The 61,306-nt window shown below is 41.5% G+C and overlaps 1 protein-coding gene and 2 long non-coding RNA genes across 4 annotated transcripts; 1 reads left to right on the top strand and 2 right to left on the bottom strand.

Annotated features, from left to right (window-relative positions):
- Nucleotides 1–2,643: 2,643 nt before the first annotated feature.
- On the bottom strand, nt 2,644–44,123 carry si:zfos-464b6.2. 2 transcript variants are annotated; one of them, XM_047391115.1, is made up of 9 exons: nt 43,902–44,123; nt 42,563–42,660; nt 42,142–42,236; nt 37,442–37,658; nt 31,719–31,834; nt 31,378–31,489; nt 30,111–30,312; nt 24,016–24,342; nt 2,644–3,174 (listed from the first exon to the last, which is right to left on the bottom strand). In XM_047391115.1, the coding sequence occupies exons 1-9, from the start codon at nt 44,027–44,029 to the stop codon at nt 3,036–3,038; spliced, it is 1,434 nt and encodes a 477-aa protein (XP_047247071.1). In that variant the 5' UTR covers nt 44,030–44,123; the 3' UTR covers nt 2,644–3,035. The 2 variants fall into 2 exon arrangements, with proteins under 2 accessions (XP_047247071.1, XP_047247073.1); XM_047391117.1 differs by having other exon boundaries at nt 24,263–24,342.
- LOC124883787 lies at nt 20,451–20,954 on the top strand. The gene is made up of 2 exons (XR_007042315.1): nt 20,451–20,629; nt 20,732–20,954. It is a non-coding gene; the product is annotated as an uncharacterized LOC124883787 (long non-coding RNA).
- On the bottom strand, nt 27,552–28,056 carry LOC124883788. The gene is made up of 2 exons (XR_007042316.1): nt 27,877–28,056; nt 27,552–27,774 (listed from the first exon to the last, which is right to left on the bottom strand). It is a non-coding gene; the product is annotated as an uncharacterized LOC124883788 (long non-coding RNA).
- Nucleotides 44,124–61,306: the final 17,183 nt, after the last annotated feature.

Here is a 61,306-nt window from a genome sequence, read left to right as displayed (position 1 = left end):
TCCTGACCAACTTTCAACACAAAGTTACACCCTGTCTTAATGAACATCTACTGAATGGCCCCAACATGATTAATAACCTAAGTGGGGTTCTTTGCGCTCCGGGCAGCACCAAGTAGCTCTTATGTGCGAAACTGAAAAAATGTTCCATCAGTTCCAGGTCAGGAAAAACAATGGCAACTACCTGCGCTTCTTGTGGTGGAAGGCTGGAGACATGGGCTGCCAACTGCAATGTACAGGATGACTTTAAAACCCCTTTGGCGCTGTTTTCTCGCCCGGCTGTGTGAATCATGGACTCAAACATTTAGCCAAAGAGAACAGCCTTACATATCCTGTAGGCTCTCCGTTCATAGCCAGTGACTTTTATGTAGATGACAGAGTCCCCAGCGTAGAGACAGTACCAGATGCTGTACAACTGGCGAAAGAACCATGTAAACTATGTTCAAAGGGTGGAATAAGGTTACACAAGTCCAACAACATGGACGTTCTGAAAAGCATTCCAGCTTCAGAGCATGCAACAGATATGAGGGGAGTGGGAGTGCTGGAAAGAAGGGCTCCACAATTTGAAAAAATTGCAAATAAACAGATGTTATGTTCCTGCAGACTTAGGAGATGTAGTAAAAAGAGAAATTCATCACTTTTCTGATGCAAGCACCACAGCATATGGACAATGTTCTTATCATAGACTCATTAACAAGAACAAAGACATTCACTGTACCCTCATCATGGCCAAAGCACACGTCTCACCCACAAAGGTCGTCATAATTCAAGAGTTTGAACTTACCGCAGCTGCAGGATCAGTTGCTGTGAGCCACAGGCTAAGAAAGAACTGCTGACTGACAACACAGAAGAATTCTTCTGGACAGACTCCAAGGGACACATAAACAACGAAGCGAGACGCTTCTACACGTTTGTTGGTAATAGAGTGCAGAAAATCCTCAACAATACCTCACCACAACAATGGTTTTCTGTGCCTACCGTCAAAAATCCAGCAGACATGGCATCCAGGGTGACATCAGTGGATGAATTGCTTTCATCAACCTGGCTCACAGGCCCTCAGTTATTGTGGGAATGGGAAATACAGCTTTCAGCAAAGGAAAATATTGAGTTCGGTTTATTTATATAGCGTCAGTTCACAACACATCATCTCAAGGCCGCTCACAAACGTCAGGTACATTACAATTAGTCCTAATATTGCACATTCAGAAGGAGACCCAGAGGGGAGAAAGGTGCAATCATCCGAAAGGAGCACGCAAATAGGAGACATAGTAATGGACAAAGATGACATGCAACCACGATCCCAGTGGAAACTGGACACTGAAAAGCAGTGATTCCCAGCCGGGGACACTCGTACCCCTAGTGGTACGTGAGCACATTACAGGGAGTACGTGGAAACGCTTTATATTTTATTCCTAAGATGATGGGTAACATCAGTTAGTAGGGATAATTCTTGGATGTGTGATGCTTTATTAGGACCCAGGTGCAAAATACACCAATTTTTATCAACCAAAAGAGCAAAAAAGGCACAATAAAACCACAGTTGGGAAAGACTAGAGCAGAGGTGTCATTGCTGTTCACCTGCATGAGGCTCCGCTACCTGGAGAGAGAAAAGTAACAGCTATTTCCACTCTGCAGATCTATCAAAGCTATCAAGAGAAAGCAGCTCTGGTGTCTCATTAAAGCTCAGTTAAATGATGAAAACAATGTGAGACTGACATAGTGAACCTGAACATTATTTTTCGGTGTTCTGTTCCTGATTTTGTAAGTTAAAATGTCTGTTTATTGGAGACTTATTTAGAAGAGCTCCAGTTTTGCAGATTTATTATTTATGTTGATTTTATATTTATTTAGATTACTTATTCACTTTCACAGCAACAGAGTTATCTTTATGTTTAAGAGATTAAATCAAATGATTTTCATTTAATAATCAGTTGTTGTAAATTCAGTTTTTGCTAACAGGTTTGACTGAGGCGGTACTCTATATAACACAATGCTTCAGGGGGTTCATAAGTCAAAAAAGGTTGGGTAACCACTGCTGTAAGGGATACAGATGGACCTGCCAGAAAGGTCAAGTTAGCTTTTGTTGACAGGAACTTTGCCAAAGGAGGTCAACGTGTGAACAAAATGTCTTTACTAGAGAAGTCCAGTTAATAAGTTAGCTCTGCTATTAGAAGATTTTGAAAAGTAAATGTACAATGCTTTAAGTGTATTGAAATGTTGCAAGTTACAATTATAACATGTTTACCAGATTATTATTGTTTTGGTGAAGCATCTTGGATTTGTGTTTTATGTACATAACAGCAAATAATTTGGTGGGCATGTAAAGGCCAAAGAGTAAAGTCAGCTCTATTTGTTTTATGGCAGCTACAATATAAGGTTACATGCTTTTGTTTTGGTAACTTCCCTTCGAGGGGAGGTCACAGAGATCAGCTTAATGGCAAATCTGGAAAAGGGACAAATGTTTAACAGCTAAACAGACAAAGGACCACGTAAAGGGTTGAAAGGATTAAAGGTTTAGCTTCAGCCGATTGGAGAACAAGATTCGAATCTGAAATGAAACTGCATGAGTGCAGCTTGAAATGCTAATGACAAGTATGTAATTTGGTTCTGTCAATGGAAAGAAATGTCCTGATATAACGAGCTGTGTATAATAATAATTGATAATATTTTATTGTAAATATTGTTATTTGTTTTTTGCCTAGCTCTTATATTGGTTGATGACACAGACGGCTTTAATGAATCATCATTTAATCAGTTCTGGCCGTCCCTACACTGACTGGATGGAACACAGCTGATGCCATGGCTAAAAAAGAAGCTGTGAAGGAATCAGCAACCAGACCAACAAGACATGTTGTTTGTGAGCTTTAAGTTTCTCAGGAAAGAAAATGTTGTTGGCAAGCTGCCTAAACTATGGAAAAATATCGTTGTGGAATGTAAATGACGTTGTTTAACATTTCATCCAGTACGCTCTGTTTTGTGAAGCACATGGGAAACCTTTCCTACAATCTACCCGGTTTTTCATAAACAAGGTCCACAGTCTAGTTCATGCTGTCTTCAGGTAGAAGTCCAGTCTCTCTGAGTACAGTGTTGACAGCAGAGGTGAGGTGAGTGCTGTAACTCAGCAGTCTGCCTTCATAAATCAGCTGCTGTGGCTCCAGGTTGGTTTGCCCACGAGGTCTACAGAAAAAGACAGAAAGACTAGATGTTAACTTTAAGGAAGAGGTTAGGCGGTTCATAGTTTGGACAGTACATTTAGAATGTCTTTGGACTGTTTGATTGTTTCACTGGACCATAGAGGTGTTTTTGAGTAGGAACTGGGACCGTCTGCTGCAGGGTGTTTCAGACTAACCATGCATCAGTTTGTTTTCACTAGAGGAGGATTTCGTACTGGCCTTAACAAGGGATAGTCATAGTCTACTGTAGAGACAATTGGTTTATTTCTCCAGCGAAAAATATTTTCACCAGAAGGTTGCTCAAAGGTTGCTCTGGTTTGGTCGGGGGTCATAATCTGTCTGACTTAATAAAAACCAAGTGGCGCAATAAAATGAATGGTAACAGGCTGTAATTGTCATGATGTTGGTTTGTAGTAGGACCAGATAAGTACTCCAGGAACACAGAGAATGAACATAAGAAGTTTTCATACCCTTACTCACAGGACCAGACACAGTAATAGGAGTGTGGTATGCTCCAACCAGACCAGAATACCAGACATGAAACATAAGGAGACAAAATGGGGCTAAAAATACACAAAGAGGCAAATTGACGAGCTGCTGATGGTAAAACAGGAGATGTTTTATCAGACAAATTGGCAAAAAAAAAGGCCTCAGTCAGTTTGTTAGCTCCAAACGAAAGGCTTAACTTTAGTTTTGTTTCAGTTGTTGGAACATCATAATGGAGGTATTGGTCATAAAGTCTTTGCAAACCAGTATAGCCAGCGGTGTTTCTATGCACCTTGTTGTAAACAGCTTTTCAAAACCATCACAGTTTTTCTCCTGTGCTTATTTGTAGAGATATCAGCTAGAACAGCTCCTTGTTGGCAACCTTACAGATTTCTACTGTTCTTGCTGTTTTGTCACGTTAAAATGTTTCAGATCATCAAACACATTTTTACATAAAAGGTAACGTACAAAAAACATAAGTACAAGAAACTGTTTTTAAATGATGAAGGAATTCAATTCAATTCAGTTTATTTATATAGCGCCAATTCACAACACATGTCGTCTCAAGGTTCTTCACAACAGTCAGGTTCATACATTCCTATTAATCGTAACCATTGAACAGTTCAGTCAGATTCAGTTATTTATTCAAATTGGATAAAAAGTTTTTCTATCTAAGGAAACCCAGCAGATTGCATCCAGTCAGTGACTTGCAGCATTCACTCCTCCAGGCTCAGTGTGAGTGCTCAGGATAAACTAAGCCACTCTAACTATAAGCTTTATCAAAAAGGAAAGTTTTAAGCCTAGCCTTAAAAGTAGACAGGGTGTCTGCCTCACGGACTAAAACTGGGAGCTGGTTCCACAGGAGAGGAGCCTGATAACTAAAGGATCTGCCTCCCATTCTACTTCTAGAGACTCTAGGAACCACCAGTAAACCTGCAGTCTGAGAACAAAGTGCTCTGTTAGGAACATATGGACCAATCAGATCTCTGATGTATGATGGAGCTAGATCATTAAGGGCTTTATATGTGAGGAGGAGAATTTTAAATTATATTCTAAATTTAACAGGGAGCCAATGAAGGGAAGCTAAAATAAGAGAAATGTGATCTCTTTTTAATTTTCATCAGAACTCTTGCTGCAGCATTTTGAATCAGCTGAAGGCTTTTAACTGCATTTTGTGGACATCCTGATAGTAAAGAATTACAATAGTCCAGCCTTGAAGTAACAAATGCATGGACTAGTTTTTCAGCATCACTCCTGGACAGGATATTTCTAATTTTGGTAATGTTCTGGAGGTAAAAGAAGGAAATCCTAGAAACCTGTTTAATATGGGATTTAAATGACATGTCCTAGTCAAAAATAACACCACCGTAACTCCACTGTCATTCCTCCGTGCAGACCTGTGGTGATGAAGTCCCCCCATTTGGAGTGAACTCTAAGCTTCTCTGGAGGATTCAGTCCAGAAAAGTATCAACCTATGAAACAACCTCATATAACCACTCACAGAGTAGTTATGTAACTGTAATCACTCGCTCTCTTTGCAGATTTCAGAGTTAACAGCTGAGCTGTTTTAAATGAAATAAATGGAGTTTTGATGAAAATTCAATCTGGAAGACTCACCTCCACCACCGGCTCCGTACAATGACTCCATCATGTGTCTCCGCTCCAACCGATCAGCGTCAAGTCTGCATTCCTCCTCAGCCAATGACCCTTCAAGGCTTCGCTTTTAAGGACCTCCAACCATGGATCTCCCTGCCCTCCCGCCGACCTTCAATTTTCCTTCTAAGCATTAATGAGATAGTCCTGCCTGTAACCTGGCTCCCGCCGCCACATCACCTGGCCGTCTCCGGCAGCAGCTTCTCTTCCTAGCGATTATCTCCCAGGCTTCCACGTCTTCTTCTACTCCGGTTGTCCCTCGATCCTCCCTGCTTCGTTCATTCCGTTCATGGATTCTCTCCAGCGCTCAATATCATCCATTACTCAGCTTCTTCGGGCGTTCGCTTCCACCTCTGCCACATCAGCACTTCCTCGTCTCCACTCTGCTGACGCTCAACCCGCTCCTTGGCTCCTCCCACTGTCATTCATCATCGCAACGCTCATCCTGGCTCGTCTCTAAGGGTGAGATGTATCACTTCATTCTCTCTTTTCAACTGTTTCCTCATTCATATGCCCTTCAGCACGCTGTGTTTCCACTCCTCTTTTACATTCAGGTAGATCATATACTCCCACGCATTCTAACATCTCACTCAGGCTCTGCTCCAAAAACGTCTTCTGCTCTTAAACCCCATAGAATAAGCTCCATCCCATCCGTCCCTCATCGTCGACCTACATTTCAAACATGGCATCCCGATTTCTCTATCATATCACAAATCCTTCTCTGCCAAGCTGCATCCACCCTCTCTCAATCAGGAGTCTGCTTATTCTCGCTACTGAAATTTTATCATGAGGCAAGCCACCTCTGATTCCTGCGGCTCAGTTAGCTATCAGAGTGTCTTGTTCTTGTCTTCCTTTCTTCCAGCACTCCTGCCCAGCAAACTCAAGCTGCTGGCTTCCCGCTCCAGTCTCTTTACGAACTGGAACGGTATCTCTTTCTATGACGGCGATGTTGTTCCCTCGACTGACTCGTTTCAGTTTTACGGTCTCTAGTCCCGGTCCAAAAGATGGCCTCTCAAACGGATGGTTCACAAGCATTTGTTGACAGAGGCTTGCATGTGAACACATCATTAGAGCTAAGAATATACAGACCGTAATACCTTAGTAACTCTAACAATATGCTGCTTTTAACCTTCTTTGCCATATCATTTACCATAAATGAATTATTTACCTTAAATTATTACGACCCCCTTTCATCGTTGACAATTTTTCCCTTGAGTGTTTTTACCCTGTTTTACCACGTATATTTATTAAACTTGTAAACATTGCCTTCTTTGTTTTCTCTGTAGCATTAAACAAAATAATGCAACATATAGTATTTCAATTGTCTGTGACTTTACTTAGCTTATAATATTGAAACTAGTTAAAATATAACAGCAACCTGTTTGCTCCGTAGAATATCTAAATATTCATTTACGCATTCGAACATTTATACCAACCTCGTTCCCTTATCATCCAGGCGCTAAGGAACCATTTACTGTTTCGATACATCTTAACTAATCGTGGTGCCCACTTTCTCTCGGCAGACCAGGTCGGCGCTGCTATGTTCAGCTTGTGACAATCGATTTACCGCACCTTCCCAGACTAAGTGTTTTCTCAATATAAGCATTAACTCCGTTACTGCCACAGCAGAATAACAAACACTTATGAAACAATTTATGAACAGACAATATTTCACGGACGTAGCTCTTACCTTCATCGAATCCTGGCAGGCCTGTCATGTTCCAGGTTATTCTAATCCACTGATGCCCTGTCTCATTTAAAATTTTCAGGTATTCTGCCGTCTCTGTCCGTCAGCCACTTTCACCCTTCTCCGATTATTCCTCTCTCTCCTTACTCCGTCGCAATCAGTCTAACATTGCTGGATCTCAGGTCTAGCTCCTTCCACTTTCAAACCCCATTCCTTCGCCTGGCAAACCTTTGTAAACTTTTCCTTGCTACCAACGTACCTGGTTCGCACTCAAACAGTCCTAGCTTTCATTACTCGTTGTTTTGAACATCATCATTTCAAGCTCCCCTACATCCACAGCCTATTAGCTGGCATCGATTTTTATCAAAGATCATCTTTCTGAGCCCACGCCGAGCTTTTAACTCTTCACACCATTAAACTTCTTCTCAAAGGCATCTCAAATCATTGCATTCCACAGCCTGACTCCCAGAGATCTATTACACTTCCCCTCTTTAAAAAAAAAAGTCTCCATATGACCCTCCCGATTGTTTTTCAACTTATTTCAAATCTCTTCTCTCCAGCGCCTTCCTCCTCGCCTTATTCGGCTTCTTAGACTAAGCGAATTTACTTCTCATTCTAATTAATTCGTGCCATCTAGAGATTCAGCCTTTTCAGACCTCAAATTCTATCCAGTCCATTTCAAACTTTACTTCAAACACATCAAAGGTAAAGGTCCATGTTTCATTTCCATAGCTCGCCTCGATGGCATGTTTTCTCCTTTCCAAGCCATGTTCTCTTTTGTTCTCAAACGTCACAAATCAGCTCACCCTTCATGCCCCTTTTCCTCACTCCAGAAGGAGTTCCCATGATTGCCTCCTGGTTCCTCAAATTTGTGAGGCAAAATTTAGTTCAATGCAACCTTCCCTCTAGTCAGTTCTCAGGTCACTCATTCAGAATTAGGTCAGCCACTTCAGCAGCTACCGAAGGAGTTTCCATAGCTTCCCTACAACAACTCAGCCGCTGGTCGACTTCAGCATTCTCTTCGTATGTCCGCCCAAACATCCATTCTGTGCTCTGCTCAATGATCTTAGGTAAGAGCTTCTGCATTAACTGGTGATGGTTGGCCTTTTCAGTTTAAACTTATCCTTGCTTCCCCTTCTTGCCAGTCAGGCATGACCAAGTCTTTCTCTCTGCCCGCCTCGTCAGCTTTACCAAGTTCCCCTCCTCTTGCTTGTCAGTGTTGGGACCCACAGCCATGGATTTCAACATTAAACTCCGGTACGGACATTTCTGGAACTTTCAAAATAAAGTGCATTAACCTTCTTCCGGCACAGCCAGGAAACGGGATAATTGCGGACTTCCTGTGACGCCACTATCCGAATAAAAACACAGCTGTTGCTACATCCACCCTCTTCCACATGGCCTTCCAGAGGGACCGGATAGGGGAGGAAAGCATGCTGATTTCTCTTTTGCTGGCAAAAAGACATCATCGATCATATGCAAAGATAAGTACGCATGAAATACTGTCTGTGTATCCGGTATTTTCATTCATGAACGGGGAAATTAAGGTATAAGAGTTGCTTACTTTTTTCCTCTGAGGCCTGTGAAGCAAATTGTCCCAGAGAAGTTCCCTACAGAGACGCGCAGTCTCTATGAAGCTGAGCGGAGCGGTCTCCCAGTCTGGAAGGAAGACAACAGAGACCCTATCACCGTGCAGTGGTGTTGGCGGATAACGAGCCGTTTTACATCCACAGCTGGAGGTTAGTGGGAAGCTAACCCTTTTGTTCACAGAACGAACGCACCTTCTGATCGGGAGAAGCTGAGGAGGTTAGCGGGAAGCTAACCCTTTGTTCATTGTGGATACCTTCTTCAAACATCATCGTCGCTTGGACAACATTCCTCACCACAATTCATGAGGTTAAGTGTTTGGGCAGAATATTATAGAAGTGGTTTAGATCGAAATGATCTGAATGTTTTCATTTATGAAGTTTTGTTTTGTTTTTGTGAAACTCGGCTATCTTATTGCTAGCTGCCTATCTGCAGCACACGTGCCGGTTTGTGTTCTTTGTATGTTTTTTTAAGTTAAGACAAACTTTATTTAAAGGGTGATTTTTAAACAGAACATTTAACCCTTATTATAGGTATTTTAAAGGTATGTGTTGATTCTGGTGCTAAGCTATCCGCTTCTTTGTTAGCTCCAATGCTAACTGGTAAGAACACGTGCTTGCTACTAAAGAGTATTTAACAGGCTAGTGAATAATAGTTCCTAAACATCATTTACTAGATTTGATAACTAAGTAAACACCATTAAGCCCCATTTCTCCAGAAAGATTTGGCTCTTTTCCAAAATACTCCCTTAATAATATTTCTTTAAATATTTCAATAAATAAAGGCAGCTAATTAAAAACCGTTGAGAATTATTCATCTAGAAGGTTGGTTTTATTCAGCAGATCATTCTTTAAAACATTATTTTATTAAAATAATATTTTATCTGATCTTGCATTGTGAATGGTTGTCTAAACGTTTGCTGATTATTGTCTAAGTTGGTTCCAAAACTAACTTAACTTCATTTCCAGATTCTTCAAGATAATCCTTGGTTCTCAAACATAAACATTGCATGGTAATGTTGCATCACTCTTTTGGTCATAATTATCAATCATCTTTAATCAACTTGTTTATATTGTTCATAGTCCATTAGTCTTCATTATTCTTTAATTCTGCTTGGTAGTTTAGTTGGACTGTTTTAGCAAAGTAAAGAGTTTATTGATTGAAATATGTTTGACTTTGAGTTGACTTATTTTTGTTAATAAATTCTTGTATTTTAAGAAATTGTGTGAATTCATTCCATATGTGTGCAGAGTTTATGCTGTTCAATAATGTCAGAGCTCGTCTCACACCTTTCTATTCTGTCCTAATACCATCGCCTTACTGGGCTGGTATTCACAGGACAACCCTTAACAGACCCAAATATTATTTGATCAAATATTAAAATATTAATATTAATTATTAAATAATATTCTCAGATTCACAGTCACAACATCAGCTATCACTTATTTTCTCCCTTTGCCAGTCGGGCTCTCCCACGTCTGCATCCACCAGGCCTAGTCAGGTTTATCATGTCCCATCCACGCTTCATCAGGCGTGTTTCAGTCTCACCCTCTGTTCTCCTTGTCAGACTCATCTAAATATGCATCCTCCACGCCTAAGCAGGTTATTCCATTCCCTCTCCAGCCAGTCTGTTTCATTTTTCTCCTTCACTCGTTAGGCACAGCTTAGCTCTTACTCAGCACTTCCTTATGTTTCCCTTGACTTTGGCCAGATTCACGCCCTTCCCCTTCTTTGCCTGTCAGGCTCTTATTATCCTCTTTCCTCCTCACCCTTCTCCTTCATTCATATCTCTTTCTGCTCAGCCTTGGCTTCGGTTTTTGGGGTGTGACATACAGGTCCTTCTCAAAATATTAGCATATTGTGATAAAGTTCATTATTTTCCATAATGTCATGATGAAAATTGAACATTCATATATTTTAGATTCATTGCACACTAACTGAAATATTTCAGGTCTTTTATTGTCTTAATACGGATGATTTTGGCATACAGCTCATGAAAACCCAAAATTCCTATCTCACAAAATTAGCATATCATGAAAAGGGTCTCTAAACGAGCTATGAACCTAATCATCTGAATCAACGAGTTAACTCTAAACACCTGCAAAAGATTCCTGAGGCCTTTAAAACTCCCAGCCTGGTTCATCACTCAAAACCCCAATCATGGGTAAGACTGCCGACCTGACTGCTGTCCAGAAGGCCACTATTGACACCCTCAAGCAAGAGGGTAAGACACAGAAAGACATTTCTGAACGAATAGGCTGTTCCCAGAGTGCTGTATCAAGGCACCTCAGTGGGAAGTCTGTGGGAAGGAAAAAGTGTGGCAGAAAACGCTGCACAACGAGAAGAGGTGACCGGACCCTGAGGAAGATTGTGGAGAAGGGCCGATTCCAGACCTTGGGGGACCTGCGGAAGCAGTGGACTGAGTCTGGAGTAGAAACATCCAGAGCCACCGTGCACAGGCGTGTGCAGGAAATGGGCTACAGGTGCTGCATTCCCCAGGTCAAGCCACTTTTGAACCAGAAACAGCGGCAGAAGCGCCTGACCTGGGCTACAGAGAAGCAGCACTGGACTGTTGCTCAGTGGTCCAAAGTACTTTTTTCGGATGAAAGCAAATTCTGCATGTCATTCGGAAATCAAGGTGCCAGAGTCTGGAGGAAGACTGGGGAGAAGGAAATGCCAAAATGCCAGAAGTCCAGTGTCAAGTACCCACAGTCAGTGATGGTCTGGGGTGCCGTGTCAGCTGCTGGTGTTGGTCCACTGTGTTTTATCAAGGGCAGGGTCAATGCAGCTAGCTATCAGGAGATTTTGGAGCACTTCATGCTTCCATCTGCTGAAAAGCTTTATGGAGATGAAGATTTCATTTTTCAGCATGACCTGGCACCTGCTCACAGTGCCAAAACCACTGGTAAATGGTTTACTGACCATGGTATCACTGTGCTCAATTGGCCTGCCAACTCTCCTGACCTGAACCCCATAGAGAATCTGTGGGATATTGTGAAGAGAACGTTGAGAGACTCAAGACCCAACACTCTGGATGATCTAAAGGCCGCTATCGAAGCATCCTGGGCCTCCATAAGACCTCAGCAGTGCCACAGGCTGATTGCCTCCATGCCACGCCGCATTGAAGCAGTCATTTCTGCCAAAGGATTCCCGACCAAGTATTGAGTGCATAACTGTACATGATTATTTGAAGGTTGACGTTTTTTGTATTAAAAACACTTTTCTTTTATTGGTCGGATGAAATATGCTAATTTTGTGAGATAGGAATTTTGGGTTTTCATGAGCTGTATGCCAAAATCATCCGTATTAAGACAATAAAAGACCTGAAATATTTCAGTTAGTGTGCAATTAATCTAAAATATATGAATGTTAAATTTTCATCATGACATTATGGAAAATAATGAACTTTATCACAATATGCTAATATTTTGAGAAGGACCTGTATCTAATCCTAACTCCATGATGTTCAAGCCCTCTACGGATTTCAGGTTAAGTATATTTAGTCTTCTCAGACTTCAGGTTCTGATCATTTCAAATGCCATCTCAATATACCAAAGGGAAGGTCCCCGTTTCATCTCTATTGTTCGCCTCGATGACCCGTTCTGCTCATTTCAAGCCATGTTCAAATTCGCACTCAAACATCACCCATCATGCCCCTCTTTCTCACTCCAGTAGGAGCCCTATGTCTGCCTCCTGGTTCCTCATATATTTTAGACAGACTCTAATCCAATGCAACCTGCCCTCTGTCAGTTTTCTAGCCATTGATTGAGAATAGGGGCAGCCATTACTGCAGCCACCCAAGGAGTCTCAACAGCTTCCCTTCAACAACTCGGCCGCTGGTCATCTTCATCCTTCTCATCCTGTGTCTGTCCAGACCTTTCTCTTTGTTAGCTGCCCAAAAATCTCTCAGTTCATGAGTAAGAACTTCTTTCATTATCTGGTGATGGATGGATGGCCCTTCATTAAATCATATTTATCATCTTAGACAGATTGTCTGATCTTAATTCATGTCTCTTATCCCTGTTTCTCCAAGGTCCTTCGTCAGCATCCGTCATCGTCATCCATTCATTCTCTCACTTCCTCGTCATCTCTTCATTCTCCCCTTCATCAGGTTCAGCTGCGTCATCGTCCTTCTGTCTAAATCATGTTCATGCCTACGCAGACTCACTCACCTGCATCCATTTATCATTTTTATGGCTTCATGGCTCAGTACATTCTTCATCGCTGCATGATCTATCATTTCCCGCCTACGCAGACTCTGTCACCATTCTCTCGCATATGTAGATTCAGCTATCATTCTCCTGCCTTTGCCGCTCAATTCATTCATCAACCTCATTGCCTTCATGGCTCGACCTATCATTCTCATGCCTCTGCTGTCTCATTTCCCTCACTACCTTCGCAGCTCAACTTCCTGTCCACCTTTGTAACTCTGTCCTTCATCTATTCAACTCGATTCATCTTATCCATCCCTGCTTGTTAGATCAGAACTACCATATCATTTATTTCAGCCCTTTTTTGGGGGAAAACATCTCTAATCCTAATCCTAAATCATTCATTCAAGTTCATGTCATTCACAGCATTCATGCAGAAATGTTAAGGGGGCATCATCAGGTGTACACATTATGCTCTGGCATGCTTATTGTTATTGATGTTTACTTTAGTTCTTTATGGGATTTGGGTAAACTGTGTAGTGCTGTGCAATTTGCCAGACTGGACTGGTTTCCCCCCAATTAGGCTTCTTTTGAACACGGCCTGGAAAAAAACTGGTTTGGGCAGGTTGTTAAAATTTGGACCACTTTCACAACATTTGGAGGGTATTTTTTTTTCTCTTCCTGCTACACCTGTCCTGCCTCTGTGTTTAGCCGTGGCACCTTCCTGGAGGGGGCCATCAGTAAGCATATCTGCAAACTGCGTTTTGTTTCCATTATCTATTACTTGCCCTTGTTCCTCCCCATCACAGTTCATCCTGGCTTCCTTGTCACCGGACCCTCGTTCTAGTCTTTAAATAAAATAACTAAAACGTTCTTTGTTTCTGAGTGTTCTCTGCATGTGGGTCAAGTCGGCAGTCAGAACTATGACAGAATAGTCAACCCAGCCGGACCCAGCAGAGGCTCTCCATAGGGCAGTTTCTGATCACAGTCGGCAGATAGATTCCCACGGTGCAGGTCTTTGAGGTGGCAGTGGATCAGACCGCTGTTGCTCGCCAATTATGGACCATGAAACAACGTAACCGGCCCCTGGCTGACTTCACCATAGATTTTCCTACTGCAGCCGCCGCTTCAGGCTGGAATCCTACTGCACTAAAGACAGCCTTTTTCCATGCTCTAGATGAGGCTCTAAAAGATGAGTTGGCCCTAGTTGATGAACCGGAGGAGCTCAACAAGTACATTGCCCTGGCGGTCCGTTTGGACGACAGAATGAGGGAAAGGAGACGCACTCATGTACAACGAGGTGCTCAAAGGTCATACAGTCATCCCCTCTACGCTCCTCCGCTCCTTCCACAGCCATTAATTTTCCTGACCCTGAACCCATGCAATTGGGTAGAGCGCGCTTGTCTCCTGATGAGCGGCAACGCCGCCTTGAGACTCACCAGTGTTTTTACTGTGGCTCTTCCGCTCACCTAGTATCAGTTTGTCCTGCTCGGCCAAAAGAGAGAGGCCGCCGGTTATAGGGGGGCAACCGGCCGGCCGTGACTTAAATCTTAAGGCCCCTAGATTTACTTTACCTGCCATGATGATATGAAATCAGAACTCTGTGCCTTTAACGGCTCTGTTAGACTCAGGATGTGACCTGAACCTGATAGATCAGACTTTAGTGACCCAGCTTAACTTAGAGTTAGAGCAGCTGCCCACTCCACGCATGGTCTTGGCTCTGGATGGACAGGCATTGCACAGCATCACCCACTGCACCAGACCTTTAGAATTAGTGTTATCAGGGAACCATAGAGAGCTCATCTCCCTACAGGTTTTTCCGGTTTCGCAGAGCGATTTGGTTTTGGGTTTCCCCTGGTTACGGGACCACAACCCCCACTTAAACTGGGTTGAACTCAGGGTAGACTCCTGGTCCGACCGTTGCTTGTCGACCTGTTTAAGGTCAGCTGTTACCACTAGAACTCATCCTGGGGAGACAGAAGCAATCGAACCAGCAGATTTAGCCAGGGTTCCCCCCGAATACCATGACCTTCTACAGGTTTTTAGTAAGGCCTGTACAATATCATTGCCCAGTGTGGAAATATAAATGCCTTATCATTAGTAGCTAAAGCTAAGATATATTTGGGATTTGCTGCTTATAGATTGATTATTATTAGGAGTTTTTAGTTATGCTTTTGAGAGTTAGAAAAATCCTTAAACAGTAGCTTCTAGTGTGGTCACACAATGAGTGTTTATTATTCAAGGTTAAAGGTTGCAGGTGTTTTCTGTCTGTATCGTGAGAAGCTGGCAGTGGATTAGGGAGGCATGGTACTCACTGAAGATTCCTGAAGATGTGTGAGAAACTGACCTTCAGCAAAAGAATGTGTGAGAAACTGAGAAGGCGCTGCACAACAAATGTAAAATGTATATTTCCTGTAGTATGTGTGTGTTCAATAAAAGAACGGTGCAGGGGAGAAAAAAGCAGACGTGTTCCTGACTACACAGAAACAGCACCTCTTTCCCCGGCCGGGTGAATCAACTTCAACCTCTAGTCCGTGTTTTGTTTTCTTAGACATTTAAGTTTAGTTTTTCTCGCGCAGAATTAAGATGCTTTGACCAAATAAACGAACACGCAGGAGTATAGAAGGACAACTCCAACACCAGCCACCGCCCATACGATTGTGCTATCGAGCTTCTGCCCGGGGCTCCATTACCCACTAGCCGCTTATTTAAGATCTCTCAGCCCAAACGTCTAGTTTTGGAGAAATACTTAGCTGACTCCTTAGCTGCTGGCATCATCTGCCCCTCGTCTTCTCCCCAAGGAGCAGGATTATTCTTTGATGGTAAAAAGGACGGTAGTATAGACTATAGAGGACTAAATGCCATTACAGTTAAAAACAAATATCCATTACCCTTACTCTCTTCAGCCTTTGAACCGGTACAGGACGCCACCATTTTCACCAAATTATATCTCAAAAACGTCTATCATTTAGTACGTATCCGCCAGGGAGATGAATGGAAGACCGCCTTCAAGATGCCTGTGGGACACTTCAAATACTTGGTCATGCCTTTCGGCTTATGCAATGCTCCAGCGGTTTTCCAGGCCCTGGTGAATGACGTTTTGAGAGACTATTTAAACACCTTTGTTTTTGTTTATTTAGATGACATTTAAATTTACTCCAGGAACCTGACCGATCATCGCCGACATGTCCGCCTGGTTCTTCAACGCCTCCTGGAGAACCAACTTTTCGTGAAGGCTGAGAAGTGTGAATTCCACAGGTCATCCATCAGCTTCTTGGGCCTTATTCTCGAGGGTGGACAGGTTCGCACTGATCCGGAGAAGAAAAAGGCTGTTTTGGACTGGCCTCAACCCGATTCCAGAAAACAACTACAGCGGTTTCTTGGATTCTCGAACTTCTACAGACAATTCACCACCTGCTGGAACTACAACCAGGTGGCTAGACCTCCACCCGCCTTAACCTCGTCTAAGGTGCCGTATGTCTGGACCACTGAAGCCGACACAGCCTTCTCCAGACTCAAGAGTCAAATCTCCCAGGCCCCCGTGCTCATCCACCCGGACCCCACCAAGCAGTTCATCTTGGAGGTGGTTGCTTCGGACACAGAAGCAGGGGCTGTACTCTCCCAGAGCTCGGACCTGGACGGGAGACTCCACCCCTGTGCCTTTTTCTCCCGTCGCCTCTCTCCAGCTGAGCAGAACTACGACGTGGGCGACAGGGAGTTACTGGCCATCAAGCTGGCGCTGGAGGAATGGCTCACTGGCTGGAGGGGGCTGAACATCCTGTACTGGTATGGACAGACCACAAAAACTTATTTTACATTCAGTCTGCCAAACGCCTTAATCCACGTCAATCACGTTGGTCGTTGTTTTTCTCTCATTTTAATTTATCCATTTCTTTTAGGCCCGGAACTGAGAATACCAAGCCTGATGCCCTTTCACGTCAGTTTGGCCATGACGACTCAGAGAAAGAAACGGTTCCTATTTTACCTCCCTCCTGTACTGTCGGTGCATTAACCTGGGAGATAGAGGAGATCGTGCGGCAAGCCCTACCTAATGACCCGGGGCCCGGTAATGGATCAGCGGGCCGCCTCTACATTCCTGTTGCCATACGACCTTGTCTGATTGGATGGCACCCCTCAGCCAGATTTGCTACCCATCCCGGGGGCACCCGAACTATAGCCTCGATCTTCAGGAGGTACTGGTGGCCCACCCTGCACCAAGACGTGAGCGACTACATTGCTCCTTGTGTGCCCTGCGCCAGGAATAAGAGCTCAAACCGACTTCCAGCTGGTCTCTTACAGCCACTCAGTACACCTTCACGACCCTGGTCCCACATTGCCATAGACTTTGTGACAGGTCTACCATGTTCCGGTGGCATGACCGCCATCCTCACAGTTATTGATCGCTTCTCGAAGGCCTGTCACCTCATCCCACTAAACAAACTGCCTTCTGCTCTTCAGATGGCAAAACTGCTGATTAAGCACGTGTTTTGCCTACATGGCATCCCTCGAGATATCTTGTCTGACCGAGGCCCCCAGTTCATCACCCGGGTTTGGAAGGAGTTCTGAGCCACCCTTGGGGCTAAAGTATCGGTGACCTCCGGTTATCATCCTCAGTCTGAAACGTATGGACCTGACTTGAAGTCTGTATCTTCTCTGAGATCATCAGCAAAAACATTAACAATGCTCGTGCATTATTTGCCACGGTCGACAGGCTAACAAACCCTCCTGTAACTGTAGCATCTGAACTCCACTCTACCAGGGCCTGCAATTAATGTGCTAACTTCTTCACTGAAAAAACTAGAACTGATTTTGACAAAATGTCCAAATTTCACCAAATAAACTATAAAAACTTAGAAGAAATCGTACAGCAACTAAGCTCTTCTTCCTGCTGTCTCGATGTTTTACCCACAGCTTTCCTTAAGAAAGTTTTGCCTGTAATAACATCTGATTTAAAACACAAATAATAAACACGTCCCTTTTGTCAGGTGTTTTCCTCCAGGCCCTGAAAACAGCAATTATCAAACCTCTATTGAAAAAGAGCAACTTGGACAAGCTGCTACTACAGAACTACAGGCCTATATCAAACCTCCCCTTCATCAGTAAGATTATTGAAAAAGCTGTGAGCGTATATACAGAGATACATGTTCACCAGTTCATTGAGGCTGATGTTACTTTAGCTAAACAATCTTAAAGAGATTGGGTAACAGAAGACACGTTTAATTCATTTTCATTTTGTTTTCTTTATTTTTTTCAGCTTTTAATTAACTTACATACTATATTAATAAGAATGTGTTACTCTTGGCCCACCAGTTTTAGCATGTGTGTATTTCAAAGGTTCATACATGAACAAACACAGCAGTGCTAATTTTCTGTTAGGTTGAAGAAGATTTTTAAAATTCGTTGAAAATAAAGTGGTTGCTGAGAGAACTGAAACAACCCAACCTTCCTGTATTTCTTCAGGTTTAGTTGAGGTGATTCCTTGGTCTCTGGCTAAGTATCTGAAGGTATCTCAAAAAGCTAAGCCTGAACAAGATCCTGGGGACCTCCACTACTTCGGTCAGCTCCCAGCTCTCAATGACTGCCTTTACAGATACATGTACCGGTCCAAATATGTGGCTCTGCATGATCTTGACGAGCTCATCCTGCCGCAGTCGGTCAACAGGTAGAGCTTCTCTTTTACAGTGAAATGACTTCATGTTTAAAAGAAATAATGGTCATACATGTTCTAATGCAGCTGATGCCTTCATTGTATAATGTTACAAAGTGCAGTAGACACCCAGAGGGTCCTAGCCAGGGCCAGTTTATGAGAAGCAGTAGGTCTGGACCAAGATTATTATCATTAATGAAAACTAACGAAATAAAGAAAACTACAAGTAAAAAAACATTTTCGTTAACTGAAATAAAACTAAAAATGACTTTGTAAAACTTTGTAAGAAAAAGGAAAACTAACTAATGAGTTAGTAATGAGTGTTCACAAAACTAACAGAAACTTACTGAATTTACAGAGATAATGTGCTTGGTTTTGGTTTGTGTCTCATAGTATGAAGTCTAGTTTCTGGCTGTTGTTGTTTTTTCTTCTCGCTGTGCCGCATACCGCCAGCAGAGGGCGGGTACGTCAGTCAAGTCATCTGTGCGGTCTGTCCACGAGTGCACGAGTGAGCATGTTTTGCCCAACAACAGCTGTTAGGGTAGCTGGTCGCACTGCTGCTAACGTTACAGACAGAGTAGAAGAAGAGCTGAACTGTCTTAGATTGGGATGATCCTTGGACTGGACTTATCCTTGGATTGCAGAACTACAGGCCTATATCAAACCTCCCCTTCATCAGTAAGATGATTGAAAAAGCTGTGTTTCAACAGTTAAACAACTTCCTAACAACGACCAACCGCTTTGATGTCTTCCAGTCAGGCTTCCTGCTCACCACAGTACAGAGTGCTCTTGTCAAGGTGTTCAATGACATCCGTATAAATGCAGACTGTGGAAGAACCACGGTGCTGGTATTATTGGACCTTAGTGCAGCATTCGACACTGTTGATCACTCCATTTTATTAGAGCACCTGGAAAACTGGGTCAACCTTTCTGGTCCAGCACTCAACTGGTTTAAATCCTACTTGAAGGACAGGGACTTTTTTGTGTCAGTAGGTAACTTTACATCAGAGATCACAAAAATAACATGTGGCGTTCCCCAAGGGTCCATCTTAGGGCCCCTTCTATTCAATATCTACACGCTCCCCCTAACTCAGATTTTTAATAAACAACAACGTAAGTTATCATAACTATGCAGACGACACACAGCTATACGTTACGATGTCACCAGGTGACCATGAACCCATTCAAGCGCTGGGTAAATGCTGAGAACAAATCAATGCATGGATGGGCCTAAATGTTCTTCAGCTGAATCAAAACAAAACTGAAGTAATAATCTTTGTACCAAAGGAAGAGCGTTTAAAAGTTAGCCCACAGCTTCAGTTAATACAGCTAGAAACCACCAGTCAGGCTGGAAACCTGGGTGTAGTGATGGACTCAGACCTGAACCTTCAGAGGAACATAAAGACAGGAACAAGGTCGGCTTTCTATCATCTAAAGAACATCTCCAGGATTAAAGGACTAATGTCTCAGCAGGACCTTGAAAAACTAATTAATGCGTTCATCTTTAGTAGAATTGATTACTGCAACGGTGTCTTCACAGGTCTACCTAAAAAGTGGATCAGACAGCTGCAGTTGATCCAGAACGCTGCTGCCCGCGTCCTCACTAGAACTAAGAAAGTGGAGCACATCGGCCCGGTTCTAAAGTCCCTACACTGGTTCCCTGTAGCTCAGAGAATAGACTTTAAAATACTTCTGTTAGTCTGTAAATCACTGAATGGCTTAGCACCAAAATACATTACAGACTTGTTGTCAGTGGATCAACCACCCAGACCTCTCAGGTCTTCTGGCTCAAATCTACTCTGCAGAACCAGAACCAGAACTAAACATGGAGAAGCAGCTTTTAGTTCTTATGCTCCACTAATCTGGAATAAACTCCCAGAAAACTGGAAAAGCGCTGAAACCCTAAGTTGCTTCAAATCAAGATTAAAAACCTATTTGTTTAGAGCGGCCTTTGACTGGGCCATCTAAACATTATTAGTTAAGTTTTCAGTCTAATGCTCCTTTCATTTAATTATCAATCATTTTATCATAAATGTTTTATTTATTTTTCATTATCATCTTTTTAATTATTAATTTTTCTTCTCTTTAATTATTTAATTACCTTTATGCCATTGTAATCTACTTTTCCTATTATGTCTCTTTCTTTTTTTCATGTGCAGCACTTTGAATCGACTTGCTACTGAAATGTGCTTTATCAATAAACTCGCCTTGCGTTGTTTCTCATCTAAATATAACCAACTTCTAAAGGGTATCTGAAACAAAAATCTTTTTTTTTATTGTATTTTTTCAGCATGTTATAAATTCTATTGTTTTTGGAGAGAATTTTGATGATATTATCTCTCTGTTTTAGAATAGTGAACGTCTGATAGAAAAGAAGACAGAAGGGAAATAGACTGATAGAAAGAAGAGTAAAGCTAAGAGCAGAAGAGTGTTAGAAACAGGAGGAGTGGAAAGAAGACAGGTATTACTGCTGCTATTAGAAAATGCTAACAACAGTGTGGATAGACACTTTCCTGCTATTGCACTTGATTTTTATAGTTTAATTATGAATAAATATTTCAAAATAAATGAAACTGTAACTGTACTGTTTTTATTATATCTTTATAACATTTAATTATTTTAATTTCTGAGGTGGAAATGTCCCCGGATCTGATTTCAGAAAAAAAAACTAAAATTATAACTGAAACTTTTCAAAAAATGAATAACTAAACTAGCAAACAAATTCTGAAAACTCATAAAAACTAAAATAGAATTGAAAATGTGAAGTCAAAACTAAATAAAAATAAAAACTAATGAAAACTAAAAAACTTTAAAAAAACATTTTCGTTAACTGAAATAAAACTAAAAGTGACTTTGTAAAGCTTTGTAAGAAATGGGCTGATCCTTGGACTGGACTTATCCTTGGATTGCAGAACTACAGGCCTATATCAAACCTCCCCTTCATCAGTAAGATGATTGAAAAAGCTGTGTTTCAACAGTTAAACAACTTCCTAACAACCACCAACCGCTTCGATGTCTTCCAGTCAGGCTTCCTGCTCACCACAGTACAGAGACTGCTCTTGTCAAGGTGTTCAATGACATCCGTATAAATGCAGACTGTGGAAGAACCACAGTGCTGGTATTATTGGACCTTAGTGCAGCATTCGACACTGTTGATCACTCCATTTTATTAGAGCGCCTGGAAAACTGGGTCAGCCTTTCTGGTACAGCACTCAACTGGTTTAAATTCTACTTGAAGGACAGGGACTTTTTTGTGTCAGTAGGTAACTTTACATCAGAGACACAAAAATCACATGTGGTGTTCCCCGAGGGTCCATCTTAGGGCCCCTCCTATTCAATATCTACATGCTCTCCCTAACTCAGATTTTAATAAACAACAACGTAAGTTATCATAACTATGCAGACGACACACAGCTATACGTTACGATGTCACTAGGTGACCATGAACCCATTCAAGCGCTGGGTAAATTTATTAGAGCGCCTGGAAAACTGGGTCGGCCTTTCTGATACAGCACTCAACTGGTTTAAATCCTACTTGAAGGACAGGGACGTTTTTGGGTCAGTTGGTGTTGGACCACATGTTTGCTGAATATTGGACCATTTGCACGTTGCTGGACACCACCAGGCCTTCCGGCGTTTCGGCCATTTTGTATCCAGGACAGTCCGTTACTACAAATCCCATCGGCCACTGCAGCTGATATGACGGGGGCGTCCCAAGTCTGGTGTCACAGGAGATTATAAAGGAAGGTGACCCCCTTTAAAGAACGCCTTCAGCTGGAGACCTTGACACGGTTACCACGCAACTGAAGCATCTCTCTGTAGAAGAAGAGGTCCCACGTGGAGTTTTCATTTATTCTCTCTTGTTGGCCAACGAAAAATTCATAAAAGAGGTTACTGGAATAAGAAGGACAGAAATTTCACTTTGCCGATCGAAGACGTGAGTTTAACACGTAACCAAAAAAAACCACGGAGTTTCAAGGAGACGGATCGCCCCCTTGTTTCGTCCAGTTGACTCCTGACGGTCAGATCATATTTTCCCCTTTCGCCAAGGAGGCCAGAGGACAAAGAATGACCGCTCTTCCTGAAGTTAACTGTGGACGCACAGTAACTTCCAACTTCCCCCCCCCCCTCTCTCTCCCTCTGCTCAGAGGAGACAACGACAAGTAAAACCCATCCTTTATTTTTATTTCTTTCTTAGAAAGTCTGGGCAGGGTACAGGAGGTTTTAGTGCGATGAGATTCGCTATTTAATCTAATGTGTTCTGAATGATATGTGCATGTAACCTTTTTATTGAAATTTGATGTGCCGTGTTTGACGTCTGGAGGCCGCCGCGCTCCCAGCTTTGTGTGTGTTTTGCAGGGTTATTGAACACCTGAGATCAAGCGCAGGTGCGCTGTGAGACTGGACTGTTAAAATAACCTCATGGTGAAATTCCCCATTTTCTTTGTCTTCAACCTCACTGCTTGCTAGCTTGCTGCCAAAAGTTTTATAACTCTTTATCTGCTCAAGAGTTGGGGGAGGTTTTATGACTGAGTAGAACTGAGTTACAGTTGGAGCTGCGCCCCCACCTCCACTCACAACCATATCCTTATTATCATATTATCATTTTTGCCATAACTGCTGGTTTATTCAATACACACCCACTGCTTTTTTGCTTTATTTTGTTTAGTTAGAAGATATTTTACCCCTTTTTATGTAGAACTTTGCATGTTTGAGTTGGTGCAGATTATTAAATCAGAAGAGCAGATTGTATCAGGCTGTGATTTAATAAATATTCACATAGATGGTAACAGAAGGCGTTTCTGGGTTTATTTTGTGCAAGAGTAATTCGTCAGTCAAGATAAGGTTAAAAGTTCCCCACATTTCGGCAGAAACGGTCGATTAAACAGTGACATCTCTGGTAATAGTTATTAATTATTACTGAGTATTTAATGATTGTAATTATCAAAGACGTTGAGCCACAATTACAACACCAGAAGACATCTCTGGTCTCAATTCATAAATGAGGATTTTGGTTAAGAAATTGATTTTCTCAAATTATGATTGTTAATTATAATTCTTGATAAATATTAATTGATCAATAATCATAATTCCAACATAGGTAACTTTACATCAGAGACCACAAAAATCAGCGATCTAAATCAATTAGAGCGGCCTTTGACAGGGCCATCTAAACATTATTATTTGAGTTTTCAGTCCAACTTTCCTTTCATTTTGTTATCAATCATTTTTATCATAAATGTTTTATTTATTTTTCATTATCATCTTATAATTATTCATTTTTTATTCTCTTTAATTATTTGTGTTCGTTAATTGTTTAAATACCATTATGCTGCTGTAATCTACTTTTCCTATTATGTCTCTTTTTCTTTTTTTTCATGTGCAGCACTTTGAATTGTCTTGCTACTGAAATGTGCTTAATAACTAAACGTGCCTTGCCTTGTATGATTGGATTGAATTGACTTTGTAAAGTGTCTTGAGACAACATTTGTGAATTGGTGCTATATAAATAAAACTGAATTGAATTGAATATAAGCTTAAGAAACACAGTTTGAAGTTTTAAGATTGGTTTCAGTCATTTAAAGAAACATGACTGGTGGACCCGAAGTTTAAAGTTCATAGGCATTAGCTTACTTTATGTGGTACATCCGGGCTAAATTCCTATCAACCCAGGCGCAGGATTTCTTTGACTTCAACACTCCGTGGACAGTAGTGGCAAACACAGCTCGGGGGTTGATAATAATCTTGAAGTTGTTTTGTCTTAACCAAGGTTTGAAGGGCTCTCTGTACAGGTGAGCCAGGATGTTCACCCCTGATATGTTCTGCCACTGGTCCTGTGGAGGCAGAGTTTTAGGTGGTGGAGGAGGCAATGCAAACTCACTGGGGATCCAGTTGTTCTCAAACATGTAACACCTCTCAGTCCCGTACGTCTTTTCCAGCAGGGGCAACAACTCCAACCAGCTGTAGAGAAGAAAACAGTAAAACGTCATACTGAGTGAACAGAGGCAAATTAGACGTATTTGATCATTAACCAGGCTTTATTGTCAACCTGCTGAACAAACAAATGTTGTGCGGCAAAATCTTTTCTAGGGTCAACATAAGAAATTTAAAAACTCGTAAGAATTTGAAAAGTAATAAATAAGTAATAATAAGTTATAAATAAAGACTCTAGATGAATCACTGCAATAAAACATTTTGAATTTGTTTGTATGATGATAATAATAATAATAATAAAAACTATAACTAAAACATTGCCGAAGACACTTGGGTGTAGCTCTTATTGAGCAGTTCAGCATCCTAACAGCAATTGAAAACTGTTGACCGGACTGGAGGTTTTGCCATTTTGACAGCGGTGCTGTTTGCCTGATGGCAGTCTTTAGAGAAATTTATGAAGCAGTTGTGAGGGGTCCTTGATGATCTTCATTGCCCTGCCCTCGCAGATGTTTTGAAAGATATCTTGGACCGAGGGGAGTGAAGCTCCAATGATCTTCTCAGCTGCTCTGCAGGACCTTTTTATCCTTTTCATACAGCAGCTGGTATACCACACTTAGTAACTGTGTTCGAACCGCATCTCTCTAGAAAGTTCTGAGGATGCTGGTGGAGAGAGAGGCTTGTTTCAACCTCCTCAGGAACTGCAGTCTTTGCTGGGCCCAAATTCTGATTAATTCAATTCAATTCAAAAATACTTTATTAATCCCAAAGGGAAATTAAATGTTGTTGTAGCTCATATTATGAAGGTTTCCTCAAAGAGTCGTTGTAGATGCTGATGGTTGTGGGCGGGAAGGATCTCCTGTAGCGCTCCGTCTTACAGTAGATCTGAAGAAGCCTCTGACTGAAGACACTCTGTTGTTGTAGGACAGTCTCATGAAGAGGATGCTCAGGGTTCTCCATAATGTTCTTCATTTTATGAAGAATCCGTCTTTCCACAATGATCTCCAGAGGTTCCAGAGGAGTCCCCAGAACAGAACCAGTCTTCTTTATGACCTTGTTGAGCTTTTTTAAGTCTCTGGTTCTGATGCTGCTTCCCCAGCAGATGATGGAGAAGAGATCTGATTCTCCACAACAGACTTATAGAAGATATGCAGCATCTTGCTGCAAACACCAAAGGACCTAAGCTTCCTCAAGAAGTACAGTCTGCTCTGTCCCTTCTTGTAGATGGCTTCACAGTTGCATCTCCACTCTAGTGTGTTGTCCAGGTGAACACCAAGGTATTTATACTCCTCCACCACCTCCACTTCTTCTCCCAGGATGGAAATAGATTACTGGGATGTTTTGTGCCAGCTTGGGTCCCGCTAGATCTGCACACCTACAAACCTGATGCTCTCTCTCCACCAACCTTCCAGTTGTTATACTTCTTTCCTGTACTTTGATTCATTGTTTCTGCTAATCGGTCCTAACGCTGTGTTGTCATATGTGAACCTGGTGATTAGGTTCCCCAGTTATCTGGATACACAGTCGTGTGTTAGAGTAAATAGCAGTGGGCTGAGAACACAATCTTGAGGAGATCCAATGGTTAGTATAATAGGTTTGGAGGTGTTTTTCCTGGTACGAACAATCTGAGGTCTCTTGGTCAGAAACTCCAGGATTAAGAGACATAAGGTGGTGTTCAGTTCAAGCATGAGTAGTTCTTCTATTAGTCTCTGCTGGGTGATAATATTAAACTCTGTACTAAAGTCAATGCACTGGAGTCTAGCATAGGTGTCTTTATATTCCATATGGGCGATTAGTTCAGGGTGGTGGATTTTGCGTCCTCAGTGGAGAAGTTGGAATGACAGGCAAACTGTAGACTGTGGAAGACTGCCTGTTGTGTGGTTTGATGAGCCATTCAAAGCATTACATCACAAACGGAGTCAGTGTGACAGGACGTTATAGTTAAGACAGGATATAACTGATTTCTTTGCTACTGGAACTATGGTGGATGTCTTTAAGCAGCTGTGTATGGGGGCATGGCTGAGGGAGATGTTAAATGAGACTGAAGGGTTGTGAGTCTAACCAGGTAGTCAGCAGCACAGGAGCACCACAGGGGACTGTACTCTCACCATTCCTTTTCACTCTGTACACCTCAGACTTCCAGTACAAGACAGACTCCTGTCATCTGCAGAAATACTCAGATGATTCTGCAGTCGTTGGTGGATCAGAGATGGACAAGAAGCTGAGTACAGGAAGGTGGTGGACCACTTTGTGGCATGGTGTGGAAACAATCATCTCATTTTGAACGTGACTAAAACAAAGGAGATGATTGTAGAGTTGAAGAGAAACAGGAATAAGTCAAAAACTATTTCTATCATGGGAGAAGAAGTGGAGGTGGTGGAGGAGTATAAATACCTCGGTGTTCACCTGGACAACAGACTAGAGTGGAGATGCAACTGTGAAGCCATCTACAAGAAGGGACAGAGCAGACTGTACTTCTTGAGGAAGCTTAGGTCCTTTGGTGTTTGCAGCAAGATGCTGCAGATCTTCTATAAGTCTGTTGTGGAGAGTCTGATCTCTTCTCCATCATCTGCTGGGGAAGCAGCATCAGAACCAGAGACTTAAAAAAGCTCAACAAGCTGATAAAGAAGGCTGGTTCTGTTCTGGAGACTCTGGAACCTCTGGAGATCATTGTGGAAAGACGGATTCTTCATAAAATGAAGAACATTATGGAGAACCCTGAGCATCCTCTTCATGAGACTGTCCTTCAGCAACAGAGTGTCTTCAGTCAGAGGCTTCTTCAGATCTGCTGTAAGACGGAGCGCTACAGGAGATCCTTCCTGCCCACAGACATCAGCATCTACAACGACTCTTTGAGGAAACCTTCATAATATGAGCTACAACATTTAATTTCCCTTTGGGATTCATAAAGTATTTTTGAATTGAATTGAATTGAATATATTATATCAGTCAGGACCTCTGCCGGCTCAACATCACGGTCTCTGAGCACACCAAGGTTTTAAAGGTTTTTTAGTTTTCATTAGTTTTTATTTTTATTTAGTTTTGACTTCACATTTTCAATTCTATTTTAGTTTTTATGAGTTTTCAGAATTTGTTTGCTAGTTTAGTTATTCATTTTTTGAAAAGTTTCAGTTATAATTTTAGGTTTTTTATCTGAAATCAGATCCGGGGACATTTCCACCTCAGAAATTAAAATAATTAAATGTTATAAAGATATAATAAAAACAGTACAGTTACAGTTTCATTTATTTTGAAATATTTATTCATAATTAAACTATAAAAATCAAGTGCAATAGCAGGAAAGTGTCTATCCACACTGTTGTTAGCATTTTCTAATAGCAGCAGTAATACCTGTCTTCTTTCCACTCCTCCTGTTTCTAACACTCTTCTGCTCTTAGCTTTACTCTTCTTTCTATCAGTCTATTTCCCTTCTGTCTTCTTTTCTATCAGACGTTCACTATTCTAAAACAGAGAGATAATATCATCAAAATTCTCTCCAAAAACAATAGAATTTATAACATGCTGAAAAAATACAATAAAAAAAAAGATTTTTGTTTCAGATACCCTTTAGAAGTTGGTTATATTTAGATGAGAAACAACGCAAGGCGAGTTTATTGATAAAGCACATTTCAGTAGCAAGTCGATTCAAAGTGCTGCACATGAAAAAAAGAAAGAGACATAATAGGAAAAGTAGATTACAATGGCATAAAGGTAATTAAATAATTAAAGAGAAGAAAAATTAATAATTAAAAAGATGATAATGAAAAATAAATAAAACATTTATGATAAAATGATTGATAATTAAATGAAAGGAGCATTAGACTGAAAACTTAACTAATAATGTTTAGATGGCCCAGTCAAAGGCCGCTCTAAACAAATAGGTTTTTAATCTTGATTTGAAGCAACTTAGGGTTTCAGCGCTTTTCCAGTTTTCTGGGAGTTTATTCCAGGTTAGTGGAGCATAAGAACTAAAAGCTGCTTCTCCATGTTTAGTTCTGGTTCTGGTTCTGCAGAGTAGATTTGAGCCAGAAGACCTGAGAGGTCTGGGTGGTTGATCCACTGACAACAAGTCTGTAATGTATTTTGGTGCTAAGCCATTCAGTGATTTACAGACTAACAGAAGTATTTTAAAGTCTATTCTCTGAGCTACAGGGAGCCAGTGTAGGGACTTTAGAACCGGGCCGATGTTCCCCACTTTCTTAGTTCTAGGGAGGACGCGGGCAGCAGCGTTCTGGATCAACTGCAGCTGATTGATCCACTTTTTAGGCAGACCTGTGAAGACACCGTTGCAGTAATCAATTCTACTAAAGATGAACGCATGAATTAGTTTTTCAAGGTCCTGCTGAGACATTAGTCCTTTAATCCTGGAGATGTTCTTTAGGTGATAGAAGGTCGACCTTGTTACTGTCTTTATGTTCCTCTGAAGGTTCAGGTCTGAGTCCATCACTACACCCAGGTTTCCAGCCTGACTGGTGGTTTCTAGCTGTATTAACTGAAGCTGTGTGCTAACTTTTAAACGCTCTTCCTTTGGTACAAAGATTATTACTTCAGTTTTGTTTTGATTCAGCTGAAGAACATTTAGGCCCATCCATGCATTGATTTCTTCTAAGCATTTACCCAGCGCTTGAATGGGTTCATGGTCACCTGGTGACATCGTAACGTATAGCTGTGTGTCGTCTGCATAGTTATGATAACTTACGTTGTTGTTTATTAAAATCTGAGTTAGGGGGAGCATGTAGATATTGAATAGAAGGGGCCCTAAGATGGACCCTTGGGGAACGCCACATGTTATTTTTGTGATCTCTGATGTAAAGTTACCTACTGACACAAAAAAGTCCCTGTCCTTCAAGTAGGATTTAAACCAGTTGAGTGCTGTACCAGAAGGACCGACCCAGTTTTCCAGGTGCTCTAATAAAATGGAGTGATCAACAGTGTCGAATGCTGCACTAAGGTCCAATAATACCAGCACCGTGGTTCTTCCACAGTCTGCATTTATACGGATGTCATTGAACACCTTGACAAGAGCAGTCTCTGTACTGTGGTGAGCAGGAAACCTGACTGGAAGACATCGAAACGGTTGGTCGTTGTTAGGAAGTTGTTTAACTGTTGAAACGCAGCTTTTTCAATAATCTTACTGATGAAGAGGAGGTTTGATATAGGCCTGTAGTTCTGCAATCCAAGGATAAGTCCAGTCCAAGGATCATCCCAATCTAAGACAGTTCAGCTCTTCTTCTACTCTGTCTGTAACGTTAGCAGCAGTGCGACCAGCTACCCTAACAGCTGTTGTTGGGCAAAACATGCTCACTCGTGCACTCGTGGACAGACCGCACAGATGACTTGACTGACGTACCCGCCCTCTGCTGGCGGTATGCGGCACAGCGAGAAGAAAAAACAACAACAGCCAGAAACTAGACTTCATACTATGAGACACAAACCAAAACCAAGCACATTATCTCTGTAAATTCAGTAAGTTTCTGTTAGTTTTGTGAACACTCATTACTAACTCATTAGTTAGTTTTCCTTTTTCTTACAAAGTTTTACAAAGTCATTTTTAGTTTTATTTCAGTTAACGAAAATGTTTTTTTACTTGTAGTTTTCTTTATTTCGTTAGTTTTCATTAATGATAATAATCTTGGTCCAGACCTACTGCTTCTCATAAACTGGCCCTGGCTAGGACCCTCTGGGTGTCTACTGCACTTTGTAACATTATACAATGAAGGCATCAGCTGCATTAGAACATGTATGACCATTATTTCTTTTAAACATGAAGTCATTTCACTGTAAAAGAGAAGCTCTACCTGTTGACCGACTGCGGCAGGATGAGCTCGTCAAGATCATGCAGAGCCACATATTTGGACCGGTACATGTATCTGTAAAGGCAGTCATTGAGAGCTGGGAGCTGACCGAAGTAGTGGAGGTCCCCAGGATCTTGTTCAGGCTTAGCTTTTTGAGATACCTTCAGATACTTAGCCAGAGACCAAGGAATCACCTCAACTAAACCTGAAGAAATACAGGAAGGTTGGGTTGTTTCAGTTCTCTCAGCAACCACTTTATTTTCAACGAATTTTAAAAATCTTCTTCAACCCAACAGAAAATTAGCACTGCTGTGTTTGTTCATGTATGAACCTTTGAAATACACACATGCTAAAACTGGTGGGCCAAGAGTAACACATTCTTATTAATATAGTATGTAAGTTAATTAAAAGCTGAAAAAAATAAAGAAAACAAAATGAAAATGAATTAAACGTGTCTTCTGTTACCCAATCTCTTTAAGATTGTTTAGCTAAAGTAACATCAGCCTCAATGAACTGGTGAACATGTATCTCTGTATATACGCTCACATGCCACTTTATTAGGTACACCTATTTATTAGCTGATTTACTCAATTAGTGAATCAGCCAATCTTATGGCAGCAGCTCAGAGCATTTAGGCATTCGGATGCAGTGAAGACGACCTTCTGAAGTTCAAACTGAGCATCAGGATGGGGAAATAAAGGGGCTGAAGTGACTTTGAACATGGCAGGGGTGATGGTTCCATGCGGGTTGGTCTGAGTATTTCAAGACCTGCTGATGATCAGGTATTTTCACTCTGCCATCACTCAGGTTTACAGAAAATTGTCCGGAAAGAAAAGATGAGAGCTCCAGCTGTGTGGATGAAAAGACCTTGATGATGTCTGAGGAGAAAAGGCAGACTGGTTCCAAATGATAATAGGTGACAGCAGATCTAATAACAATGATATAAAGAATTACGGCATTTCATAAGGCAGGAAGCCTAACAGTTTCAGCAGGGTTGACCTAATAAAGCACATATATGAATGCGTGTGTTTATGTGTTGTTGAAGGTCCCTATCGATTTTTAATGCATTTGCGTTGTTTCTGTTATTTTAAACCTTGGGCTAGTTATCTTGATGCTGGTTTGAAATTAGCAGCTTCCCAGATAAACCCACTAAACCCACATCTTCTCACCATTTCCGTTATATTTAGTTGCAAATGGCAGTCTGGTTAACGCCTACATTATAATGGGTTGTTTATGAATAAAGGCACAGCTGGACGGGATCATACTCAACCTTTGCCTGAGTAGTACTCCAGAACACGTTGGGTATCGGCGCTGCAGTTTGTCTTGTAGACCACGACTCTGTTCACTCCCAGTAACTGAAGCATCTCCAGACTCTGCACCAGCTGCAAAAGAGTATAGATATTTTTATTAAAACTATAATGAAGTAGGCTTAGAAACACAACAAAGTTGGTTCCCAACTGTGTTTCATAAAAAAGGTACTAAAGAATACGTTAACATTTAAAGTAATTCATAATGAAATAACCAATATCTTTATTTCCTCTTGAATATTGACTATCTTGAATTTTTCTACAGGTGTATTTTTCTACTAAAGAAAATATGATGTGATTTTACCTGCAAGACATTAGTGAAGTTATACATAGCAGAGAAACAACAGGTGAAGTTGTGAGGAAAGGAGCTGTCCCGTGCTTTTTGATTCTTGATCTCCAGAAACTCAAACTCAGATTTTTCTAGTTCACAAAAAAAGGAAAACAGGAGAAATTTAACAGCAACAATCATATTGATTGATATATTCATATCAACAATTCCTAACCAGGACAAGCGGGTGTAGACGATGGATGGATGAATGTTTCCTGACTGCCTCAATTGCCTAATAAACAATTTCAAAATGAAAACGTTGGGCATGAACGTATCAGGTCAGCACCATGTCGCTGTGGTTAGCATTGTTGCCCAGCAGTGAGAAGGTCCTGGGTTTGAATTATGGCCTGGCGTGGCGTGGCATGCAGTCTGCATGTTCTTCCTGTGGGTTCTCTCCAGGTACTCTGACTTCCTCCCACAGTCCAAAATGATGACTATTAATTGGTCTCTCTAAATTGCCCTTTGGTGTGAGTGTCTGCATGGTTGTTTGTCCTGTGTGTCTCGGTGTTGTCCTGCAATGGACTGGTAGCCTGTCCAGGGTGGACCTCACTTCTCACCAGTTGACTGCTGGAGACAGACACCAGAACACCCCCCTCCCCACTACCATACCAGAATAAGCAGGTATAGACAAAGGATGGATGCTTGCGTGAAGGGCCAAGATGACGCCCACCCACCATCAACATAAACTCAACAGCCACTTTATTAGGTACACCCTGGTGGTACTAGGTTGGACTCTTCAGAACTGCCTTATTTTATTGTAGTATAGATCACAGATGTCAGAAACGGTCCTCATTTTGTTCCAGGCTAACATGACAGCATCAAGCAGTTGACTTTGGTATTGAGCTTTACTGAGCTATGTGACATTGCGCATTATTCTGCAGGAAGCAGGTATTCGAAGATGGGCACATACCGCAAATAGCCTTAATTAGAGAGTTTGAATGGAATATAAATGCAAAATTCCTAAAAACACCTCTTATTTGATCTAATATGGGAGGCTTTCTAAATAAATGTGGTCATAGAGGTAACATTTCTTTTGGCAAGAGATAATCACTGAAATTTCAATTCAATTAAATTCAGTTTATTTATATAGCGCCAATTCACAACACATGTCGTCTCAAGGTTCTTCACAACAGTCAGGTTCATATATTCCAATTAATCCTAATCATTGAACAGTTCAGTCAGATTCAGTTATTTACTCAAATTGGATAAAAAGTTTTTCTATCTAAGGAAACCCAGCAGATTGCATCCAGTCAGTGACTTGCAGCATTCACTCCTCCTGGATGAGCATATAGAGACAGTGGACAGTCACTGGTGTTGACTTTGCAGCAATCCCTCATACTGAGCATGCATGTAGCGACAGTGGAGAGGAAAAACTCCCTTTTAACAGGAAGAAACCTCCAGCAGAACCAGAACCAGGCTCAGTGTGAGCGGCCATCTGCCACGACCGACTGGGGGTTTGAGAGAACAGAGCAGAGACACAAAGAGAACAAAGAAGCACTGATCCAGGAGTACTTTCTATGGGAAGGAAAAGTAAATGTTAATGGATGTAGCTCCTTTAGTCGTTTCATCTAGAAAGAAAGAACAGATAAACTCTGAGTCAGTTTTCAAGTTTAGAGTCTGAAAGAGAGCACATAGAGTTAGTTACAGTAGAAGCTCAGTCAGTAGCCATGTCTAGGAGAGAGAAAGGGTTAAACACTGAAAGACAGGACCATGTGGATCATCTGTAGAGGGTGAGCATTAAGTTGTTGCCAGCAGAAGCTCAGACGATACCCCTCTCCAGAAAGGTGTCACAGGTAGACACAGAGTCAGGCCAGGTGTAGCTTCTAGGAAGAGAAAAGAGAGAACATAAAGTTAAAAGCTGAAATAACAGCAAATAATGCTAAATTGGAGAGTAGTATGAGAATGTAGCGAAGAGGGTGAAAGTGGTCATTATGTCCTCCAGCAGCCTAAGCCTATAGCAGCATAACTACAGAGATAGCTCAGGATAAACTAAGCCACTCTAACTATAAGCTTTATCAAAAAGGAAAGTTTTAAACCTAGCCTTAAAAGTAGACAGGGTGTCTGCCTCACGGACTAAAACTGGGAGCTGGTTCCACAGGAGAGGAGCCTGATAACTAAAGGATCTGCCTCCCATTCTACTTCTAGAGACTCTAGGAACCACCAGTAAACCTGCAGTCTGAGAACAAAGTGCTCTGTTAGGAACATATGGACCAATCAGATCTCTGATGTATGATGGAGCTAGATCATTAAGGGCTTTATATGTGAGGAGGAGAATTTTAAATTATATTCTGGATTTAACAGGGAGCCAATGAAGGGAAGCTAAAATAGGAGAAATATGATCTCTCTTTTTAATTTTCATCAGAACTCTTGCTGCAGCATTTTGAATCAGCTGAAGGCTTTTAACTGCATTTTGTGGACATCCTGATAGTAAAGAATTACAATAGTCCAGCCTTGAAGTAACAAATGCTTGGACTAGTTTGTCAGCGTCACTCCTGGACAGGATATTTCTAATTTTGGTAATGTTCTGGAGGTGAAAGAAGGAAATCCTAGAAACCTGTTTAATATGGGATTTAAATGACGTGTCCTAGTCAAAGTTAACACCAAGGTTTTTACTTTATTATCAGAGGTCAATTTAATGCCATCCAGGTTAAGTGATTGACTAAGCAGTTTCTTTTTTAAAGACTCCGGTCCAAAGACGACAACTTCTGTCTTGTCTGAATTTAGAAGCAAAAAATGTGACTGCTGAAACTCAGATTTTTCAATAATCTTACTGATGAAGAGGAGGTTTGATATAGGCCTGTAGTTCTGTAGTAGCAGCTTGTCCAAGTTGCTCTTTTTCAATAGAGGTTTGATAATTGCTGTTTTCAGGGCCTGGAGGAAAACACCTGACAAAAGGGACGTATTTATTATTTGTGTTAAATCAGATGTTATTACAGGCAAAGCTTTCTGAAGGAAAGCTGTGGGTAAAACATCGAGACAGCAGGAAGAAGAGCTTAGTTGCTGTACGATTTCTTCTAAGTTTTTATAGTTTATTTGGTGAATTTGGGAAGTTTTGTCAAAATCAGTTCTAGTTGGAGACAACTTTGGTCCTGGAGTTGATGTGGATGTTCTGACTGCCTCTCTGATCTTTTGGGTTTTTTCAGTAAAGAATTTAGCAAATTAATTGCAGGTCCTGGTAGAGTGGAGTTCAGATGCTACAGTTACAGGAGGGTTTGTTAACCTGTTGTTGAGAATTAAAATCATTTACTTTCATAGTATTAGTTCAGTTTGCATGTGTAACCATAAAACTGAAATAACATGTATTGTGAGCTTGAGAGGGAGAAGTCAGAGGTCACAGCAGGCTTCAGGTTGGAGAAAGGGTTAATCCCAGGTCAGGATATTCCCAGCAGCAGTGAGCAGTAAATGCCGGCTGTTAGTCATAATATAGGCAATAAAGTACTCCCATATGTTGTAATTATGAATCTGAGAATATCATTTAATATTTAATACTTTAATATTTTATCAAATAATATTTGGGTCTGTTAAGGGTTGTCCTGTGAATACCAGCCCATTAAGGAGATGGTATTAGGACAGAATAGAAAGGTGTGAGATGAGCTCTGACATTATTGAACAGCATAAACTCTGCACATATATGGAATAAATTCACACAATTTCTTAAAATACAAGAATTTATGAACAAAAATAAGTCAACTCAAAGTCAAACATATTTCAATCAACAAACTCTTTACTTTGCTAAAACAATCCAACTAAACTACTAGTCCGAGTCCGGATGTTAGAGAAAGACTTGTGGGGGAAGTGGGGGTTTTATGTGGACAGTGGCATCATGGTAAGTTCGCTGTTACAACCAATTCCTAAGTTATGCCGGAAGTAGGTTAATGCAATTTATTTTGAAAGTTCCAGAAAAGTCCGTACTGCATTTCCTGTTGTAACTCATGGCAGTGGGTCCCAATACATAGGAGTAACTAATTTATAGTAGGGACACAGGAACGTAGAAAACTATTAGTGAGCTGTGGTTTCGTAAACAAACCATCAGTTTTGAAATAAGGTTATAAAATGCTTTAACACTGATTGTAAGACAGACCACTCGGTGATTACGGCCTCGCTTTGCTGACCGAGCTCACCCAAAGGGTAAAATCTTTCTTTCTTTGTATCATTCTTTTTGTATTCAATTTTGCATTGGAAATCATTGGATTTATTATTTACCAAAATAAACTTCTGTTAATCCTAATTTCCTGCTCTTCATCTGTTCTTTCTCATGACATCCGGACTGGGGTGTTGAGGCTGTATTATGATATCTGGTGGAGTTATTTTACCTCAACACTGTCGACCGTGGCAAATAATGCACCAGCATTGTTAATGTTTTTACTGATGATCTCAGAAAATAAAGATTCTCTTGCATTTTTCAGTTGTAGGTTATATCTGTATAGTCTCTCTTTATAGATAATATAGTGAACCTGGAGTCCAGTCTTTCTCCACCTGCGTTCAGCTTTTCAACACTCCTTTTATTCACTTCTGACTGGTGGAGCACTTCTCCATGGAGACATTTTCTTCCCAGAAACAACTTTGACTTTAATTGGAGCAATTGAATCAATGATGTCTGAGATTTTAGAATGAAAGTTATCTACCAGCTCATCTACAGTGTTACAGGGCAAAGTGGAGGTAGAAGAGTAAATCTGGTTAAAGGTTTCAGCAGCACCGTCCTTAAAGATGCGTTTTCTTATCAAGTCTCTTTGGTAAACTGAGTCATTGCAGATGATGCTTTCAAAAATAACAGAAAAGTGGTCAGATAGAGCAACATCAGTTACAGACACCTTGGAAATGTTTAGACCCTTGGTGATGATCAAGTCCAAAATATGTCCCTGTTTGTGCGTTTGCTGTTTAACATGTTGAGTCAAACCAACATTTCTAAGAGTGTCACATAGATCTATTGGACTTCTGTCTTCAGGATTGTCCATCTGAATGTTGAAGTCTCCTACAATAATTAAACAGTCATAATCAACACATATCACAGATAAAAGCTCATTAAAATCACTGATAAAGTTTGTTTTGGACTTAGGAGGCCTGGAAATATTCAAGAACATGGTTCGGACCGGGCTCTTTACCTGGAGAGCCCAATATTCAAAAGAGTCAAATTTGCCCAGAAATACTTTTTTACACTGTAATAAATCTTTAAACAAAGTGGCCCCTCCATCTTTTCTTTGCTGTCTGCTCTCACAAAGACAATTGTAGTTCGGAGGCGTCGCCTCTATCAGAATGGGAGCTTCATTAAATTCATGTAAACATGTTTCTGTTAAAAACAGAACATTAAGATCGTGGTCAGTAATGAAGTCAATGATTAAAAATGATTTTCCTGACAGAGATCTAATGTTCAGTAAAGTCAGTTTATATGATTTAGTTGCTGATATTAACTCTGTGTCTGGTTGTACCTGACAGTTTATGGATTTTATTGATTGTTTATTAGTGTCTCTTATCCTTTTAGCTTTGTTCTTTCTGTCACATATAAGCACAGAGATTTTACAACCAAGCCCCTACTTCCTTATTGGAGGTGTCCAATAAGGAAGTAGGGGCTTGGTTGTATGGGGTGATTGCGGGTAAATGTCCTACTTGCCCACTAACCCTTTTGAGCAACAAGAACCAGAAAGAACCAAAGATTTATAAAATTTTTGATTGTTCAACAAAAGACAACCTTGATTTGTTACCTGCTCTCTTGATGGCAGGTGAGGTGATGGCAACATGAGTTGGACTCTCACAGCCTGAGGGGAGGGGACACAAGATGTCCGTTGTCCCATAGGGAAATCTAAAGTGATCCCTGTGGATGTTGATGACAGCTGTAGAGACGTGCAGCTGATCCTGGCAGCATAGGCTGCACTGAAGGGCGACTCTCTCACTCCGCAACTTTATCGCAATAACCCGCACCTGTCACAAGAAGAGATGTTTATACACTTTCAATTTTATATAGTAACTGTAAAAATATGCTACACGTCTTCGAATGTAAATAATGAAACTCTTTATTTGCACTCTGATTACTCTAAACATAAAGGTGAGCTTTAATTCTGACCTTCCTGGCAAAGCAAAAACAGGGAGTTTGGATATTTTAAAAGTTTTTGACAGCAGCAGTGGTCAGATTCTTCTGTTTTATATCATAATTAAGTCTTTGCAGCTCGTCAGAAAAATTTGAACATCAGAGGAAGAAACCCTAATTCTAATGCTAAATCCCCGGAAATCACTTGAAAAGTAGGAGTCTAAAAACTTGAAGTAAGCGAAAAGATCCTAAAAAGCCATTTTTTAGGCTTTGGGACTCCAGAGAACCACAGTGAGAACCATTATTCACAAATGGAGAAAACCTGGAACAGTGGAGAACCTTCCTGGGAGTGCCTGGATAAACCAAAAATATCTCCAGGAGCACAGCGATAAATTCTAGCTGAAAGAGCACTCAGAAACCCGCTGAGTGTTTTCTACCAGCTCAGAACATAGCATCTGCTTCCTGCATTTACATTTGGTACTCCCGTAGCAACTGATTCGGACCTAGGTAAACAAACTGTAGTTTTGAAAATGCCCTGAGGGCCCTGAAAATGACCTCTCCCCCTAGTGGATCAACCCCACCAGAATCGTAAGTTGATCACCGAAGTACTTTAATTTTTCCTTGCTTCCTTAGCTCACCTCTGCCGTTTCCTTTTCAGTCTGACGGCTGGCCAGGTTTCCACGCTCCACATTCCTTTCCAGAGCTGAGTTATTAAATCACTGAAAGTTAACGCTTCTCTGTTTGAGTGTTCTCTGCATGTGGGTCAAGTCGGCCTTAAAAACGATGACACTGAGAAATACACAGTTTCGTTGTCCGATGAGCTAACCGCTCCCTCCTACTTCCCTATGTCTAAAGGGATTGCTCAATCCAGCTCTCCATCCAATGGGTCCAGACTTCCCTAAACCTGAAAGATCTTACTGAGCAGGTTTACTGAAAGTTCTGTTTAAGCTGGTGTCAGGAAATGACTCGCCTAGCCTCTGACAGCCTTCATACAAAAGTCTTGTCCTTCTTCAACTGGAGGTCTGGATGACTGAGTAGCCTCTCGCAGTCATCCACACCTTCGACAGTCACTTTTGTTCACGGCTGCTCATTCCCTAATTTACAACTGGTTCTTGGTATATGGGCTAGGTTAATTTTAGTAGCTTGGCACGAGCCCCAAGGCGCTGTTTTAACAAACTTGACTAAGGCAACTTATAAAAACCTCCTAAAATATCTTAGAACCAGGCAACAAGACTTTTTACCACCAATGAAAAACCAACAATACGGTGACTCAAATAATTGAATGTCCACGATTTAACTAGAATCTTATATACTTTCTTTAATTAGTAACGCTTTTGTAGGGGTCAGTAACAGATTAAATTCGGCAACACGTAATAATTTCAATAATAGAAATGAATCAATCAACTCAACCTGTCTTTCTCTGATGCTGAAACTAGTGAGTTTGAAGAGGCTTTGAAGACGGAGGTTCATCCATGCACCTGATGGAGACGGTTCTTCTGGTAACAACGAGTAGTTTCTTGAAGGAAATACGACTTAATCTTCAATTTTCTTCCTTTAAGTGACAGGTACTGATGCTCCAGGCTTTGATGGTTAAACAGGATCTTTGTTGTTATATGTCTTCATATATGTTATATGAAGACAGTAGTTTCCAGAGGCTGAAGAGTTGAAGGAAACCCGGAGACATAAATGAAGTTGATTCAGGACTTCCAGAAGCCTGAAACTTAGAGCAATCAGCTGTTCACTGATCAAGTTCACTTCTGTTGTCTGGATAAAAAGGCTTTAGATGAAATCAGATTCTTAATTTTGAGGCATAGTCCTTTCTGGGCCCACGGGTTGATCCTCTTTTTTAATGCAGTTGATCATCTGGGCTGTGTCTCTGGTCCTTTTTCATCTGAGCTTCTTTTCTCCGTCCGAACGTGTTCGCTGGTCTTCTGCGAGGAAACAACTGCAGTTCCCTCCTTCAGCATTGCCTTTATAGTGCCGATGCTTTCACCAGTCAGCCCCTTATTAGGCTTCTCAGTTATTGTGCAACCTATTCAGCTCAGCTTCTGAGTTATTGCTCAATACTTTAGTCATGGTCATCGTGACTTTCTGGTTCTTGTTTTCCGGCCTTGAAGATACCAGTAATAGCCACGCATCTGGCTGTAGACTCATCCTCCCTTCCTTGCGTTGGTCTTCAAAAGGTTAGCTGTCAGCATGCAGCTGGCTCTCGTCACTCCTAGTCATCCTACAGTTCTTTCCCTAATCTGCTCAGTTTTAAACTTTACACAGTATTACACATTTCATTCTTCAGCTTTCTGCATTTACTTTAAAACACCGTTGTAAAACCATCACTTCATTCTTTTTATTCATGCTTCACAGCTGATCAGCATTATATCTCTTTCATATATAACTGATTTCTTCCTCTAATTCTCAGTTCTTAACCATATTTCAATCATACATCATTTAACTTGTTAATCAAAGATTACGAATTTCATTTAATACTTGTAAAAGAATGGAAAATCATCATACATCATTTCTTTGGATACACTTGTTTATATTTCTGCAAAAGATAAGACAGATAATATGTGGCTCCATACAGGCCTCTCCAGTCTCTCAGTCCCAGAATATGAGAACATGCTTATTTTTCACCATCTACCGCTTCAACTGTGTATTTTAACAATTATTGTATGGATTACACATAAGGATATAAGGATATTTATTGTAATTTTTAGGGGTTTAACTGTGAGCAGTTAATGAATATTTCATGGATTACATGAAAAGATCTGTAGGGATTATGATTCTTGATTAATTCATATTAATTAAGAATCATAATTTAAAATAATAATTTGAAAAATATTAATTTCTTAACCAAAAATCATTACTTACAAATAGAATTTAGTGATATCCTCTGGTGTTGTGTTTATGGGCCCAAAGCTCTTTAATAATTACAAATTATTAACCAAAACCACCAACTGTCACAGTTTATTCAACCGCTTCACCGAAGGTGAGTGAACTTTGACCTTGTTTTGACAGATAAATCACTCTTGCACAAAATAAACACAAACGCTTCTCTTAATTATATATATGAAGATTTATTGAAGCCAAATAATCCTGACATACCATTATTCTGGTCCAAAAACCTTCACCTAACTAACAAGCACCGTTCTACACAAAGGGAATAAAAATGCCTACCTAACAATGATGATAAAAGAGAAATATATATATGCATTTAGTGTCTATGAAGATCAAACCAGTAGTTTTATGGATAAAATGTGTAATTTGGGTTAAATGGAAAGAGATCCTCCTGTTGTTCTGATGTCATGCTCGCAGCATCAGCTGATAAAACGGTGAGGCCACGCCCCTTTAGCCTCTACCAGCTGATCGCCCCAAATCTTTAACAAAAGGGTCATAAAACTCTGAGGCGGGAACTCAGTGGAAAATCTCCAGCAATAAAACTGGAACAAAGAGTGGTCGGGTGAGGCCCAGACCGCAGTTACTTTGAATAAAAACTTTTAAAAGTCCAACTTCTAACTTCTGGCTGATTTGAGATCAGCCAGACAAACATTAACCACGCAGCAGCAAATCAAAACACAGCTCAGCATAACATAATTCAATCAGTATTGCAACAAGTTAATACCTGAGATTAACTACTGGTGATCCTACATCACCTTAACTGCCTCATCCTGACCAGACCTCTAAATGCACCTATCTGGTTTAATATGAAAAGAACTAAATTACTTTGAAGTTGATTTCTTCTCTCCACAGGTTGAGGATGGATCAGGTCTGAAGAAAAATGGAGGGGGGGGGATCACGCGTCCGTGATCGAATTAAACGGTAATTTCTCCTCTGTCCAGGAGGGGAAAAGATGAACCTTTAGTCGACTGCATACACAAGGAGGAAACTCATCTCCTTGGACATAGAACCTCTGTACGTTTTTTTTTACCTGCGCCGGTTGTGGCACGGTCTTCGATCGGCAAATAAATCCTCTGATCTTTTCGTATCAGACAGATTTCCAGCTTTCAAGCTCTTCCGGGAATGGCCTTGAGGAGCAAAAGTTCGCCTGCAAGTTTTTGTCTCTCCAGATATGCGCCTCCATTGCGCTGTCCTTTGAGACAGGCGGGAAATGGCAACGAAACTTCATCTCCTCTGGGTTTTACACTCTTGGTGATGTCAGAGCTGCGACGTCTGTTGAGCTGTGTGCGTCAAAATGTGCGACCAAATGGATGGCCCCAACAGATCTCACCTTATTTTGACAACAGAACCGACCAAAACGATGCTCCAGCCTATTTCGGATCTTTCAAGCTGGTGAACTTGTTGTTTGTTACATTGCAGTTTCCAAAGTATTTGCTTTTGTCAAGCAGTTGGAGATTGAAGTGACTCAGTAAAATAACTGACCTCTTTTACTGTTGTTCGATGCTCCAAATATGCAGACATCAGAAATGTTCTTGAACCATTGACCCTTAACAGGTGGGCTGGATCACCTTTAAGAACTGCAAAAGAAAAGATAATATGTTGCATCAAACTGAAGTTTTTTTACAACAGCATAAAAACTCAGAGTCCGTATTCCCAAAGATCCTCAGAGTCTCTCAGAGAGCTCCCATCTTATCCTAAACATTCCTGCCAAGGACTCCCAGCTTCAGTAATTGCATGTAATTTTATGTGAGTGGAGGTTTTCAGAAGCAGATTAAAGTTCTGTCAGATAACATTGGCGGTTTTTTGAATGCATATGAAAAATTTTATTTTCTTACTAAAGTACCCTGAGCTGAGCAAAGCATGTGTCCAGGAAAGCAAGCAGAGTATCATGCTGCGATCAAACCTGTATTTCCTACAGTTGGGTCCTGAGAAACAGTTGGCTTCACTGATAGTTGCAACGCGGGGTAAGTTAGAGCCTGCAGCCACAACATCCTGTCTGACCTGCAGAGAAACATCAAGACACCAGTCTGACATGTGAGCCTTGTCTGAGAGTCAATAAAACAATAAAGGGTTAGAGTTAGAGCAGAGGAATCATGTAACATCAAAGTTCTGTGTTGGTTTTAAAATACGGATCTTTTTAACCAAGCAGAATCAAACCAAAACCTCCTCATAAAGAAACACAATAAAACTTCTTATTTTTCACCTGTCCTCATTTTTTCTCAACAAATGTAAAGACAGCCTTCGTGACTCCATAACATCTCCTGAGTTTGGAAAGGATTCTATTGTTGACTTAAAATAGTGTTTATAGTTCTGTTTGTTCTGACTGATCTATCATCTGTAACAAAGGATCTTTAAAAATCCAACATTTAATCTGATCTACAGGAGCCCAGGTGTACAGAGTAGAGCAACCTGATGATCCCCCAGTATCCGTCTACTCTGAGAAATGTGTTGATGAGCAGAATCTGCAGGTAACATTTTTTTTAAACAGTAATAATGCTGCTCTTTTACTTTTCTTATTTTTTGTTACATTTTGCCCATTATTTTAAATGTTTTACGTATTTATGTTGTCATCATCTGTACAAAATGTCACTTTGTTATGTTTGTAAGCACATAAGTGAAACATTTTAGGAAGTTTGCTGTGAATTTACAGGCAGTAACTCTGTGGAGACCTTCAGCATCACTTTTAGCACCAAACATTACAGCAGGACAACAGTCACACTTCAAAAGCTGCTTAATGTGGAAGGAAAAGAATAGCCATGTCTGCTCTTGCCACAGATTCCCAGTTGGAATTTGGTTCGAACTTTGACTAGACCATTCGAACACATGAATCGGCTTTGATCTAAACCTCCTGTTGTTAAGTTTAGGAAGAAATGAAAATTCCCCAATAAACAGGAAGATGGTCACAAACATCAAAACTGAAGCAAATTTAGAACAGAATGGTTGAAAAAAAATAAGATTTTGCAATGGCCCAGTCAAAGTCCTGCCCTGAATTTGAAATGCTGTGAGGAAACCTTAAGAAAGCGGTGCAGAAACGAGTGTCTGTAAACCTGAAGACCCGAATCAACAATGTGAAGAAATTGTTTTTATATTTCCACCACATCTACTCATCTACTCACACACATGTAATAAAAGTGACGGTTTTCTCTACATCAGTGCTTTCTATAAATGTTATCCTCATGAGGCTACGCTTCTGCTAAGGACTCCATCCTTTAAATCCGCCTGTTGAAAGAGCTTCCACGTACCTGAAGATAGAGAGCAGCAGTGTGACGCAGAGGACGAAGACAAGACTGCACATGAAATATCTTAGTTTCTTCTGGACAACCGGCTCCAGAACGTGAGTCATTGTAGAAATAAAGGACCGCAGCTGCATTGATCTGAGTTCAGAATCCTCAGCTTCCTCTTATAAGGTGTAGTGTTAGCATCCGCTTTAAGATATCCGAGGTAGGTGGAGGTTTTCACCTGAAGCAGAGCAGAATTTCCTTGCAGTTATATGAGTTATATTGTAAACATGCCCCTTCCTTATTGGTTCACCACTAATGTTACTTATTTACTTAATTTAACAGCGTACTCCTTCCTTACCTGTTGTTGTGGAATTTTCTTATTAAAGTGGATAGAAGTTGACTCATAACAAGAGAAAATCCGGACTTTGTCTTAATAAGTTTTATTCAAAGGCATTCAGTGTTTGAAGACCCTGACACTGAGGTTAGTCAGTGAAACAGAGCCCTGATCAACATTTACACACAGTATTTATACCAGAACATGACAGTGTTATCTCAACTTCAAAGAGTCTGTGTTTTATGACCCCAAACCCTTCTTGAGTTCAGAGGTGACAAAGTTATCTAGGAACAACCATCTGCTCTTCCCGAGGCATCACCCTAACAAATGGGTCTTAACCATTAAACTTCTGATAATGGCTTTTACAGCTTCCTCCTCTAACACAGATGTTCACTGGAGTGAGGTAAACCAAAGGTCATACACTGTGGAATGCTTACTGCAAGAATTTCCATCACACTGTCCAGTTATTTGGTCTGTACCTCAGTTCCGCTTTATAGTTATTTATATACACATTTAACCCATAAAACTATTTGCACATTTCAAGTTTTTCTGCTTTTCCAGGTTGTATTTGCTTAAAATAAAGTCAAAGCGTCATGTACAGTAATTAAATCTCTAAGGGCAAAGTCTCTGCCGTTCTTAGGTGCTGCTCCTGCTCTGAGGTGTTCTGGATGCTCAGTGGGAGAGAACTCGTACCCCTAGTGGTACGTGAGCACATTACAGGGAGTACGTGGAAACGCTTTATATTTTATTCCTAAGATGATGGGTAACATCAGTTAGTAGGGATAATTCTTGGATGTGTGATGCTTTATTAGGACCCAGGTGCAAAATACACCAATTTTTATCAACCAAAAGAGCAAAAAAGGCACAATAAAACCACAGTTGGGAAAGACTAGAGCAGAGGTGTCATTGCTGTTCACCTGCATGAGGCTCCGCTACCTGGAGAGAGAAAAGTAACAGCTATTTCCACTCTGCAGATCTATCAAAGCTATCAAGAGAAAGCAGCTCTGGTGTCTCATTAAAGCTCAGTTAAATGATGAAAACAATGTGAGACTGACATAGTGAGCCTGAACATTATTTTTCGGTGTTCTGTTCCTGATTTTGTAAGTTAAAATGTCTGTTTATTGGAGACTTATTTAGAAGAGCTCCAGTTTTGCAGATTTATTATTTATGTTGATTTTATATTTATTTAGATTACTTATTCACTTTCACAGCAACAGAGTTATCTTTATGTTTAAGAGATTAAATCAAATGATTTTCATTTAATAATCAGTTGTTGTAAATTCAGTTTTTGCTAACAGGTTTGACTGAGGCGGTACTCTATATAACACAATGCTTCAGGGGGTTCATAAGTCAAAAAAGGTTGGGTAACCACTGCTTCAGTGGATCAGGATCACAGAGGCCCTAAGCTATAAGCAGGTTCATGATATCCAGGGACCCGTTAATGCATCTTAACTAAGCCTGATACTGAATATCGTGCTGTGCTGATGATTACCATGAGTCAACTCAGCAATGCTGACTCTGGTGCACGTTCTCCAAGAACAGGTGGAGTTAAATAAAAAAGGCAGGAAGACAAGCAGCCACAACGAAAACCAGGAAGGCTCAATATAACAGGATGAGAGCAGGCTCATCATCCTGATACAAGTCTAAATGCTTACTATTACTATTTCTGAGAGGCTTCTCTTCTTCAATATAACTTCAGGGGAAGATATTCTTTCATTAAACATCAGAACAAACTGAAATGGGTTATTAATCAAACTAGAAAGATTATTGGCTTAAAGCAGCTCTGAATCCAAAGATTCTATGATTGATCCAGGAATAAAAAGCCAGTCAGGTCTAAAATGGCTCCTCTGATTCTCTTCACTCATTGGTTGTCATCTGGTAAAACACTCCAAGTCCAATTAGCCTGAAAAGCCTTCTAGAGGACGTCTTTCATTCCTCTAGCTGTACCTTAATGATAGGAACCCAGCCATAGGTTAGAACATTAATGGCTGGTATGTACTTTTCTGGAACTTTCAAAATAAATCACATTGACCTACTTCCAGCTCAGCCCAGGAAGAAGAGGAGTCAGAGCTAAACAAATCGCTGTGTTCCAACATGCCGGCCTCAATCCAGCTAGTGGAGAGACAAGTGCATCAGCCAAAAACCTTGAAACTCACGGATGAGTAAGGCTTCTGCTTTGAAGAATCCTTGGATCCAAAGTCACTACAAGAGGACAACGGGACTGCAGCACCACATGCGTGCACATCCAGGTAGCGAGAGCTACCTGCTGCTCCGCGGCCACTGAAGGAGCTTCAATGTGCATTTGTGGGCACAGAGACACCTTCCACGGTCCTATCGTCCTGTACTGCATGGTGTTTAAGGCTAGAATGTTTTGGGTTCAAGGGGCCTTTCTGCATGGACCTTAAATGTTCTCTCCATGCATGCAGATGTTTTCTCCAGGTCCTCCAGCTTCCACCTGTTTGTTTCTAACCCTGAGATAAAGGAGCGACCTGTTCAGGCTGTCCCTGCCTCTTTCCAGTTGACCGCCGGAAGTAGGCACCATCAACCCTGCAGGGATTAGGCGGATATAAAAAATGAATAGGTAGGTTCATTTATTTGAGTTATCAAACAAAGTAGTTCTAGTTGTACTTTTACTGCACCATACTTTGTACTTCTTGTGGTTTTGAAGTAATCCTAGTCTTGAGTAAAGTTCTCTGGCTACTCCACCCACCTCGAGTTACTTCACTGAATGAAGAACAACAACATTTTGACCACCAGAAACAAGCTTACAGTCTGTTATTTGGAAGTCAAGTTAATGTGAAGGTAACAGTAGATTTTGCCACTGGAAGTACTTTGCAGTGTTCTAACATCCACTGCTCCAAAAAATAAAGGGAACCCTGAAATAAAACATCCTAGATCTGAATGAATGAAATATTCTCATTAAATACTTTGTTCTGTATAAAGTTAAATGTTCTGACAACAAAATCACACAAAAATCATCAATGGAAATCAAATTTATTAACCAATGGAGGCCTGGATTTGGAGTCACACACAAAATTAAAGTGGAAAAACACACTAGAGGCTGATCCAACTTTGATGTAATGTCCTTAAAACAAGTCAAAATGAGGCTCAGTATTGTGTGTGACCTCCATGTGTCTTTATGACCTCCCTACAACACCTGGACATGCTCCTGATGAGACGGTGGATGGTCTCCTGAGGGATCTCCTCCCAGACCTGGACTAAAGCATCCACCAACTCCTGGACAGTCTGTGGAGCAACGTGACGTTGGTGGATGGAGCGAGACATGATGTTCCAGATGTGCTCAATCAGATTCAGGTCTGGAGAACAGGCGGGCCAGTCCATAGCTTCAATGTCTTCATCTTGCAGGAACTGCTGACACACTCCAGCCACCTGAGGTCTAGCATTGTCCTGCATTAGGAGGAACCCAGGGCCAACCGGACCAGCATATGGTCTCACAAGGGGTCTGAGGATCTCATCTTGGTACCTAATGGCAGTCAGGCTACCTCTGGTGATCACATGGAGAAAGAAATGCCACCCCACACCATTACTGACCCACTGCCAAACCAGTCATGCTGCAGGATGTTGCAGGCAGCAGATCTCTCTCCACGGTGTCTCCAGACTCCATCACGTCTGTCACATGTTCTCAGTGTGAACCTGCTTTCATCTGTGAAGAGCACAGGGCACCAGTGGTGAATTTACCAATCCTGGTGTTCTCTGGTAAATGCCAAGCGTCCTGCACGGTGTTGGGCTGTGACCACAACCCCCATTTGTGGACGTCGGGCCCTCATACCATCCTCATGGAGTCAGTTTCTAACCGTTTGTGCAGACACATGCACATTTGTGGCCTGCTGGAGGTCATTTTGCAGGACTCTGGCAGTGCTCCTCCTGTTCCTCCTTGTACAAAGGTGGAGGTAGCGGTAACCCTATTTCACACTGTCTGCAAGTAGGAGTCCGGTCTCTCTGAGCACAGTGTTGACGGCAGATGTGAGGCAGGCGCTGCAGATCAGCAGTCTACCGTCATAAATCAGCTGCTGTGGCTCCAGAACAGGTTTTCCTCGTGGTCTGCAGAACCAGTAGAACAGAAGACCTCAGCTTTCTCCTGTGTATGAAATGGGATCAGTACTGGTACGCATTATCCAAGTAGAGGTGAGTAGATTGAACCTGTAGGATGATTTGTTTTTTTTTGTTTGTCCAGAACCATGGCTGCGTATGTAAGCTGATCCACAGGCAAACGCATGATGTTGTTACATGTGACGTGATGCCTTTATGTAAAATACCAAGACTGTTGATGCTTTTAAATGCAGTTTCTGCAAGATGGGTGATTTTATAGGAATAGACGTTTGAGAGCGAGCGGTCGGATCTCTGAGCCAAAATAATTAAAACAGTACTCAGAAATATTCTCCCTTCAAAACAATCTTCATGAGAGGGGACTTTATTCTTCAGAAAGCGCACAGAATCATCTTCATCAAAAATTCCAGAAGTCTCCCCGCCTCCAGTCTTTACGGGGCGGTTTTTATACAGATGCAAATCATTGGTGTGTATTTGGATTCTCTTGACCAATTGAAATACATCATATTCATTTACGTAATACATCTGGCATCCACAACATTGCTTTCTCTATTTTTCCGGGAATACACATTTAGCCAAACATCTGGAAAACATCAGATTGGCATACGTGACATTTTATAACAACACTCTCATGACTTTATCAGGATGCAGACTCTCAGGTCAAATTGACCTGGAAGGACTTTAGGGATATCAAAACATTCCCAACTGAAACACAATGCAAGCTCTTATTATTTCATGTCACACTGACCTGGCAGAGTCAGAATATCACAAGATCTCCTGCAATAACAAACTCATCAGTCTTTACCTCTCGCCAAGAACTTTTCCCTAATGTAATCTGTTTCCAGACAATCCTGTTTCCTTATGCACAGAAGAAAGAATTCATCTTATAATGGTAAACACAATAATAACACTTTTAATCTATTCAAACACAGCTTTATGCCTCTACAGACGTAATTTCTTTAACAGGCCCGGCAAACCTTAAAGACTGTTATGCTGCATTTTTAGAAGTTTATTTGATAAGATATTAAATATATATAAAAATAAAAGAACTGTGGTTGTCTATCCTACAAACTTTAAGGTAGAAGGTATCCAGAACAAGCTGACCCAATCAGCTCAACTGAACTTCTGGTGGACATTTTGATCAGCCAGTTATTAACTTTTCTCATGGCTTTGGGGTTTCAACTGACCAGGAGACGATAAAAAGACCTCCGTGATATTGAAAATGTTAGCTGATGAATGCTTTGTCTTCAGTGTATGAACAAGATATATTAAGATTGTAGAAATGAAGACCTAGAGGGCCCATCGCTTTCTGAGCTAAAAACAGCAACAATTGAGCCGTCTTTGTGTTTCAAACCACATTTCTATCATTCTGTAATGACTTACTTCATACTAATAATTAGGTCTGCAGAGAGAATAATCAGGTCTGACCTTCCCTCCATCCAGGACTTATACAGATCAAGGATCAGGAAAAGGGCAGCTAACATCTCTGCAGACCCCACACACCCTGCACAAAAACTGTTTAGAGTTTTACCTTCAGGTGGCGCTACAGAGCACTGTTCACTAAAACACAGAGACAGTTTCTTCCCCCAGGATGTTTCTCTGATGAACATTTAATAGAGTACAAAACAACCTCATACTGAAGTCGCAATTCCACCTTGTATATGTGTATATTGTATATATGTATTTAAGGACATAAAGATATATGCAGAATATATTTTATAATGCAAAAACAAAAACCCAGAGAGCAAAGTGTACCTGAGTCAAATTCCTTGTTTGTTGTATGTACAAACTTGACAATAAATCTGATTCTGATTAATTTAAGTTCATAGGTAAGCTGATATCTGAGAGCAAAGGTCACATGGTGCCAGAGAAAAGACACGTAATGTGTTGGAAGAATCTTTAGCCATGCTGAATATCTGAAATCTTGATTTTAATGTTAATGTTGACGTCATCGCCACCTACTGGCACAGCAGTTTTTTTACAGCATTTTTGTTTGAAATCCAATAGATCGTATAGAAAGATTTTCTTAACACAGAATGAAGAAAGATCCAGAGTGGTGTAGCTCAGGCACAAGACTCTTAGCTGTTTGACTAAAGTTGCATAAAAACACAAGATCAATTTTAAATCGTCACAATCACACCTTTTGGGAAGATTTAAGGACAAATTCAACCAAGCAGACATCAAAGTGGATTTTGTTGAGGGTGAGAGATGATTCCTGGCTGCACTGGGTTTAGTACAGTACCCATCTTACTGAAGCATACAGGTTCCCTTGTTGGATAATTGTTTAAGGGTTGTAACTGCTAATTCTACCATTTACAGCTTTCACTTCGTCAGCTGTGTGTTAACATGCATCAGTACTAAAACATCTACCAGGTGTGGTTGTGCCGTCAGTTTACGACAGAAGAACTGCGTTAGCTTACTTAACGTGGTACATCCGGGCCATCTTCCTGTCAACCCACGCGCAGCTTCTCTGGGATTTCAACACTCCATGGACGCTTACATCGAACACAGATCGTGGGTTGGTGATGATCTTGTAGGTGTTAAGTGCAGGTTTGGGCTTGACAGGTTCACTGTACAGGTGAGTCAGGATGTTCACCCTGGATACGTTCTGCCACTGGTCCCGTGGGGGCAGAGCGTGGGGGGCCAGAGGAGGCAACGTAAATTCGCTGGGGACCCAGTTGTTCTCAAACTCATAACACCTGTCGGCACCATATTTCTTCTCCAGAAGGGGAAGCAACTCCAACCAGCTGTAGAGAACATCTCTGAATCAGTAAAACAGTTTCAAACGTTAGATGAACATTATCTGTACTTATCACCAGTGGCACCATCACAAATGTATGCTTTAATAGAGTGACAGAATTTAGTCATTGTTACCCAGTGTTTAGTAAACAGTTTAAATTAAGATCATTTTTATTGAATATTTTTTTAAAGAATTGTTGGGTGTGAAAACTTGTATCTTGTGTTTAACACTCATGAGACTTGTACATTCCGTACTGAACTCAGCATGTGAGCCTGAAGGCCACGCTGAACGCTGAATCGCACCCTGTTTCTTTTGTTTCTACTTTCCACTGTTATCTTTTTCTCACCAGCCCATAAATAAAGACTGGGAGCCTCACTCTGTGTGGTTTGCACTGCAGAGTGTTGCTACTTCTTACTGCAAGATAACAGAGACTCTGTGTCGTTCCTCTGAGTTTGACTAATTAATACCTAACATTAAATTGGTCCTTCGAGCCGGAGATTCTTAAACTAACCTAATCTTGTCTTTTGCAGTGACTGAAGGATCTCTGGGAACCGCCGACGCTGAGGAAGCACCACCGCGCAGCCACGCCTAGGCTCGGTGGCTGAAAGCCCTGGTGTGTAAATTCACATCAGGCCGGTGGGTTACTGCTTCGCTCGACGCCGGGTGACTCTGGGGGTCCGGAGAGTCACCTAGAAGTCAGTTCAGAGGTGAGACGTTTTGTTTAATATTAAAGAAAGGTTATTACAAGTCGTTGGTAGTGTCTCACCGTAAGGAGACAGCAATTGGGAAGGTATTATTCCGCCGGAAAGGGATAGAGATAAATTAGGTAGGAATGAAACTAAGTGTTGAAAAATAGTAGAGCTCATAAAATGAAACAGGTTAACCTAAAACAACTGTGGGGTAATTAAAATACTACCTGTGTGACTGTGTTGTGTATGTTTGGAGGACTAAGCATTTTGAAAGAATCATAGCAAGATTCTGCTAGTCCTGTGTTTTCTTTTGCCTGAATAAAATTACGTACTGACGATCTCTACGAGATACAGGACGGGTTTCATCCCTGAAAATTAACACCGCTGCAGGATAGCCGCAGTAGAAGGCCGTGTTAATGTCCTCTCTGTGATCTCATGTCAGTGACCTTCTATTCGGGACATTCATAGTTTGAAGAAAAATAACAAAAAACAATGGGGAAGGGACAGAGCAAAAGCTCTGATTTAAAAAGAGATGTAAAGTTTATGGAGAACTATGTAGAAGGAGCAGGTATGATCTGTCATAGAGGAATAAAAGACATGGGTTCTTAGGTAAATTAGATACTAAAGACATCTTGAAGCTACAGGGAGATTTAAAATTAGAAATCATGCAAACTAAGAGCCCAGATAGGAAGGAACAAAGAAAAATCGAGTACAAGCTCTCCGAAAAATGGTTGGAACAAAGCTGAGGGACATGAAACGACAAGAAAAGGGAAAGAAAAGACAGGAGAAGCTGGCCGCTGCTGTTCTAATACGCTCTGATGAGGAAACAATTGTGCGTAGGCGGCCAGAACCACAACTACCCGCTGATCACCAACAAGCAGCTGCAGCAGCTGCAGCACCACAAAATAAAAAAGTAAATGAACCAGTTGTAATCCCCAAAGCCCCCACTGAGGGCCAGAAAAGCAGAAATGATTCCTTCAAACCAGAAGAAAAAACGGCCTCTAGTTGGCTGTCCCCACAATGAGCCCTGTCTAGTTGGTGGAACACAGGGGTGCAAACTAGGAGCCAAAATAATAAAGGAAAGGTTAAAGGGGCACCTTTGTACCCAACTGACCAGCTAGTGGCCCACAGAAAAATATTCCATCCCTCTGGAGAAAATCTAGCTGAAAATGCAGTTCCCATGGTTGAAGTAGCAAATCCAAACCCCGGTACTGCGGATAATCCACAGCCACCAACTATTTTAGTATATATGCCATGGACCCAGGAAGACAGATCAGCTGCCCTGAAGGGTATCCCACCAATACAGGAAGGTGTAGAAGAGTTCTTAGCAGCTATTACTGAACTAAGAGGGAGTTTTCATCTTAATGGCAGAGAGATGCTCCAGTGCTTCACTCAGTTATTCAGCCACCGATGGTGCAGGATAGTAGGCGACTATAAAGGATGTGATGCCGTGGGTCAACCATTGGAACAGTGTTCACAAGCACTGCAGGATGCCTTAAACCCACTTTTTGAAAGAATTCGAGGAGTTTATAGACAGGTTATGGTAGATTATGGTAGATTATGGTAAAATCTCACAATGTAAACAGAAAGATGAGGAAGACCCACAAGATTTTCTGGATAGAATGAGACGAGTATTCAGAGCAAACTCTGCTACAGCGTTTGATGAGACAGAGAATGGAGCATATCAGCAACAGTAAAAAAGAGCACTCCTACAAGGACTAAAACCTGAACTCCAGAGGTACAGAGATAAACACTGGGTCCACCAAAATACCGGAAACGTTACTCAGGCCTTGGAGTATGCACAACATGCATATAAAACGCAACAGAATAAAAACCCTGATACATTTATGGTGCAAAATGGCTTAATAGCATTGCACCTTTCAGGGACAAACAGACAAAGGGGAAGGGGAGGATTTAGAGGTTGTGGAAGAAGAGGAGGAGGCCCACGGCACAACCACACCCAGAGTAATGCATGCCTGAGGTGTGGCAAAAAAGGGCATTATGCCAGAGAATGTAGAACAAACTTACAAAACCCTGGCGCAAGAGATGAAAACTGCTGGTTCTGCAATGAGCCAGGACATTTTGCAAGAGAATGTAATGAAGAGCGTGTGCACAACCCCAAATCAGCCCAAAATTGACAATTAAAGAGACAGCCTCTGTCTCCTCCAGTAACATGGAGGAAATAGATATACAAGCAGCACTGGAGCTCATTGCACTTCATAAAACCCAAGATCTGCCATATAAAAATATACTGATCAATAATAAAGTATATAACTGCTTGTGTGACACAGGAGCATGCAGAACCGTGTTAACTGAACCCCCACCCAAAGTAAAATACTCTGACACAGCAGAACACGTCAGATCAGCAGCCGGTACATCAGAGGTCCATTACTTAAGCACACCAGTAACTATAACAGAGCCTGAAAAAGGATTCACTTGCCAGGCTCCTGTTTTGATCAGTCAGAAATGTCCAGTAAATCTGCTGGGAAGAGACATTATGCAGAAATTACACATAAACATCGTGTCTACAGAAACAAGTATGAAAGCTGTGGTTGAGGAGGGAGCCCTAGTTGTACACGGGTCCTCACAACCACACTATTACTGGTCCCTAGATTTAGGGCCCACACCAACGGCTCGAGAACTGTTAAGAAAAACAAGAGAAAAGCAAACTTTCCAACAAACTCAATACATGCCAGATACTGAACTCCATGTAACCATGAGATATAAAAATACTGCAGGGCCAGATTATCAATATGATACTGTTTTTCACAGAGAAAGTAATCAGACTGTTACCATACAGCATCTGTATGTTGACCCCAAAACTGGGAAATCTTCCACCTCAATCATACTGTCAGGAAGACAGCTTCAACAGTTTAAAGGCAGTACACCTCATCTGTCATTAACTAAACCTGTGGGGGGTCAGTGGAAAGAATTAGAAAACTTTATACAGCGTGCTGAAAGAGGGAGATATGAGGCATTAACAAGCTCTGACTGGAAAGTAGATCCTAACACAGGAATCTGGAAACTCACTCTAGGGTGGATAGTCAAAGTTCATCCAAAGACACATTTGGATGAGGCAAAGTGACAGATACAGGGCCTAGCTGAAAGCAAAGAGAGCAACAGGCACCCTGCCCTAGCTGCTGTCCCACCTGAACTGTGGTCCTAATCATCGACTGATGTAGGACTTATAAAGGGGTTTCCACCATATAAGGTTAAATTAATATCTGAAGAACGGCCAGTAGTTCGCCAGTATCCCTTGAAGCCAGAAGCTGAAGAGGGTATTAAGCCAGTAATACAAGATATGTTATTATGAAGTCAGGAATATTAAGGGAAGCACCTGATGCTACATGCAACACACCTATCTTTCCAGTGCAGAAAGTCAGCACAGGAAAGTGGAGGATGGTTCAGGATCTTAGACCGATAAATAAAATAGTGTGACATGCGATTCCAGACGTCCCGAATCCACATACATTACTGCATTCATTAACTCCAGATAAAAAATATTTCTCAGTGGTAGATCTTATCAATGCTTTCTTTACAGTACCACTGCATGAAGAGTCACAGCATTTATTTGGCTTTCAGTTTAAAGGGAAAAAATACACTTACACCAGACTACCACAAGGTTTCAGTGAAAGTCCACATGTATATATACAAGCCTTAAGATACTCTATGAGCACCTGTGAGGTGCCTGAACATAGTCAAGTCCTGTTGTATGTAGATGATATTCTTATAGCTTCAGACACTCAACAACACTGTGAGGAAGCTACTATAACAGTTCTGAAACATCTCTACCAGACGGGGCACAAAGCCTCTAGGGATAAACTGCAGTTTTTCAAGGAGAAAGTGATTTATTTGGGACATATGTTATCACAGCATGGTCGTTCCCTCCTAAGTAGTAGAAAAACAGCTATACAGGAAGCCCCAAAACCACGAACTAAACAACAAATGATGTCCTTTCTGGGACTGTGTAACTTTTGCAGAGAATGGATACCAGACTATGCAGCCATTGTACAACCCTTGCAATCTATGATCTATGGCAAAGACATGACTTTAAAAGACAAAATCATATGGACTAAGGAGGGAGAAGCAGCATTCACAGAGCTAAAAAATCTGCTTCAAACAACAGTCACCTTAGCTCTGCCGGATTGTAGCCAGCCTTTCACACTTTGTGTAGATGCATGTAAGGGTTATATGAAAGCTGTATTAACCCAACCATTTGGCTCCAAAAACAGACCTTTAGCATTTTATTCTAAAAAACTGGACTCTGTGGTATCTGGATTTCCAAATTGTCTGCAGAGCTGCATCGCAGCAGCAGAAGCTGTGAAGCAGACAGCTGAAATTGTGTTGTGCCACCCGCTCACAGTGAAAGTTCCTCATTCAGTGTCACTTGTATTGCTACAAACTTCACTTCCTTTCTTGACGCAAGGCATATTACGTTGACCTCATTGTTACTCTCACAACCAAATATAACTCTTCATAGATGTGGTCCACTGAACCCTAGCACATTAATTCCAACAGCAGAAGATGGAAAACCACATTCTTATAAAACAAAGGTTGAGGAAGATACAAAACCTAGGCAAGATATCTCTCAGACACCTCTGGAAAACTCACAAATATCTTTTGTAGATGGATCAGCATCAAAAGATGAATATGGAAAAAACAGAGTTGGTTATGCAGTAACCACTGAAACTAAAATTATAGAATCACAGGCCCTGCCCCATACATGCTCAGCACAGACTGCAGAGCTGTATGCTGTTATCAGAGCGTGTGAACTATATGAAGGAAAAATCCTAACCATTTATACAGACAGCCAATATGTATTCAGTTCTGTTCACCATTTTGCTAAAATATGGGAAAATAAAGGGTTTAAAACATCATCTGGAACAGAATTGACACATTTTAATCCGTTAAAATGACTGCTCTTAGCTATCCAGCTACCTGCAAAGATAGCACTTTGTAAATGTAAAGCGCATCAATCTAATGAAACCATGGAAACGAAGGGGAACACCTTTGCTGATATTTCTGCTAAAATAGCTTCAAGGCTTCCCCTCACTTTGAAAATGTCAGATCTCTTATTTATAGATACAGATGTGCTGAAAGATTCACAACAATCTGCACCAGCTGCAGAAGTTAAATCTTGGCTGAATAAAGGGGCCATAAAGAAAGATGACATTTATCATTTGGAAAATAAGCCAATATTACCAAAAAAGTTATACAAGACGGAGGACCATGCGACACATGGAGTTTCCCATGTGTCGAGAGAGGGAATGATACACTTAGTAAATCTACATTTCCATACCATCAATTTTTCTGACTATGCAAAAAACGTTTGTAGATTATTTATTATCTGCTGCAAACATAATCCACAGGGGAACATGAGACCCAAAAGAGGCCAGTTCCCAGCAGCAATTCATCCCTTTCACACGATACACATGGATTTCATAGAGTTATCATGGTCAGGGGGAAAGAAATATTGTTTAGTGGTTATAGATGCATTTTCGAAGTGGGTTGAAATATATCCTGCAAAACACTGTGATGCGCTCACAGTGGCAAAGAGTTTAGTGACACATTTCTTCTTGGCGTCCTTGTCGGGGGTGCTGGATAGTGCCCCTCCCAGGGACTCAATTTTTCTGCTGGGGGACTTCAACGCCCACGTGGGAAACGACAGTGACACCTGGAGAGACGTGATTGGGAGGAATGGCCTCCCCGATCTGAATCCGAGTGGTGTTTTGTTATTGGACTTCTGTGCTAGTCACGGGTTGTCCATAATGAACAGCATTTTCAAACATAAGGGTGTCCATCAGTGCACTTGGCACCAGGACACCCTAGGCAGGAGGTCGATGATCGACTTTGTTGTTGTATCATCAGACCTTCGGCCGCATGTTTTGGACACTCGGGTGAAGAGAGGGGCTGAGCTGTCCACTGATCACCACCTGGTGGTGAGTTGGATCTGCTGGAAGAGGAGAAAGTTGGACAGACTTGGCAGGCCCAAGTGCATAGTGAGGGTCTGCTGGGAACATTTGGCGGAGCCCTCGGCCAGGGATGTATTCAACTCCCACCTCCGGGACAGTTTGACCAGATCCCGGGGGATGTTGGAGACATAGAGTCCGAATGGACCATGTTCTCCACATCTGTTGTCGATGCTGCTGCCCGTAGCTGCGGCCGTAAGGTCTGCGGTGCCTGTCGCGGCGGCAACCCCGAACCCGGTGGTGGACACCGGCAGTAAGGGATGCTGTTAAGCTGAAGAAGGAGTCCTATCGGCTGTGGTTGGCTTGTGGGACTCCTGAGGCGGCTGATGGGTACCGTGAGGCCAAGCGTGTGGTGACAGAGGCAAAAACTCGGACCTGGGAGGAGTTCGGTGAGGCCATGGAGAAGGACTACCGGTTGGCCCCGAAGCGATTCTGGCAAACCGTCCGGCGCCTCAGGAGGGGGAAGCAGTGCTTCGCCAACACTGTTTACAGTGGGGGTGGGAGGCTGCTGACCTCGACTGAGGACATTATCGGGCGGTGGAAGGAGTACTTCGAGGATCTCCTCAATCCTGCCATCACGCATACCCTGGTGGAAACAGAGGCTGGGGACTCGGGGTTGGACTCTTTCATCACCCAGGCATTGCCGGCACTAAGTCGGACCTGTTCCCGGTGCATGTTGGACTCTGGCAGGGCTGCCCTTTGTCACCGGTCCTGTTCATAACTTTTATGGACAGGATTTCTAGACGCAGCCAAGGGCCGGAGGGGGTCTGGTTTGGGGACCAGTGGATTTCGTCTCTTCTTTTTGCAGATGACGTGGTTCTGCTGGCTCCCTCTAGCCAAGACCTACAGCATGCGCTGGGGCGGTTCACAGCCGAGTGTGAAGCGGCTGGATGAAGATCAGCTCCTCCAAGTCCGAGGCCATGGTTTTCGACTGGAAAAGAGTGGCTTGTCCTCTTCAGGTTGGAGGGGAGTTCCTGCCTCAATTGGAGGAGTTTAAGTATCTCGGGGTCTTGTTCACGAGTGAGGGAAGAATGGAGCGGGAGATCGACAGACGGATCGGTGCAGCTGCCACAGTAATGGTGGCGCTGTGCCGGTCCATTGTGGTGAAGAGCTGAGCCGAAAAGCAAAGCTCTCGATTTAACGGTCAGTCTTTGTTCCTACCCTCCCCTATGGCCATGAACTTTGGGTCATGACCGAAAGAACGAGATCACGGATACAAGTGGCTGAAAAGAGCTTCCTCCGTAGGGTGGCCGGGCACTACCTTAGAGATAGGGTGAGGAGCTCAGCCATCCGGGAGGAGCTCGGAGTAGAGCTGCTGCTTCTCCACATCGAGAGGAGCCAGTTGAGGTGGCTCGGGCATCTATACCGGATGCCTCCTGGACGCCTTCCTCGGGAGGTGTTCCAGGCACGTCCCACCGGGAGGAGGCCCAGGAGACGGCCCAGGACACGCTGGAGGGACTATGTCTCTCGGCTGGCCTGGGAACGCCTTGGGCTCCCCCTGGAGGAGCTGGAGGAGGTGTCTGGGGAGAGGGACATCTGGGCGTCTCTGCTGAGTCTGCTGCCCCCGCGACCCGGTCCCGGATAAGCGGAAGACCATGAGTACGAGTATCCTGTGGATGCACTAGTTTCTGTATTCATTGTTGTTGCAAACCAGTCTGTGGCATCTTTTCCCCTCTGCACTATCCTTCCCATATCATGCCACTTGAGTTCTTTATCCTTGAATAAAGATATGTGTGGAGGTGTCCACATTTTGCTCCGGTATCACAAAGAAAAGTAACTGATTTTCTATTCAACAGTAAGGTAACTTCAGGTTTAATGCTGTCTAGGGAGACAAGGTCATAGAAATTTAGGAGGACATCCAGCCCCTGTGTTTCTGTTTTTTTGTTTTTATCGGTGTCTGAGGAACTAGGAACAATTTCACTTGTTTTCTGTCCTAGTCATGCTGAATCATTATTTCTCCTCTCAGGACAGTCTCTGGCCAGATGTCCTTCTTTCCCACAACACCAACACCCTGAGGTGTATTGTTTGTAATTTCCTCTGCCTCTAAATCCTCCTCTTCCTCTGTTGTTTTAATAATAAATCTGTTCTTCTTCTTCTTGCTGAAAAAAGGTGCTGGCTATCTTTTTTTGTTTTTTATCCTTCATAACTTTTTCTGCATGGAGGGCATGATTAACATAATCTTCTAGATATTGCTGTGGGGAACCCTATAAAATGTCTCCTTACCCAGGTATTAATTACATCCCTGGAACCAGCATGTAGTGCATTTTTTAACTGCTGTTAATAAGCTCCTTGCTCGTCTTCATCTTCTTGTAGACCACTATGTATTTTAAACACTTTTATCAGTCTAATCCTATATTCTTCAAAAGGTTCTTCTTCTTTTTGTTTCACTCTGGCTATTTCTGCGTAGTCAGCTCTGCGTCTGTATCTAACTGTAAGCCTATCGATTAATCCCCTCATTCTGTTTGTTCTGCTGTTAAAAAGAGTTAAATATTTTCTAAGGTTACTCAGAAAAAAACCATGTCATGCCATGAACCTCCGTGACAAACTGTATCAACATCCTTCAGCGTCTCAAACAATAAAAAATAAACACAAATAAAACATACATGAGGTACAGCCATGGTGAGGATGGATTTATGCACCAAAGGGACTCATTTTAGTCCATCCAATCCTGTCAAACCTCATCAGATCTTTGGTACAAAACAAAAACTTTCCACCTGCTCTTTTACTCCCTTTCTTCTGTCCTGCTGTTCTACTTTGCAAGTCTATCAAAAATTACTTCTTAGCCCTCTGACCTTTTCTGCTTTCCACAAAAACATCCATTCTTATCTCCTGCATCACATCTCTCTCTTTTTAGTTATTTTTAACCAATAATCTACATCATCATAACCTTCTTTGTCCATTTTTCTTAAATCACGTTTACTTTTAATGTACTTTTAATTATTGCATCCTATAGATTAACTAATTTTTTTGAGTTTAAACGACCATCATAATGATATGTGGTTATCCATTTATCTAAATATTTTAATTTTAATATTTTAATTTGATCCTGTGCTTCTATAAATTTCCAATCTTTACATTATTATTCATTTTAGTGTATTTAAATCACCCTTTTCCCATTTCTTTTATTAAAATTTGGTCCAGCATATAAATACCTAGGGTATTCTAAATACTGGATTATTCTGCTCAGTAGGGTGACAGAAAAATCTCCTTTTGTGGTAATTCTCACTTCAACTCTTTCGAGTGGAGAAATCTTGCCTTTGCTTCCACAAAAGTTAGTCACTTTCAATCCTACTGCTTTGGTATGATGTAAAACCTAGTGGTTTAAATCCTCCATTTATTTCTCACATACACACATTTAAACGCGGAATTTTCTTAGTATTTTTGTTTAAATACTTAAACGCAGACTCCGCCGTCCTTGAAACATGGAATTTTCAGTATTACTTCTGAATACTTTTCCAGGACTCCGCCGTACTACTTTTACCTGTTAGGGCCTAGGATTCACAGGGTTTTATTTCACGCAATGACCCCCAGTCATTCGTCACACTTTTTAATCCAAACTCAACTCACCACTTTGTCCTCTCCTCTCTCTCAGAGTTCTGTCAGCCATCAGACCCCAGCGGGCGGGC

Source organism: Girardinichthys multiradiatus, chromosome 18 (genome assembly GCF_021462225.1).
Source record: "Girardinichthys multiradiatus isolate DD_20200921_A chromosome 18, DD_fGirMul_XY1, whole genome shotgun sequence".
Taxonomy (NCBI): Eukaryota; Metazoa; Chordata; class Actinopteri; order Cyprinodontiformes; family Goodeidae; genus Girardinichthys; species Girardinichthys multiradiatus.
The sequence above is the reverse complement of the archived record's forward strand: the minus strand, read 5'-3'. Positions and strand labels throughout refer to the sequence as shown.

Excerpts from the sequence above, each read along its gene's own strand:
- si:zfos-464b6.2 (XM_047391115.1), bottom strand. The coding sequence starts at position 44,029 with ATGCAGCTGCGGTCCTTTATTTCTACAATGACTCACGTTCTGGAGCCG. Across the intron at positions 30,313-31,377 it reads GGAGTACTACTCAGGCAAAG|GTTTAGTTGAGGTGATTCCT; the intron begins GTTGAGTATGAT and ends GTATTTCTTCAG. Across the intron at positions 3,175-24,015 it reads GCCCGGATGTACCACATAAA|ACCTCGTGGGCAAACCAACC; the intron begins GTAAGCTAATGC and ends CTTTTTCTGTAG.